Genomic DNA, 72,089 nt, shown 5'->3' with positions numbered 1-72,089 from the left:
TATCAGAGTGTGGGTGGAGCTGGGCTGTCTGTCTTCCTGCAGCTATTTGATAAACACCCATTCTTAAAGGTACTCTCACATGACAATTCTGAATTCTCCCTCTGTGTACCTGAACAGGCTCCGGAATGTGCTGACTGGGGGCCTTTCACTGTAACTTATTGCAGTGTTAATGTAAGACTACTTGTGACAATAAAGATTAGGATTATCAAAAAAATGTTCCGGCAAATTTCCATCCCGCCCGCAACAAATGGGTGAAGCCAAATCTTTAAAAGTCAAAGTCTTTCTTTCAATTTGTTGCCATGCTGTCAGGGGAAAGGGTTAACTTCTCTGCTTGTTTACAAAAGGGGCTGTTTAGCTCACTGGGCTAAATCGCTGGCTTTGAAAGCAGACCAAGGCAAGCCAGCAGCACGGATCGATTCCCATAACAGCCTCCCCAACAGGCGCTGGAATGTGGCGACTAGGGGCTTTTCACAGTAACTTCATTTGAAGCCTACTCGTGACAATAAACGATTTTCATTTCATTTTTTCAAAGGGAAGAGGAAACATTTACAAAGCTTCCCACAGCTTGTGAGCTCCGAAACATAACTTCAAGGCTGAAATTTATCTTCAGAGATTGAAACATTTTGGTGCCTTTTCCAATTGTCCCAGTAAATTGTGATTCACACAAAGGTTTACTTTCACTCAGAATTAGAACATTTCACTTTCTCAGCACTGACACTTTAGATCAAATCCCAATTGTTCTCTTCCCTTGTAGCTGGTGTGTGGAGAAGATCATGTTCACTGTAGATCTGTCAGCACAGAAACCGCACTGTGCTTCTGGATAAACTCAGTCTGCAAGTAGATGAATCTTTTAAACATCACCCAAGTGAAGGTCTTCCCCTGACTCTAAGGAGTGAGATGTCCCTGTAGTTGATGCTGTCTCCTCTGTCACTGCTGTTTTTATGCATCACACATGTTCCATGGACCAGTCTCACAGCCCAAAAGGGGAGGGCAGGAAGGTGTGACAGTCGATGGGACTTTCTGTGTGTGAGCAGTTCAGCTGGAATTCCATCCTTGCCCGGCACCTCTCTGCTTGCTCAGCAATCACTGGTCTTTTCCAGCTCAAATGATGAGGGTTCCTTGTCCAACTCAACCATGACAGGAAGCTGCAGGAGAGTCAAACAGAGACTGGGAGATGCCCGTCTCACAGGGGTACAGCTCACTGTTGTGTTCAACCCAACTCCTCCTCACTCTCTCACCATGACTGACACTGAGCACGCTCAGAGCACACACCACCTGCATGCGCACTGGCCTCGTACACTCACTGATAGAATTCTGCAGCACGGGGGATTCTGGGTAACACAGCCCCATAGGGCAATTAGTAAACAGGAAGATTCTATTTCCCAGTTAGCAAAACAGAAGATCCACAGTTAGGCAAGATGCTGGGCACGAAGCACAATGAGAGGTTTGGATACTTTATTTAATACAGAAGCACATTATTCTGATAAGATATCACTTAGACATGGACAGCAAGCAGGCTGATCTACAGTATGTATAGTATTTACAACACCTGGACAGGTAAATCATCTCATCAAACCAGTGATAGGTTTGTTTACTGTTCATAATTGTGACTGGGTCACACTCACGATTCATGCAAAATGCAACTCCCCAGGTTTTTTGACCCACTCCCTCCAGACCTGTTTTCACTCCAAGGGTCTTGACATCTGCCTTCATCTTTATCCAGCCATGTATGTTCAGCTCACACTGCCCAACAACCAGCCTCTCCTGCACTGGGACACAGGGTTTCCATCACCAAAAATCTGTCCTGGTCCATGCACATCGACGCTACCACCAAGAAAGCACAACAGCGCCGATACTTCTTCAGGAACTGAGGAAATTTGGCATGTCCACACTGACTCTTACCAATTTTTACAGATGCACCATAGAAAGCATCCTATCTGACTGCATCACAGCCTGGTATGGCAACTGCTCGGCCCAAGACTGCAAGAAACTTCTGAGAGTAGTGAACGCAGCCTAGTCCATCACACAGACCTGCCTCCCATCCATTGACTCTATCTACACCTCCCTGCCTGGGGAAAGCGGGCTGCATAATTAAAGACCCCTCCCACCCAGCTTACTCACTCTTCCAAATTCTTCCATCGGCCTGGAGATAAAAAAGTCTGAGAACACGCACGAACAGATTGAAAACAGCCTCCCCCGCTGTTACCCGACTCCTAAACGACCCTCTTATGGACTGATCTGATTAATACTACACTCCTGTATGCTTCACTCAATGCCTTTGTCTATTGTGTACCTTGTGTTGCCCTATTATGTATTTTCTTTTAGTTTACTTTCTTTTCATGGACAAAATGATCTGAGCTGCTCACAGAATAATACTTTTCACTGTACCTTGGTACATGTGACAATAAACAAATCCAATCCAAATCGAGGGAGCAATCTGCCTCTCTTGCATTGATGCACTGCATTTCCCTCATAACACAGTGGCATAGAAAGGTGACAGCACAAAACAAAGGCACTCAACAAATTGTATCTGTGCCAACTTTCTGCAACAGTCACAATCCCCTGTCATTGGCCCTGAACTCTGCAGATATTTTTCTCCTCAAGAGATTCAAACATTTGAGCAAGGAGCTGGAGTTGGCTATTCAGCCCAGTCTGCTCCCATTTAATAAGGTCATAGCTGATCTGACAGTAACAGATAGTTGTCCAATTCTCTTTTCAAGGCAATTGAATCTGCCTCCACCACATTTTCGAGCAGTGCATTCATGATCCCACATGCAGCACAGAATGTTTTTCTTCACATCATAAGACATAGGAGCAGAATTAGGCCACTCGGCCCATCGAATCTGCTCCGCCATTCAATCATGGCTGATATTTTCTCATCTCCATTCTCCTGCCTTCTCCCCATACCCCGATTAATCAAGAACCTATCTATCTCTATCTTAAAGACACTCAGTGATTTGGCCTCCACGGCATTCTGTGGCAAAAACTTCCAGAATCACCACCCTCCGGCTGAAGAAATTCCTCCTCATGTGTTTTAATAAGATTCCCCCATATACTTCTAAACTCCAACGGGTACAGACCCAGAGTCCACAACCGTTCCTCATATGACAAGCTCTTCATTCCAGGGATCATTCTGGCAAACCTCCTCTGGACCCTTTCCAAAGCCAACACATCCTTCCTTAGATACGGGGCCCAAAACTGCTCATAATACTCCAAATGGGGTCTGATTAGAGCATTATATAGCCTCAGAAGTACATCCCTGGTCTTGTATTCTAGCCCTCTTGACATGAATACATTGCATTTGCCTTCCTAACTGCCGACTGAACCTGCACGTTAACCTTTTTTTAAAACATTAAAAAATTTTTTAGAGTACCCAATTCATTTTTTCCAATTAAGGGGCAATTTAGCGTGGCCAATCCACCTACCCTGCACATCTTTCGGTTATGGGGGCGAAACCCATGCAAACACGGGGAAATGTGCAAACTCCACACGGACAGTGACCCAGAGCTGGGATTGAACCTGGGACCTCGGCGCTGTGAGGCGACAGTGCACCTGCACGTTAACCTCAAGAGAATCTTGAACTAGGACTCCCAAGTCCCTTTGTGCTTGTGATTTCCTCAGCATTTTCCCATTTAGAAAAAGTCTATGCCTCCATTTCTCCTTCCAAACTGCATAATCGCACACTTTTCCATATTGTATTCCATCTGCTACTTATTTGCCCACTCTCCTAGCCTTGCTCAGCATTGCTTCTTTTTCTAATCACTTTAAATAATGCCCTCTGTTTATAATCTTGCCCTAAATATGACTTGCTAGATCAAACGTCGCTTGCAGATCCTTATCTTTAATGTGGTCAAGTGCCTTTCCATTTGAGAACTGTTCAATAAAGTTATTAGAATTATTTGTAGCTAGGGCAGCACGTGGAGCAGGGGAAGTGGGACTACAGCGCTGAGGACCTGGGTCACTGTCCGTGTGGAGGTTGCACATTCTCCACGTGTCTGCATGGGTTTCACCCCCACAACCCAAAGATGTGCAGGTGACGTGGATTGGCCAGGCTTAACTGCCCCTTAATTGGAAAAAAATAAATAATAAGTGGATACTCTGAATTTCTTTTTTTTTTTTAAAAAGGATTAATTGTAGCTTCCCCACCAATCAGTTTTTTCCATTATCCTGAAATGACCTTATTTTTATCGGGAGTTAACTTAAGTGTGTTCCTAACCTCTCATTTTTTCACCACTTTTCTGTCCATCCGACCCAGTCCATGGCTTTCTCCCTCATTGTCTAAAACACATCAGCAACTTTCGTATAATCCTGGTGCATACATTTCAGTCTAAATCATTGATATATACCGGAAACTATGGAGCCCCACAGGAAACTGACGTCCAGGCATCATTCAGTCCTGGGTGTGACTAACAGCAGCAACAACAGCTGAATCCAAACCCTGCTGTTGCCTGTGAACTTGCTGATGTCTGTGCAGGTTATTTGACTGAGTGAATCTCCTCCCATGCACGGAGCAGTTGAACAGCCTCTCCCCAGTACCACTCCCACGTGTAAGCCGCACGGTAGCACAGTGGGTAGCACTGTTGCTTCAAAACTCCAGGGCCCCAAAATTCACAGCTTGGCTTACTGTCTGTGCGGAGTTTGCACGTTCGTCCCATGTCTGCGTGGCTTTCCTCCGGGTCCTCCAGTTTCCTCCCACAGGACCAAGAATGTGTAGATTAGGTGGATTGGCCATGCTAAATTGCCCTTAGTGTCCAAAAACGTGAGGTGGGGTTATGGGTTAGGTTGGAGGTATGGGCTGAAGTAAGTTGCTCTTTCCAAGGGTCGGTGCACTCGATGGGCTGAATGCCCTCCTTCTGCACTGTAAATTCTATGATTCTGTTTCAGTGTGAACTCGCTGGTGTTTCAGCAGATTTGGTTTACTTTTAAATCTCTTTTCACAGTTGGAACATTTAAAAGGTTTCTGATCAGTGTGAACAAGTTGGTGTGTATCAGGTAGGATGACCGAGTGAATTTCTTGTCACACACGGGCAAGAGTACGGCCTCTGCCCAGTGTGACTTGCTGGTGTCTCAGAAGCTGGGATGAACAAGTGAATCCCTTCCCACACACAGAGCAGGTGAATGGCCTCTCCCCAGTGTGATTGCGCTGATGTATCAGTAAAACCTCTCTGCTTTTAAAGCTCTTCTCACAGTCAGCACATTTAAACGGTCTCTGGTCAGAGTGAACCTGACGGTGAGCCCGGAGGTTTGACGAAGCATTAAATCCCTTCCCACATTTCAGACAGGTGAATGGCCTCTCCCCGGTGTGAGTGCGTTGATGTAACAGTAAACTATTTCTACTTTTAAAGCTCTTCTCACAGTCAGCACATTTAAAAGGTCTCTGATCAGTATGAACAAGTTGGTGTGACAGGCGGTGGGATGACAGAGTGAATCCCTTCCCACACACAGAGCAGATGAATGGCCTCTCCCCAGTGTGAATACGTTGATGTGTCAGTAAATCATTTCTGCGTTTAAAGCTCTTTCCACAGTCAGCACATTTAAACGGCCTCTGATCAGTATGAACAAGTTGGTGTGTCAGGAGGTATGATGACCTCGTGAATCCCTTCCCACACAGGGAGCAGGTGAATGGCATTTCCCCAGTATGAATACGTTGATGAGTTTCCAATTTGGACGGGTAATTGAATCCCATCCCACAGTCCCCACATTTCCACGGTTTCTCCATGGTTATCGACAAGTTATCAGGTGTAGGCGGGATGCAGATTTGAGGTCACTATCAGATCACCCGTGATGTTATTAAATGGTGGAACAGGCACGGGGCTGAATGTCCTATTGCTGCTCTTGATTCCTTTGGTGCGAATTTCCTTATGTCTCTCCAGCTTGGATCATCAGTTGAAGCCTGAGTACGGTGTCCCCCTGATGTAAATGTTGCAATTTAGTTTCATGCTGTGTGATTGGTTGAAGCTCAGTTCCAGCTAACTGTGGAAAATTACTTAGATGTCTGTGTCTCGGTGCTTTTCCAATCACAGTGATTTTAAAAATATTTTCCCAAAGACAAAACAGACAAATATTTCTCCTTCCACGTTGAAAGGCCGGTCCTGATGAATCAAGTGACTCTGTCAGATCGTGACATGATGTTTGCATCTGCAAATATTCTGTAAAAGGAGATTACATTGAAATATTGAATATATAAGACACAAACAGGCCATTCTGTCACAGATTCTGCTGCTGTCAATACTCGGCCCACATCGCCGACTGTCACACCTATCAAATCTCAGCTGATTTTTCGATTCCATTTTCTCTCATGTGCTTGTCCCGTTTCCTTTTGAAAACATCTCAGCACTTTCCTCAACTCATTTCCATGGTAATGAGTTGCACATTATGAACCTAACCATAATTATGTCTGTATTGTCCCTTGGATTTATTCATAACTGTCTTGTATTTGAAATGAAAATTGCTTATTGTCACGAGTAGGCTTCAATGTTGTTGTCATTAGAAAAAGGACCCCACTCCATTTAATCTTTCCTGAGAGCTGTAAGCTCTCATGTTACAAAAGTCATCACTGTCAATGCAGGATAGAATTCGCAAAGAGACAAACCTTTCTGTTGGGTTCAGTTTGTTGTGTGCAAATTATCCAATTCTAATCCCCTGTAAAAGGAGTTTACAAAAGCCATCACTGTCAGTCCAGGATAGAAATTCTGAACAGGCAATTCTAGTTTCTCCGGAACATTTTTTCTCTCTTGTTCCCCCAAAGCTGTAAATCCCCATCCCACACACCCCTCCTCCCTGGGCTGAAATCCAACCCCATCTCACCATCTCTTTCCTCCACTCCCAGTTTCCTGCAAACCAGGGAGCTGACAATGATGGTGACGGGTTTGCTCCAGCTCACAATGCCCGGGGACTGATTGACGGCGGGTTCGGACCAATAGGAAGAGGGGCGGGGCTGGAACACCGAACGATTGCAGCTGGTCCTCCAGCCAATCAGAGTGAATGGGAGGCGGAGCAAAGCCGGAGCTCTTGCTCCTTCCGCAGCGTCCGGCCACCCGGGCCTGTCTCAGGGAAAAACCCGAGAGGCTTTCGCCGGTTCAACTGCCGTATCCGAGCTTCAGATTCGGGGATCGGGGTCTGCACGGGGTTTTTATGAAGCCGCCCGACCCATCTGCCGGCTCCATCCCTCCCTCATGACTTACCCGGCGGTATCAGATCGACGGACAATTTCCGAACCTCCGCGTCAACTGGAGCTGCTCCTGGCACTGCGCATGCTCCAATCGACCATTTCCAGGGAGTGATTGACGGCAGATCCAGGCCAATTGGAATAGTGGGCGGGACTGAAGGACCGAGCGGGAGTGGCTGGTCCTCCAGCCAATCAGAGTGAATGAGGGGCGGGGCTGAGCTCGGATCTCTCAATGGCTGAAATTCTGTATCATTTTGAAGCTGATTTGTCTCAAATTCCAGAAGAAAACTGGACCTTTCTGTTTGTGGCTTTAAACAGATGAGAGGAAATGAAGGGATCTGGAAAGCAGCAGATTTCTTCATGTTGTTCCAGGAAAATGGGGCCTGTGGAATGTCAGGTTTTACACAGCACACGGTCAGCCTGTGGTTTCACGCTGGATAAAGAATCTGCAGGCAAGGGAATAAATCATCAATGGTAGGACCCGATGGTGGCCTAGTGGTTAGCACAACCGCCTCACGGCGCTGCGGTCCCAGGTTTGATCCCGGCTCTGGTCACTGTCCGTGTGGAGTTTGCACGTTTAGATTTAGATTTAGAACAGTACAGCACAGAACAGGCCCTTCGGCCCTCGATGTTGTGCCGAGCAATGATCACCCTACTCAAACTCACGTATCCACCCTATACCCTAACCCAACAACTCCCCCTTAACCTTACTTTTTAGGACACTACGGGCAATTTAGCATGGCCAATCACCTAACCCGCACATCTTTGGACTGTGGGAGGAAACCGGAGCACCCGGAGGAAACCCACGCACACAGGGGGACGTGCAGACTCCGCACAGACAGTGACCCAGCCGGGAACCGAACCTGGGACCCTGGAGCTGTGAAGCATTGATGCTAACCACTATGCTACCGTTCTCCCCGTGTCTGCGTGGGTTTCGCCCCCACAACCCAAAAATGTGCAGAGTAGGTGGATTGGCCACGCTAAATTGCCCCTTAATTGGAAAACATAATTGGCTAATCTAAATTTATTTTAAAAAATGATAGGACCCGATGAAATGTAGAGGGGCCTTGGTGGGCATATCCATAGGTCCTTGAGACAGGATGCCAGGTAGATAGGGGGTTAAAAAGGAATATGGAATGCTTGCCTTTAATAAAATGAAAATCGCTTATTGTCAGAGTAGGCTTCAATGAAGTTACTGTGAAAAGCCCCTAGTCGCCACATTCCGGCGCCAGGGAGGTTATGATGGAGTTACATAAAATGCTGGTGAGACCACAGCTGGAGTAGTGTGTACAGTTCTGGAAGGAAGTGATTGCACTCGAGAAAATGCAGAGTAGATTCACCAGGATGGCCTGGGCTGGATATTTCAGCTAACGAGAGAGACTGGATAGGCTGGGGTTGTTTTCCTTGGAGCAGAGAAGGCTGAGGGGGACCTGATTGAGGTATGTAAAATGATTGAGTGAATTAGTGGTCAATAGATGGGGTGAATAGGAAGGAACTCACGGGGCCTCACGGTAGCATGGTGGTTAGCATCAATGCTTCACAGCTCCAGGTCCCAGGTTCGATTCCCGCTGGGTCACTGTCTGTGTGGAGTCTGCACGTCCTCCCCGTGTGTGCGTGGGTTTCCTCCGGGTGCTCCGGTTTCCTCCCACAGTCCAAAGATGTGGGTTAGGTGGATTGGCCATGCTAAATTGCCCGTAGTGTAAGGTTAATGGGGGGATTGTTGGGTATACGGGTTAAAGTAGGGTGATCATTGCTCGGCACAACATCGAGGGCCGAAGGGCCTGTTCTGTGCTGTACTGTTCTATGTTCTATGAACCTTTCCCCTTAGCGGAGGGGTCAATAACCAGTGGGCATAGAAGGAAACGATCCCCTTACCGGAGGGGTCAATAAGCAGAGGCATAGATTTCAGGTAATGGCGGGAGGTTTACAGGAGATGCGAAGAAAAACTTTTTCACCCAGAGGGTGTTGGGAATCTGGAACTCACTGCCTGAAAGTGTGGCAAAGAATGTAAATTCACAACATTTAAGAAGTATTTAGATGAGCATTTGAAATGCTATTGCATGGAAGGCTACGGACTAAGTGCTGGAAAATGGGATTGGAGTAAATAGGTGCTTGATGGCTGGTGGAGACACAATGGTCAAAGGGCCTCTTTCTCTCCTGGAAAAACTCTCTGACTCTAATCGTACCATTCAGATCACTCAATGGAATTCTCAGGAACCACATTGGAGAGGAAGGTTGCTGACACCTAATGATAAGCAGCACACGCACAAGCAGCAAGACACATAACTTTGGTCAGAAAAGATTTCCGCATTTGAAATACATATTGACTATTCATTGTTACGTTTATCTTTCCAGATTTTAGAAGTTCCCTCCTTTACTCAGGATTCGATTATTTACCGATGTGAAACTAATTGTTTCATAATTTCCTGGGCATGTTCTGTCCACCATTTCAAATATAGGAATTACATTACGGAGCTGCCAGTCTTTTAGAACTCAACATTTTTCATGAATTATTAAATATGAGCAGTATGTCTCTCCCCGAGAATCTTTTAAAATACGTGGATGTAATCCAGTCAGATCAGGGACTTTATCCCCTTTGAGTTTGATTAGTGTCATCAATAAGCACCCTCATCATTCAACGTCCAGATGACCTGTTCTATCCTCTCTGGGAAACAATGATGCAAAGTAATTATTTAATATTTCTGTTATTTCTCCATCATTCCAGGTGATATCCTGTCTGAACCTTAATGCTCCCTCAATGCTCCTTAATGCTTCACAGGGCCAGGATCCCAGGTTTGATTCCTGGCTTGGGTCACTGTCTGTGCGGAGTCTGCACGTTCTCCCTGTGTCTGTGTGGGTTTCCTCCGGGTGCTCCGGTTTCCTCCCACAAGTCCCGAAAGACGTGCTTTTGGGCACTTTGAACATTCTGATTAAGAACAAAGAAAAGTATAGCACAGGAACAGGCCATTCGACCCTCCAAGCCCGTGCCAACCATGCTGCCCATCTAAACTAAAATCTTCTACACTTCCTGGGTCCGTATCCCTCTATTCCCATCCTATTCATGTATTTGTCAAGATGTCCCTGAAATGTCACAATGTCACTGCTTCCACCACCTCCTCCGGCAGCGAGTTCCAGGCACCCACTACATTCTGTGTAAAAAAAAACTTGCCTCGAACATCTCCTCTAAACCTTGCCCCTCACACCTTAAACCTATGTCCCCTAGTAATTGACCCCTCTACTCTGGGGAAAAGCCTCTGACTATCCACTCTGTCTATGCCCCTCATAATTTTGTAGACCTCTATCAGGTCACCCCTCAACCTCCGTCATTCCAGTGAGAATAAACCAAGTTATTCAACAGCTCCTCATATCTAATGCCCTCCATACCAGGCAACATCCTGGTAAATCTCTTCTGCACCCTCTCCACAGCCTCCACATCCTTCTGGTAGTGTGACGACCAGAATTGAACACTATACTCCAAGTGTGACCTAACTAAGGTTCTATACAGCTGCAACATGACTTGTCAATTCTTATGCTCAACGCCCCGGCCAATGAAGGCAAGCATGCCGTATGCCTTATTGACTACCTTCTCCACCTGTGTTGCCCATTTCAGTGACCTGTGGACCTGTACACCTAGATCTCTCTGACTTTCAATACTCTTGAGGGTTCTACCATTCACAGTATATTCCCTACCTGCATTAGACCTTCCAAAATGCATCACCTCACGTTTGTCCAGATTGTCCAAAGAATCAAGATAGATGGGTGATGGTGAGAGGGCTGGAGGAAGCAGTCAGTGCAGGGATTCTCTGTGGTCGTTCCCCTCAGTAACAAGTATAACCGTTTTGGATACTGTTGACGGGGACGACCTACCAGGGGTAAGCCACGGTAAACAGATCTCCAGCACTGTGTCCGTCCCAGTGGCTCAGAAGGGAAGGAGGGAGAGCAGGAGAGCAAGATTTGTTGGGGACTCGATAGTTAGAGGGACAGATGGATGGTTCTGTGTCAGCGAAAGTGACTCACGGATGGTATGTTGCCTCGCGAGTGCCAGGGTCCGTGACGTCTCGGACCGTGTTTTCAGAATCCTTAAGGGGAGGGGGAACAGTCACAAGTTGTGGTACACATCGGTACCAACGACATAGGTAAGAGAAGGGATGGGATTTAAAACAGGAATTTAGGGAGCTCGGGTGGAAACTGAGAGCCAGGACAAACCATGTTGTCATCTCTGGTTTGTTGCCGGTGCCACGTGCTAGTGAGGGTGAGGAACAGGGAGAGAGTGCAGATAGACACATGGCTGCATGGACGTGTAGGAGGGAGGGTTTTAGGTACGTGGATAATTGGAGCACATTCTGGGGAAGGTGGGACCTGTACAGACAGGATGGTTTGCACCTGAACCAGAGGGGCACCAATATCCTGGAGGAAAATTAGCTACTGCTCTTCGGGGGGGTTTAAACTAATTTGTCAGGGGGCTGGGAAAATGAGCTGTAGTCCAGAAGCCAGTGTTGAGAGTATTGAGGTACTGAGGAGGGTATCAAGGTCACAGGAGTGTACTGGCAGACAGAAAGGTGTGGGTTGAAGTGTGTCTACTTCAATGCCCGGAGCATCCGGAATAAGGTAGGTGAACTTGGAGCGTGGATTGGTACTTGGGACTACGATGTTGTGACTCTTACGAAGACATGGTTAGAACAGGGACAGGAATGGGTGTTGGAAGTTCCAGGGTATAGATGTTTCAGTAAGAGTAGGGAAGGCAGTAAAAGAGGTGGAGGAGTAGCATTGTTAATCAAGGTTAGTTTAACGGCTGCAGAAAGGCAGTTCAAAGGGGATCTGCCTACTGAGGTAATCTGGGCCGAAGTTAGAAATAGGAAAGGAGCGGTCACATTGTTAGGAGTTTTCTATAGGCCCCCAAATAGTAATAGAGATGTGGAGGAAGAAATTGCAAAACAGATTATGGATAGGCGTGGAGATCTCAGGGTAGTTGTCACGGGTGACTTTAACTTTCCAAATATTGATTGGAACCTCTATAGGTCGAACAGTTCGAATCGGGCAGTTTTTGTAGTGTGTTCAGAAGGGTTTCCTGACACAATATGTGGATAGGCTGGCAAGAGGGGGGCCATGTTGGATTTAGTACTAGGTAATGAACTGGGCCAAGTGTTAGATTTGTTTGTGGGAAAGCACTTTGTAGATAGTGACCACAATTCGGTGTCTTTCACTTTTGTACTGGAGAGGGATAGGGCCATACAGCAGAGCAAGGTTTATAATTGGGGGAGGGGTAATTATGATGCGCAAGAATTAGGGAGCATAAGATGGGAACAGAAACTGTCAGGGAAAGGCACAAATGAAAGTGGAGCTTGTTCAAGGAACAAATACTGCATGTCCTTGCTAGGTATGTCCCTGTCAGGCAGGGACCAAATGGCCGTGTGAGGGAACCATGGTTCACAAAAGAGGTTGAATGTCTTGTCAAGTGGAAAAAGGAAGAGTATGTAAGGATGAGAAAACAAGGTTCAGTTGGGTCGCTTGAGGGTTGCAAGGTAGCAAGGAATGAGCTAAAAAAAAGGGCTTAGGAGAGCTTGGAGGGGGCATGAGAAGTCCTTGGCGGGTCGGATCAAGGAAAACCCCAAGGCTTTTTACTCTTACGTGAGAAATAAAAGAATGACCAGGGTGAGGGTAGGGCCGGACAAGGACAGTAGTGGGATATTGTACATGGAGTCAGAAGAAATAGGAGAGGCATTGAATGAATACTTTTCTTCAGTGTTCACCAAGGACACGGGCCATGTTTTTGAAGATGAGAGTGTGATACAGGTGGGTAGGCTGGAGGAGGTAGATGTTCTGAGGAAGGATGTATCAGCAGTTTTGAAAAACCTGAGGGTCCACATGTCCCCTGGCCAGATGGGATATATCCAAGGATTCTTTGGGAGGCAAGAGATGAGATTGCAGAGCCTTTCGCTTTGATCTTTGGGTCCTCTGTCCACGGGGATAGTGCCAGAGGACTGGAGAGTGGTGAATGCTGTTCCTCTGTTCAAGAAAGGGAATAGGAATGACTGTGGTAATTATTAGGCCAGTTAGTCCTTACTCCAGTGGTCGGTAAGTTAATGGAAAAGGTCCTGAAGGATAGGATTTACGACCATTTGGAAAGATGCAGCTTATTCCGGGATAGTCAACACGGATTCGTGAAAGGTAAGTCTTGCCTCACAAATTTGATTGAATATTTGAGGAGGTAACTAAGTGTGCTGGATGAAGGTAGAGCAGTTGATGTTGTATACATGGATTTATGTAAGGCGTTTGATAAGGTTCCCCATGGTCGGCTCATGAAGAAAGTAAGGAGGTGTGGGATAGAGGGAAATTTGGCCAATTGGATAAGTAACTGGCTATCACATAGAAGACAGAGTGTGGTGGTGGATGGAAAATTTTCAGACTGGAGACCGGTTAACAGCGGTGCACCACAGGGATCAGTGCTGGGTCCTCTGCTATTTGTGATTTTTATCAATGACTTGGAGGAGGGGGGCTGAAGGATGGGTCAGTAAGTTTGCTGATGACACCAAGATTGGTGGAGTAGTGGATGAGGTGGAGGGTTGTTGTAGGCTGCAAAGAGACATTGATAGGATTCAGAGCTGGACCGAAAAATGGCAGATGGAGTTTAACCCTGATAAGTGCGAGGTGATTCATTTTTGTAGAAAAAATTTGAATGCGGATTACAGGGTCAACGGCAGTGTTCTGAAGAATGTGGAGGAAGAGAGAGATCATGGGGTCCATGTCCACAGATCTCTGAAGGTTGTCACTCAAGTGGATAGAGCCGTGAAGAAGGTGTGTTAGCATTTATTAACGGGGGGGCATGAATGTAAGAGCTGCGCCCCCCCCTGACTACAGAATCCCCTATGACTATTGCTCTTCTGCGCCTTTGACCATCCCTGCTGAACATCCGAGCCAGCCGTGGTGCCACTGCTCTGGCTGCTGTTGTTTTCGCCTGATCGGCTATCCACCCGACAGTATCCAAAGGGGTATACCTATTCGAGATGGGGACAACCACAGGGGATTCCTGCACTGACTGCCTGCCCTTTCTGGTGGTCACCCATTTCTCTGCCTGCACATTGGGTGTGACCACATTTATATAACTGCTATCTATGACGCTTTCCACCACCTGCATGCTCCTAAGTGCATCCAACTGCTGCTCCAACCGAACCATTCGGTCTGTGAGGAGCTCTAGTTGGGTGCACTTTCTTCAGATGAAGCCATCCGGGACGCTGGATGCTTCCTGGACCTGCCACATCTCACAGAGTACTGCACCCCTCTAATTCACATTGCATCAATTAATTAGTAAATTCAATTTAAATTTTTTTTAAGTGACTGTTCACTATATGTTTCAGTAGATTGCAGTAGATTTCTACTAAATACAGTACTCTCCGATCTCTGGTTTATATACCCCTCTAAACTGTAATTAAGTCATTAAGTAATTATGTTTAATTAGTTTAACAATGCCTAATTTTTAAATTTAGTGTAAATTCCCAATCAGCCAATCGGGTCACAGCTTTACTGTGATGTCACTTCAGTAACCCCCCCCCCCCCCCCCCCCGCCACACACACACACACAATTTGAAAAGGTAATAGAAATAAAAATGAATAAAAGTGACTTACCTTCCCAGGATCTCAGATGCTCTCTGATTCTCTCCCTGCAGATTAAAAATTGCAGGCCAGAAGAAAGTGAGAGAACAAAACAGGAGATAAAAAGACCTTCTACTCTGGAGCGAATTACCTCACTGCACCAAATTACCAAGTTCCAATTCCCACTCTGGATGTGTCTCACTCACTCAGGGTCTGTCTCCTTCACCTGCACAAAGCTCACTCAGTGTACCTGAACAGGTGCCAAAATGTGGCAACGAGGGGCATTTCACAGTAACTTCATTGCAATGTTAATGTAAGCAACCGTGTGACAATAAAGATTATTATTATTTACTTTCCTCCTAACGTTAACTGGCTGGAGTTTAATCTTTAAGATATACGTTGGTTTTTGTGATGGCAGGGTCCCTTTTTAAAAGTATCATCTGTGATCTTATCCTTCGATTTAAGAACTCCCAAAGAAACTGGTGGACAATAAAATTATGAATTTTTACATCAGACCTAAGTTGTTTTTGTAAAGAAAACTGTACAATATAGAGTCTGATCGCTTCCTTGATTAACATCTTCAATTATAAAATGCTGATTAATCCTCATTGACAATCCTAACTGACTGACGCATTCTTTACGAACGTAAATTATCAAAGAAAATATAACGGGTCAATATTTTACAAGAACATCACTAAAAAAAAATATTTGTCATAAGTAGGCATACATTAACACTGCAATGAAGTTACTGTGAAAATCCCCTAGTCACCACACTCCGGCACCTGTTCAGATGAATGTTCAATTCACCTAACAAGCACGTCTTTCGGGGAAAACGTGCAGACTCTGCAGACGGCAGTGACCCAAGCGGGAATCAAACCCGGGACCCTGGTGTTGTGAAGCAACAGTGCTAACCACTGTGCTACCGTGCCACTCTAATGATGCTGTTTGATGCACTGGTTGTCATGATAGTGACCGATTGGCAGCAACCTCTTCCCAGTCATTATGATCAATGCTTATTAAATAAGTGGAGAACGAACAGGACTGGAGTAAATTCAGAGATAGGCAAGGCCAGTTGTTAGCCTTGATCAGAACATCAGCTTTTTCATCATTGTTTCCCCAGAGTTATTATAGCTCTCAATTGTCTGACAGGAAGGAATCACAGGTTCAGGTGCTGATGGAGATCCTGGTGCATCTTCAGCCACCAACAGTAATTATATATAAAATCGAGGATTTGAAACACGTGAAGGTAGGAGGTATGATCAATAAGTTTGCAGATGGAAAATTGTTGGTGTGGTAGCTAGCATGGGGAAAAGCCTTAAATTACGGGATGATACAGATGGGCTTGTCATATGGGCAGAACAGTGGCAAGTGGAATTTAACCAGGAAAAGTGGTAGCTCTTGTACAAAGTCAGTACAGATATGATGTGCGGGTGACTTCCATCTGTGCTGGATCATTTTAGAAAACACTGAACATTCAGTATGACAAGCAAGAGGGAAGAAGATGGAAGAATTACTGATTATGAAATTGAACCCAATAAGAGTTTGCCTCTTCTGGGGAGGAGAGAGGAAGGACCGATTGGGGGAAAAAAACTTTACGTTCTGCATTGTTCCACAGGAGAGCAGCATTTAATCATTTTGAGAAATGGAGATTAGCAGAATACCCGTTGACAATAATTTGTTTGATTACTTTTATCAATTGGTAACCAAGTTATTTTATTTTACTGTTGCAGTTTCAATGGTGCGGCTCTTACTCAACATTCCCTGCGGCTGTGAATCTGCCCGATTCACTCGAGGAGCCCAGTGCGCAGACGCAATGCTGGGCTGTCTCTGGAGCATGCGCAGTGTCACTTTGCTCGGAGGTCTGTGAATGCGGGAGCGGCTGTTTGGGGCGGTGAGAGTCGGTGAGGCGGAGGGAGGAATGGAGCCGGGAGCCGGGGTGGGGAGGGAGTGAAGGCTTCATAAACACCCCCTGCTGCTCACAAGGCCGGAATAAGACCCTGCAAATCCCGCATTTGCAGCTGCGGAGCTTTTATCCGGTATCAGGCCCAGTTTCACGGCTGCCATCTTTGTTTCGCGCAGCGGCCACCCTGATGACGTAACAGAGGCGGTGCTTCAGGATCCCGGTGACCAGGAGAGAGAAAATCATTGACTCGATGATTGACAGACCCCTCGGCGGCGGGGGGGGGGGGGGGGGGGGGGTGCTACTGCCCTGTGTGTATGGCAATCCGAAGAACAGAAGAATAATCACATCAGCATTAGCAGCAGGAATAGGCCATGCAGCATATAGCCCCTTTCTGCCATTCAATAAAGGCATGGCTGATCCGAATGTGCCCTTAATCACATTTTCCTGCCTTCCCCAAAAAACCTTTGACTCCCCAGTAGATAAAAAATACTAACTTAACTTTGAGTATATTCAGTGACCCAGCGCCATTGCTCTCTGGGAGAGAATTCCACAAACTCAGTTTTGACAAAGAGTTATCCAGACTCAAAACATTAGCTCCCTTTTCTCCCCACAGATACTGTCAGACCCGCTGAGATTGTCCAGTATTTTCTGTTTTTGTTCCAGATTCCAGCATCCACAGCAATTTGCTTTTATCCACAGACTGATGACCCTCTGAGGGAAGACATTTCTCCTTATCTCAGTGTCAAATTGGAGAACTCTTATCTTTAAACTGTCCCCTTAATTCTTGAATCCCCATGTGGGAAAGTATTCTTTCATCAAAACCCCTTAGAATCTTAGATGTTTCAATAAGATCACCTCTCATTCTTCTAAACTCCATGGGGTACAGACCAAACAGGCTCAATCTTCCTCCATAAAACAAACTCCCCCATCCCAGGAATCAGACTAGTAAAATTTCATTGAACTGCCACCAAAGCAAGTATAACCCGCATTAAGTAATCCTGGGACTGGCAACAAGGGGAAAGAATGTTTGGAACTTCTATCCTGAGCTCGAAGAGTGATGGATTTTGGAAACTCCTTTTACCGGGGGTTAGGGGAACACTTACACCCAGTAAACTAAAACCAAGATAAATGTTTGTCTGATGTTAATTTCTAACCTCAACTAACATTTCTGACCATTGTAATTTCCTTTTACAGATGCTTCCAAAGCTTCTGATATCTTTCCAGCCAAAGGTTGCAGCAAGAGATTGTAAACTTGAAAACACCAAAATTGTGACAGTTGTGAGTATTATTATTATTTTTATAAATTTATCGTACCCAATTATTTGTTTCCAATTAAGGGGCAATTTAGCATGGCCAATCCGAAGCTCGCACCCCCAGTGCAGACTTTGGTGTTGTGAGGTTGTTGCTGTGGTGGAGAGTGGCTGCTGCTCTCTCTCTCCCTCTCTCGCGCTGCTGTTTCTGCTCTCTCTCTGTCTGCTGCTGTTCCTGCTCCCTCTCTCTCTGTTGCTGCTGCTGTTCCTCAGTTTGTCGCCTGTTTCCAGTGCTGGATGCTGCTGAGCTGCCTGGAGAAAGGAGGTGAGAGAACGAAGGAGAGGAAAGAGAAGGACAACAACAAGGAGGCAACTTCAAAAACAAGGTGGGAGTAAAGCCCTTTGGACTGCTTGTTTGCTGGGCCGAGGGCCCGGCCCAGTCCTCCCAACTGATAACATCTGCCTTCAGCAAGGACACAACCTTCCTTATTTGATCCGGTGTGCTTGTTTCTGGGCAGGGGGATCGAGTGGATAGTGTGTTTGCTGAGCCCCCTCCCGGACTGAAGACGCCACACACCAGCAGGGAGGAGGTGGATTCCATTGGGTGGTCGTTCCAGGGTGGGAGCACGGACTGTGTTTTTGTTGAGTCCTACTTGGGCCGAAGACCTTGCGAACCAGCGCCACTTACCTCCTTGTGAACCTGCTTCTGGGCCTGGCGAAGCGCGTCATTTATAGGTCCAGGCAGCAGGCGACCGAGGGGGTCATCCGACCAGACTGTTTGCCCCTTTCTGCGGCTACATTCGCAGCTGGTGTCCCTAGAAAGGGAGCATGCGGTGTCCATGGGCACCGTCAAAGCCTTCTGTGCCTGGTGGGGTTGGGGTGCTTTATTGACCCCTTTAAATGCACTCCCATTAGATGTTTTTGAGTTTCTGCTGATCTTTGTTACATTCGGGCAGTGCCCCTAACTGGAGCGGCCCTTTTTGCTTTGTCCCTAAGTTTGTTTCCTTTGTTCTATTTTGTTGGTGGACCTCAAAAGAGTGGCCAATCCACCTAGCCTGCACATCCTTGGGTTGTGTGGGTGAGACCCACGGAGACATGGCAGTGACCCGGGGCCGGGATCGAACCTGGGTCCTCAGCACTGTGAGGCAGCAGTGCTAACAACTGCCACCGTGCCATTCTTTGTCATGATGTTTCCATTCCTATTTTATCACACCTCCCAGTGACACTCATTGTAACACAGAAACTTTCAAAATAACATTGCTACCTTGCATCTTGCCCTCCTATTATTGTCTAATGATAACAGTAACAGAGTAACACACACCAGAATTGGAATAAGAGGCAGGTTATTGTCCAATAATAATAGTGACAGAGGAACGTACACCAGAATTAGAATTCTCTAATCATGACAGAGTTACGGGGGTGGCTCGGTAGTTAGCACTGTTGCCTCAAGCACCAGGTACCAGGGTTTGATTCCGACCTTGGGTCACTGTCTGTGTGGCGTTTGCACATTCTTCCCGTAGCTGCGAAGATTTCCTCCCACAGTCCAAAGATGAGCAGGTTAGGTGGATTGGCTGTGCTAAATTGTCCCTAGTTGGGTTTACGGGGCTAGAGTGGGCGATTGGCCACGGTAGGGTGATCTTTCAGAGGGTCGATGGGCCAAATGGCCTCCTTCAGCACTGTCGGGATTCTATGATTCTACATTGGATCCAATGATGCGTTCACTCACACACTGCAGCCTGACTTATTGGAACAGACACTGTGTTTGTTACTCTCAAAGTGAGTGAATCCTTTGCTGTTTCTCCTCTGGGCCCCATCTCCACTATTATTGTCTGATTGTCCCACTGAGACTCTCACTGTTATTATTGGACAATCAGCGAGTCAGCCTGAGCCTGTGGCCGCTCTCACCATCTGGTAGCGTCACAATGCCCGGGTGATTGACGGCAGCTCACGACCAATAGGAATAGGAGGGGTGGGACTGGAGGACTGACCGGGAGTGGCTGGTCCTCCAACCAATCGGAGTGAATGAGGGGCGTGGCCTGCTGTGATTGAAGCATACGCAGTGTGGGTAATGGCTAAGTAGAAGGGCGTGTTCTTCAGATCCGAAATTCGTAAGGGACGTTTAACAATGTGGAGGGAGCGAGAGGTCGCGGGTGTGGCCGGAAACGTTGTGTAAAGCTGTTGTAAGCTGCAATCCTTGGAAAAGTTTACGGGACCCAGTTTGTACCGAGCGGAGCTACAGCTCCTCATGTTCGGCTCGGGTTAACGGTCACCATCTTTATTGGATGTGAATCAGGGCGCATGCGCGTTTGTTCAATGAGTGGGAGGAGTTTGTTCCCCATTGTTCAGAATGGAGACAACTTGTCCATCAAACTGGATTAGTCTTTGAGTCCCAATGTCTTATTGATGATGCAAAGCGGTGGCAGAGATAGAAAGAAAGATTAGACATCCTGTCCCATGTGTCCAAAGCTCTGCGGCTCTGTTCAGCCACATGAAGACACAGGGTAGAAACTCTGAGTCAACACCACCCTGAAATCAGGGGACTGCTGATGACGAGGGTCAGTGTGCAGCGGGGGGGGCATGAGCGGTCATCCTGGACCCATAAGCAGGAGGGGAGAATGTAGTGAATTTCTATCCTGGACTGACGGTGATTAATTTTGGAAACTCCTTTTACAGGGGATTAGTAGGGGAGGATTTACACACAGCAAATTCAAACCAGGAGAAATATTTATCTTTCCTGAATTACATTTCTGGACTGACAGTGATGCCTTTGTAAACTTCTTTCACAGGGGCTTAGAAAGGGATTCGCAGACAGGAAACTCACAACCAATCCTCACATCAAATTCTAACACCACTGTTTCAGTTACAAGGATCTGGAGATTATCGACCTTTGTGTGTAAGCATTGAGTTCCATATCATTATCACTCACTGTGTAAAATGTTTACCTCCTATCTCCCCTGTAGATCTTGTTCACAATCTTAAATCTGTGTCCCGTAATCCTTATACAATCTACTGATGGGAACAGTTTTTAAAAATCTTTTGCTGGGTTTGCCGTTGTTGTTTCTGGTGCCTGGGTCGATGCCGGGTGGTCCGTCTGGTTTCATTCCTTTTTCATGTTTTTGTTGTGGTTGAATCAGCTTGGACCAGTCCATTTAGGGTCCAGAACACAATTGAAGTCTCCTCCAAGAATCAATTGATCTGGATCCAGGTCTGGGATGGAGTCGAACAATCTTTTTACAAAGTTTCTATGAGATTCCCTCATTAAAAAAAAGATAGAGAAGCAGAATTAGGCCATTCAGCCCATCGAGTGTTTGAGTTTGCTCTGCCATTCGATCATGTCTGATATGTTTCTCATCCCCATTCATCTTGTATTGTAGCTCTCTTGAAATGAATGCGAACATTGCATTTGTCTTTCTAACTGCCAACCTTCCTTTATTTGTTCTTGGGCTCTGGGTGTTCCCTTGGCCCAATGTTACTAATTGTAATTAGTTCGCAAAGCATAATTTATATCAGAAATATCCATTTCAGTGGCGGGTTTATTACCCAACATGCATAGCAGCTGGGAATGTGCTCTGTCCACATGACAGAAGCTCCTCGCACATGTGCCGTTCGGGCTGTGCCTGGAACTTGCGCCGTTGGGGCTGTGACTGGAGCATGCACCGTTCAGGTTGTCGCTGACGGTGCGAGGAGCGGGAAAGAAACAATCGATCGGCTTTCAGGATTGAGCCGGTGGGTGGCCGGGGAGCAATAGAAGCTGCGGAGTGAGCCGGGAGGCTTCATAAATACCCCATGGAGGCTTCAACTCCCGAGGAAAATATTAACGGCCCCGTCTAAAACAGCACCAAATAGAGTGAGAGCTGAGCGGTGACAGGCCCGGGTTACCGGCTGCCATCTTTACAGAGGACAATGCGCCGTGGGGAAGGGGCTGGTTTAGCACAGTGGGCTAAGACAGCTGGCTTGCAATGCAGAACAAGACCAGCAGCGCGCATTCAATTCCCGTTCCAGCCTCCCCGAACAGGCGCCAGAGTGTGCCGACTAGGGGCTTTTCACAGTAACTTCATTGAAGCCTACTTGTGACAATAAGTGATTATTATTATTATTATGCACTGCGAGCCTGGCCCGGATGCCAACTCACCCGGATTGACTGACTGGAGTCTCCAGGATTTTATTTTATTAATTTGTGGGAGTCACTGACTGGGCCAACATTTATTGCCCATCCCTAATTTCCGTTAAACCGAGTGGCTGGCTCGGCCATCTCTGAGGGCATTTAAAGAGTCAACCACATTGCTGTGGTTTGGAATCCTGTCAGCCAGACCAGGTAAGGATGGCAGATTTTTTTTGTTCATTCACGGGATGTGGGTGTCGCTGGCTGGGCCAGCATTCACTGCCCAGCCCTAATTGCCCTTGAACTGAGTGCATTTCAGGGCATTTTAAGGATCAACCAGCTGGCTGGAATCGCATGTGTAGGCCAGACCAGGTAAGGATAGAGAAGGACATGAGTCAATCAGATGGGTCTTTATAACAATCGACAATTGGCTGAGCAAGCCAGTCAGTTTAAGGGAAATTAGGGATGGGCAATAAATGTTGGTCCAGCCAGTGACCCCCACAGATCAATAAAATAAAACCCTGGAGTGTCCAGTCAGTCAATCCGGGAGAGTTGGCATCCGGTCCAGGCTCGCAGCGCATGCCATCACGGTCATCAGTAGACTTCCAATGAATTAAAATGTTACCTTCTGCCTTGGTGAGATTCATGCCGGGGTCTCTGGAAAATCATTACAACAGTAAAAAAGATTTTGGGGTCTCTGAAAAAAATAGTTGGCCCCTCGAGTCTCCTCCTTACATACAAACTATGAGTCGGCCTCTCGAGTCTGCTCCTTACACAATTCTACATTCCTGCTGGCCCCGATAACCTTTCACCCCCTTGCTTATCAATAATCTATCCACCTCTGCCTTAAAAATATTCAAAGACAGGGTAGCACGGTGGTGCAGTGGTTAGCACGGCTGCCTCACGGCGCCGAAGTCCAAGGTTCGATCAAGGCTCTGGGTCTCTGTCTGTGTGGAGTTTGCACATTCTACCCTTGTTTGCGTGGGTTTCGCCCTCACAATCCAAAGATGTGCAGGTTAGGTGGGTTGGTCACGCTAAATTTCCCCTTAATTGGAAAAAATGAATTGGGCACTCTAAATTTATTTTTAAAAGAATATTCAAAGACTCTGCTTCCACTGCATTTTAAGGGCGGAAGTTCCAAAATCAGAGAATCTCTGCAAAAGGAGCCCATTCAGCCCATCAAGTCTGCACCAACCCTCCAAAGAGCACCCCGGCCCACCCCATCCCACCCACTCCGTTCTCATAACCCCACCCAACCTGCACATCCTTGGAGACAAAGAGGCAATTTAGCATAGCCAATCCACCGAGTTTGCACATCTTTGAACTGTGGGAGGAAACCGGAGCACCCAGAGGAAACCCACACAGACACAGGGAGAACGTGCAAACTCCACACAGTCACCCAGGGTCAGAATTGAACCTGGGACCCTGGTGCTGCGAGAGAGCAGTGCTAACCACTGTGCCACCTCCTGTCTTGCAACCCTCAAGAGAAAAATAATCCTTATCTCCATCTGAAATGGGTGACCCCTTATTTTGCAACAGTGACCCCCTTGTTCCAGATTCTCTCACAAGAGGAAACATCCTCTCCACAGCCACCCTGTCAAGACCACTCAGCATCTTATATAGTTCAATCTAGGTTTTACCCAAAATGTCAAGTCTGTGACCCGACTGCTTGTACGATCTGTGAATGGAAACAGAGTTTCTTTGTCCAACTGATGGAAACCTGGCATAATTTGTGTTCCTGAATCAAATCTCCCCTCAACCTCCTTTGCTGGAACCATTCTGGTAAATCTCCTCTGCACCTTCTCAGGAACCTTCACATCCTTCCTGAACATGAACACGCTCGAACATAGTCAAATCAGTTTCTTCCCCGCCGTTACCAGACTCCTAAACGACCCTCTTATGAACTGTCCTGATTAACACTACACCCTTGCATGCTTCATCCGATGACGGTGTTGATGCAGTTACATTGTGGACCTTGTGTTGCCCTATTATGTATTTTATTTTCATGTGCTTAATGATCTGTAGAGCTGCTTGCAGAAAAATACTTTTCACTGGTTTCACAGGACGGTGCAACATCGTGGGCCGAAGGGCCTGTACTGCGCTGTTATGTTCTATGTTCTTGGTACACGTTACAATAAACAAATCCAATCCAATGAAGAGTGGTGACCAGAGCTTTATAAAGATTCATAGAATAGAATTAGAACCATAGAATTCCTACAGTGCAGAAGGAGGCCATTCGGCCCATCGAGTCTGCACTGATCCTCTGAAAGGGCACCCTGTCGAGGCCCAGAGCTCTACCCTGTCCCTGTAACCCCTTAAACCCACATAACCTGCACATCCCTGGACACTAAGGGGCAATTTATCAAGGCCAATCCACCTAACTTTCCCTTCTTTAGACTGTGGGAGGAAACCTGAGCACCAGGTGGAAACCCACGCAGACATGGGAGAAAGTGCAAACTCCACAGAGACAGTCACCAAGGCCGGAATTGAACCCGTGTCCCTGGCACTGTGAGGTAGCAGTGCTAATTACTGTGCCACCAGAAGCCTCGCTTCCCTGTTTCGGTGTCAATATTACTATTTATGAAGCTCAAGATCGAATTTGTTTTGCCAGCTACTATTAATATGACCTGTAGATGTACAAAGTTCCTTTTCACCTCTTTCTCTCTCCTCCCAAAGACGTCAATTGGGTTTTGTAACAATCCAGCCGTTTTCATGGTCACTTTTTCCCAGTGCCGGCCCCACAAATGACCAGATTCATTCAGCTCAATTTCACAACCTGCCTTTGAGTTTTTGTGGGTTCTCTCTCACTCCCTATTTTTTGTTTTTAAATCAGTTTCACAGGGTGTTCGAAGGGGAGGATTCAAAGTCCAGAAACTCAAACCAAGCATCACATCAGGATCTGACAGATTCCTCAATTTATCATATCCTGAATATCATAGGATTTTGAACATGGAAGGAAAAAGCATTGTTCACAGTGGGGAGAAACCGTACATGTGTTGTGTGTGTGGACGAGGATTCAGTCGATCATCAGGCCTCACAAGCCACAAATGCAGTCACACCGAGGAGAAACCGTGGAAATGTGCCGACTGTGGGAAAGGATTCACTTCCCCATCCAAACTGGAAATTCATCGACGCAGTCACACTGGGGAGAGGCCATTCACCTGCTTCAAGTGTGGGAAGGGATTCACTGAGTCATCCGCCCTGCGGAAACACCAACGTGTTCACACTGGAGAGAGACCGTTCACCTGCTCCAAGTGTGGGAAGGGATTTCGATTTTCAGCCAACCTGCAGAGACACCAACGAGTTCACATTGGGAAGAGGCCATTGAGCTGCTCCAAGTGTGGGAAGGGATTCAGTGATTCATCCACCCTGCAGAAACATCAGCGAGTTCACACTGGAGAGAGACCATTCACCTGCTCCAAATGTGGGAAGGGATTCAGTCAGTCATCCAACCTGCTGATTCACCAGCGAGTTCACACTGATGAGAGACCATTTCAATGTCCAGATTGCAGGAAGTGCTATAAAGGCTCTGGGGAATTGATGCGCCATCAACGTGTTCACACTGACGAGAGACCATTTAGGTGCTCTCACTGCGGGACTGGGTTCAGACAATCATCTCAGCTCACTGAACATCAGCGAATTCACACTGGGGAGAGGCTATTCGTGTGCGCCAAGTGTGGGAAGGGATTCACTCAGTCATCCAACCTGCAGAAGCACCAGCGAATTCACACTGGGGTGAGGCCATTTGCCTGCACCCAGTGTGGGAAGAGATTCACTCAGTCATCTGCCCTGCTGAGTCACCAGCGAATACACACTGGGGAGAGACCATTCACCTGCTCCAAGTGTGGGAAGGGATTCGCTCAGTCATCCAACATGCTGACACACCAACGAGGCCATAAGTAACTACAGTGTTTGGATTTTGCTCTTCCTCACATTCAGGCCTGAACCATGTTCATTTGGGTCTCTTTCTGCTGATAACAAACTCCACCCCATGTACAGGGGCTAATATTCTGGCTAAAAGTCAAATAAATTAGATTTGGGTGAAATACGCAGTGTGTTGAAACTTTTTAATATCTCTGACACAAGTTAGTTCCTTTTGAAGTTCTCTCACTCTCCCCTGTCTCTTCCATTCTCACCTCCAACAAGAAGTGTGAGGAGTTTGTGGAGTTTCTTTGTGACTGAGATTGAGTCAATCCGATCAGCTGCCTCTGCTGCTTCCCTCCCTTCCACATGTCCACTGGACCAAACTGTCTCTAAATTTCATCCTTTCCCGAGCCCTGAACCCACATCTTTCTCTAGTTTCTCTCCCATCTCCCCTCATGCCCTCTGAGCTCACTTTATCCATGAGACCCAGCTCCTGCTCCATCAACCCTATTCCCACTGAGCTACTGATCAGCCAACTATCCTGTGTCCATGGATATTGTCAACATTTCTCTCTCTTCAGGTACTTTGTTATGGGCCAGAGTTTACCTGAGATCACCTGACCTATAACTGTTTATTGATTTTGGTTACAAGAGCTTGCCTCTCAGGTGTTATTCAACAGAGTCCTGAGGCGTTTTTAATCAAGAAAACATGCTTAATTCTAGGAATTTAGTTAACATTTGTATAAACACTCACAGTAAGAATTATTATCAACTACAAACAAAGACCCCACACAGCTACAGTAATCTATGTATAACTCTTAATGAATTCCCCTTAACTGTTCCAATTCAATAACGTACAATCCCATAAACCAAAAACCCCATTGTACAAAATCAGCAGGTAACTATAATCATTGGGTTTCTTCCTTGGAATAACTCTTTAAAATTGAAAATAGAGAGACAGGCCAAAATACTTCTCAGTCTGAGTCTACAGCAGCCAAATGTGAAAAGGAAAGTAAAAACTCAGAGACACAAACCAGCTCCAAAATCCAAAGCAAAAGTCAAACCCAGACCCACAGCCTAGCTCCACCCATACAATGACATCACTGAAGCCATGTAATAAGACAAAAACATTTCTTAAAGGGACACTCACATGAGAACTGTCCCTCTGTCCTTCAAATCTGCCATCATCACCCCCTCCTCAATAAAACAAACTCTTGACCCTGCCATCCTTACAAATTATGGCCCCACCCTCAACCCCCCTCTCCTCTCCAAACACTTTGAACATGTTGTCACCTCCCAAATCCTTGCCTATCTTTCTCCAAACTCCCATGTTTGAATCTTTTCAATCGGGTCTCTGCCCTGTCACAGTGAAATACAAGAGACAAACAGAATCTCACCCAGATCTCACAATCCGGGAGCTTTGATCCAACAGGGATATGTTCATAAGACCGGAAGACAAGGGTAGCAGCACAGTCATTCTCGAGAGACAATACCTGCTGGAGACAGAGAACTAAACAACATGAATCACAACAAGGTACCTCGACCCATATACCCGAGACAGGAAGGAGAATTGGAGGCAGACTGGAAGAACTCAGACTCCAGACACATTAACCAAAAACAGATGGAATATCTGAGGGGACAACAGGCCGAATCCAGGAGGTTCTACCTGCTCCCTAAAATACCCAAACACCCTAACACATAAAGATTATTGTTATTGTCACAAATCGGCTTACATTAACTCTGCAATGAAGTTACTGTGAAACGCCCCTGGTCGCCACACTCTGATGCCTGTTTGGGTACACAGGGAGAATTCTGACTGTCCAATTCACCGAAAAAGTACGTCTTTCAGGACTTGTGGGAGGAAACCGGAGCACCTGGAGGAAACCCACGCAGCCAAGGGGAGAACTTGCAGAATCCGCACAGACAGTGACCCAGCGGGATTTGAACTCGGGACCCTGGCACTGTGAAGTAACAGTGCTAACCACTGTGCTACCATCACGGAGGTACTACCAGACAGACCCATTGGATCAGACTGTGAGAGAGAAAATCAGACAGAATCATAGAATTTACAGTGCAGAAGGAGGCCATTCGGCCCATCGAGCCTGCACGGCCCTTTCAAAGAGCACCATACTCAAGCCCACTTATCTACCCTATCCACCCAATCCCCGTGACTCAGTAAATCCACCTAACTTTTTTTGGACACTAAGGGGCAATTTAGCACAGCCAATCCATCAAGATCCCACAAACAGAAATGTGACTGTGACCAGAGAATCTGTTCAGTGATATTTGTTGAGGGATGAATATTAAGCAGTAAACCAGGGAGATCTCCCCTGCTCTTTGGAATAACATCATGGGAACTTTTACACCCAACTGAGGGCAGATGGGGCCAGAGTTAAAGGTCTGATCTGGAAGACGGGACCTCTGACAGTGCAGTGCTCTCTCAGGACTGCATCAGAATATCAACCTGGATTTGATGCTCATGTTTCTGAAGGTGGATTTGAACCCACAACCTCCTGACTCAGAGATAAGAACGTAACCACTGAGCCACAAAGCACGGTAGCATTGTGGATAGCACAATCGCTTCACAGCTCCAGGGTCCCAGGTTCGATTCCGGCTTGGGTCACTGTCTGTGTGGAGTCTGCACATCCCGTGTGTGCGTGGGTTTCCTCCGGGTGTTCCGGTGTCCTCCCACAGTCCAAGGATGTGCAGGTTAGGTGGTTTGGCCATGATAAATTGCCCTTAGTGTCTAAAATTGCCCTTAGTGTTGGGTGGTGTTGCTGGGTTATGGGGATAGGGTGGAGGTGTTAACCTTGGATAGGGTGCTCTTTCCAGGAGCCGGTGCAGACTTGATGGGCCGAATGGCCTCCTTCTGCACTGTAAATTCTATGAAAACAACTAACATCTGCAAAATAAAATGGGAAGAATGTCATTTGAAACATGAAGGTCTGATGATCAACCTGAAGGAATATGAGAAAATGCAATGCTTAAAAATGATACAGGGAAGTTAAAGCAGAAGTCTCTCAGAGGATTAACAGCAGCAAAACGTTTCAGACTGCAGACAGTTATTATCACACAGGCTTTGAGATAACACCTCCAAACAACTCCTGCAGTAACCCAATACCTTTCTTTCAAGTTAGAGAAATTCTCGCAACGTTAAGCTTTAAGTTACATAAAGGGAACAAGTTCTCCACCGTTTGATAGAAGTTAATTATTTTAGCCAGCAATTGATTGGAGTTGCCAGAATTTTAAGTTTGAATTACTTGAAATAATGTTTATTTGTGAATGATAGAAACTTAATGACACCAGTTAAATGACAACAGTTGCCTTTGCTACGGTACAATTCATCGCAGCTAACTGCTTCTTCCCAAAAAGCAGTGAAAACTTCACTTTTGTAAAACTGTAAAATGGGAAGAATGTCATTTGAAAGGTATATGAGAAAATGAATTGCTTAAAAATGATAAGGGATTAAATGGCTGAAATACAACAAAATAATTAGCAGGAAGCTTCCCTGTCAGTGTTCTGACAAGCTAAGGTCATGTTAACATTAAAGCATTATCATGTTAGACACCACGGCAACCAGATGTGTCAGTCTTTAAGTAAAAGTCTGACAAGCTAAGATCATGTTAACACATTAAAAAGAGTTGTACTTACGCTTCAGCAGAATTTTTATTTTTCCCTTTTTTATTTTTTATAAATTTTTTTTTATTGGGTTTTTGAACAAAGTATATTTACCGTTATGTACACAGGATAAGAAACACACACACACATATATATATATGTATAGAAGAGAAGGGCACACCCAAACATACCAAAGAAAAGAAAATAGTAAATAATTTTTTAAAAAACAATAAAAAATAAAATAGAATAACTGGTCGGGTATTGTGCACCAGCTCAACAGCAGCAACTCTGTACAACTGGCAAAATTATTTACAACACATAAGTGGGCGACTGTTGGTGGGTGGGAGGGAGGGGGGGGGGTGTGGAGACTAGGGAGGTAAATATACATTCGGGTGCCAGAGAAACAATTACAGTGGACAATACTCGAATGGGTTTGGTGTTGGTGTTGTCGCTTGCTTCACCCAGACGGATCTCGCTGCCGTCTCGCGCTCACCTCCGCTTCTGCCGTTCCTCCCGTCTTTCATCTTTATTCTCCTTGTTCCCTGCTCCTGTAGATGCCATGTTCGTTATTGTATCCCATGCCTTCCTTCTGGCTCTCATTTCCCTTCCCCCCCCCCCCCCCCCCCCCAACCTCCCTGGTTCTCCTCTCTTGTTCCCTGTCTCTTCACTCTCTCCCCCCCCCCCCCCCCCCCCCCCCCCCCAACTCCTGTGATTCGCCTTTCCTTCCACTTAGGTTTAGCTGTGTCCGTAGCCCCTCCCCCCCCCCCCCCCCCCCCCCCCCGGTATATCTCCCTCTCATGCTTTGGCGACTTTCCCCTGATTCTTGGCTACCTGGCTATTCTTACGCTTGTTCGTTGGCCACAAACAGGTCCCGGAACAATTGCGTGAATGGCTCCCATGCTCTGTGGAAGCCGTCGTCTGACCCTCGGATGGCGAATTTGATTTTCTCCATTTGGAGAGATTCCGAGAGGTCGGACAGCCAGTCTGTAGCTTTGGGTGGTGCTGCTGACTGCCAGCCGAACATATTCTACGGCCCCACCACCACTTTGGACATTGCCTCAAAGAAGGCTGTCCAGTACTCCACAAGTCTGGGGCAAGACCAGAACATGTGGGCATGGTTGGCCGGGCCTCCTTGGGGCTTTAGCAGAATTAAACATATGTTAACAAATGGACAAAATATATACGTCAATAAGCAGAAGATATTACTTCAGTAGAAGGCCATGTAAACAGTAAGGCTGCTAGAAGGGTAATAAATACCCTGAATCACTAGTTGCCAGCATGAGCTTTTACAGCTACTTCGGTGCATGGGGACTGCAGTACTGAGGAGCCGATCAGAGAATCGAAACTACTGAGAACACCCACAGATAAAAAGGGAGATTATCAAGGGGGTCACGAAGGTCTGATCAACTCAAACGGAACATCAGAAGCAAGATCTTTTACTTGTTGTAAAAACAGTGATTTTATCTTTTGAAACAAAATAAAGTAAGTTAAAAATGTACTCTAACCTGAAATAGTGGTTATTACAAAATAGTCAAAGTCTACTTTACTCTACCTCAGCAAAGCAGGACCCAGGATCGAAGCTTCTGGGTAGTAAGTATACAACATCTTTGTAGATATAGGTTACACCAGGAATAACTTGAAATATTAGTTTGACCCTGAATCACACCGACTTCAGTCTGCATTAAGGAGCCAAGGAGTGAAAATCCTTGTACACCATTTAAAGAATCTTTTTATCCCTTTTTGGTTTAGGGGGAGGTTTCTAAGAAAAGTGGTGATAAAAATGCCCACTTCATCATTACTCTGGATTATTTCAGTTCTCAGACCTTTCGTTACTCTCATGGACAAGTATCCAGGGTAACAGATTATCCAAAAAGGGGTCAAAATCATAGATGATTTTAAAGCAGTTGATTAAGAAGCAACAGTTTAGATATAACGCATCAGCTAAATAGACAGAAAAGACGTATGACTCTGGATCAGGTGGGAACAGTTTACTGGACCCACATCAGGGAGATGCTGATCTCTGTGGCTGGAAGTGAATTTCCTCGGAATGGTTTACTGATCCCGGATCAGGGGGATGCTGCTGTTTGGGGCTAGAGGTGAATTTCCTCGGAATGGTTTACTGATCCCGAATCAGGGAGATGCTGATCTCCGGGACTGGAGGTGAGATTCCTCGGAATGGTTTACTGGTCCTGGATTGGGCGGTACCTTTATGAATAATCTCAGCTGGGACATGAATTGAACCCACGCTGTTGGCCTCCCCACACACGGAGTAGGTGAACAGTCTCAGCCCAGTGTGAACTCACTGGTGTGTCCACAGATTGGATGAATTAATGAATCAATCTTAAGTCAGGTCACTGCCCAGCCTTTCCCCAGTTTGAACAAGTTGGTGATTCATCAGGTCAGTTGAAACATTTCCACACACAGGGCAAGTGAAAGACAGTCCAACAGGAGACTGTGTAACTGACTGAATCCCTACACACACACGGCCTTCCCTATTATGAACTCACCGGAGACTCAGCACCTGAATGGTCTCTCGTCAGTGTGAACACGCTGATGGGACATCAGTTCCTCAGAATATTTATAGAACTTCCCACAGTCTGGACATTTAAAAGGTCTGTCCTCACTGTGAACCCACTGATATCTCAGCAGGTTGGACGAATGAGCAAATCCCTTCTCTCACTTGGAGCAGATAAACGCCCTCTCCACAGTGTGAATGTGCTGGGTGTGTGAATGAGAGAATCCCTTCCCACATTTGGAGCAGGTGAATGGTCTCTCCCCAGTGTGAACCCGCTGGTGTTTCAGTAAGTAGGCTGTACAAATGAATCCCTTCCCACACTCAGAGCAGGTGAATAGTTTATCCCCAGAGTGAATGCGTTGGTGTGTCAGCAAGTTGGACGACTGAGTGAATCCCTTCCCATGTTTGGAGCAGATGAACGGTCTCTTCCCAGTGTGAACTCGTTGGTGTGTCTGCAGGTGGGATGACTGAGTGACTCCCTTCCTACACACAGAGCAGGTGAATGGCCTCTCCCCAGTGTGAATGCACCGGTGTGTTAGCAGGTAGGATGATGTAATGAATCAGTGTGAACAAGTTGTTGGGACATCAGTTCCCCAGAACCTCTACAGTGTTTCCCGCAGTCTGGGTATTTAAAAGGTCTCTCGTGAGTGTGAACCCGCTGGTGTCTCAGCGGGTTGGCTGAGTGAGCTAATCCCTTCCCACACTCGGAGCAGCTGAACGGTCTCTTCCCAGTGTGGACTCATTGGTGTCAATAGGTGGGATGAGGTAGTGAATGTCTTCCAATCTCCGATTGTCTGTAATCAGCTCCAGCCTCACAACCTCCAAGGTCTCTGCACTCCTCTCATTCCAGCTTCCTGACCATTCCTAGTGTTATTCACTCCATGTTTGGTATCCATGCCTCGAGCTGAGGTCACAAACTCTGGAATTTCCTCCCCAAACCTCGACTTCTCTATCTTCCTATTCTCTTTAAAGATACTCGTTAAATCCTACCTCTGACCATCTGCCCTGCTCTCTTATCTTCTGACATCACTGTGACAAATATTGCTTTTTAACCCACCTATGGAGCACTCAGAATGGTTCATTACATGAAAGGCGCTATATAAATACAGTGTTAGTGATTTGTTAGTGTGGGTGGAGCTGGGCTGTCTGTCTTCACTGCAGCTATTTGATAAACACCCATTTTTTAAAGGTACTCTCACATGACAATTCTGAATTCTCCCTCTGTGTACCTGAACAGGCTCCGGAATGTGCTGACTGGGGGCTTTTCACTGTAACTTCATTGCAGTGTTAATGTAAGACTACTTGTGACAATAAAGATTAGTATTATTAATAAAAATGTTCCGGCAAATTTCCATCCCACCCGCGATGATTCGCACAGCCGGAAATATGACCCCAACAAATGGGATGAAGCCAAATCTTTAAAAGTCAAAGTCTTTATTTCAAATCATTGCCGTGCTGTCAGGGGAAAGGGTTAACTTCTCTGCTTGTTTACAAAAGGGAAGAGGAAACATTCACAAAGCTTCCCACAGCTTGTGAGCTCCGAAACATAACTTCAAGGCTGAAGTTTATCTTCAGAGATTGAAACATTTTGGTGCCTTTTCCAATTGTCCCAGTAAATTGTGATTCACACTGAAAGGTTTACTTTCACTCAGTAATTAGAACATTTCACTTTCTCAGCACAAACACTTTAGATCAAATCCCAATTGTTCTCTTCCCTTGTAGCTGGTGTGTGGAGAAGATCATGTTCACTGTAGATCTGTCAGCACAGAAACCGCACTGTGCTTCTGGATAAACTCAGTCTGCAAGTAGATGAATCTTTTAAACATCACCCAAGTGAAGGTCTTCCCCTGACTCTAAGGAGTGAGATGTCCCTGTAGTTGATGCTGTCTCCTCTGTCACTGCTGTTTTTATTGCATCACACATGTTCCATGGACCAGTCTCACAGCCCAAAAGGGGAGGGCAGGAAGGTGTGACAGTCGATGGGACTTTCTGTGTGTGAGCAGTTCAGCTGGAATTCCATCCTTGCCGGGCACCTTTCTGCTTGCTCAGCAATCAATGGCCTTTTCCAGCTCAAATGATGAGGGTTCCTTGTCCAACTCAACCATGACAGGAAGCTGCAGGAGAGTCAAACAGAGACTGGGAGATGCCCGTCTCACAGGGGTACAGCTCACTGTTGTGTTCAACCCAGCTCCTCCTCACTCTCTCACCATGACTGACACTGAGCATGCTCAGAGCACACACCCACACTGCACCTGTGCACTGGCCTCGTACACTCACTGATGGGGGACTTTCTGCAGCGCGGGGGATTCTGGGTAACACAGCCGCCATAGAGCAATTAGTAAACAGGAAGATTCTTTTTCCCAGTTAGCAAAACAGAAGATTCACAGTTAGTCAAGATGCTGGGCATGAAGCACAATGAGAGGTTGGATACTTTATTTAATACAGAAGCACATTATTCTGATAAGATATGACTTAGACATGGGCAGCAAGCAGGCTGATCTACAGTATGTACAGTATTTACAACACCTGGGACACGGTAAATCATCTCATCAAACCAGTGATAGGTTTGTTTACTGTTCATAATTGTGACTGGGTCACACTCATGGTTCATGCAAAATGCAACTCCCCAGGTTCACTGACCCACTTCCTCCAGACCTGTTTTCGCTCCAAGGCTCTTGACATCTGCCTTAGTCTTTATCCAGCCATGTATGTTCAGCTCACACCAGCCTCTCCTGCACTGGGGCACAGGGTTTCCATCACCAAATATCTGTCTTGGCCACGCACATCGACGCTACAACCAAGAAAGCACAACAGCACCTATACTTCTTCAGGAAACAAGGAAATTTGGCATGTCCACACTGACTCTTACCAGCTTTTACAGATACAGCATCAAAAGCATCCTATCTGGCTGCATCACAGCCTGGTATGGCAACTGCTTGGCCCAAGACCACAAGAAACTTCAGAGAGTAGTGAACGCAGCCTAGTCCATCACACAAACCTGCCTCACATCCATTGACTCTATCTACACCTCCCGCTGCCTGGGGAAAGCGGGCAGCATAATTAAAGACCCCTCCCACCCAGCTTACTCACTCTTCCAACTTCTTCCATCGGGCAGGAGATACAAAAGTCTGAGAACACGGACGATCAGATTCAAAACAGCTTCTTCCCCACTATTACCAGACTCCTGAACAACCCTCTTATGGACTGACCTGATTAATACTACACTCCTGTATGCTTCACTCAATGCCTTTGTCTATATATCAACATTGTGTACCTTGTGTTGCCCTATTATGTATTTTCTTTTTAGTTTAATTTCTTTTCATGTACAAAATGATCTGTTTGAGCTGCTCGCAGAATAATAATTTTCACTGTACCTCGGTGCACGTGACAATAAACAAATCCAATCCATATCAAGGGAGCAATCTGCTTCTCTTACATTGGTGCACTGCATTTCCCTCATAACACTGATACGTGCGAGGTGATTCATTTTGGTCGGAGAAATTTGAATGCAGATTACAGGGTCAATGGCAGGGTTCTGAGGAATGTGGAGGAACAGAGAGATTTTGGGGTTCATGTCCACAGATCTCTGAAGGTTGCCACTCAAGTGGATAGAGCCGTGAAGAAAGCTTATAGTGTGTTAGCATTTATTTACGGGGGGCTTGAGTTTAAGAGCCGCAACTATGCTGCAACTATACATGATCCTGTTGAAACCCATTTGGAGTATTGAGGGGTAGTAGATATAGGACAGATGTCAGAGGCAGTTTCTTTACTCGGAGAGTAGTAGGGGTGTGGAACGCCCTGCCTGCAACAGTAGTAGACTCGCCAACTTTAAGGGCATTTAAGTGGTCACTGGATAGACATATGGACGAAAATGGAATAGTGCAAGTCAGATAGGCTTCAGATGGTTTCACAGGTCGGAGCAACATCGAGGGCCGAAGGGCCCGTATTGCGCTGTAATGTTCTATGTTCTATGTTCTGGTCACCTCATTATAGGAAGGATGTTGAAGCATTGGAAAGGGTGCAAAGGAGATTTACCAGGATGCTGCCTGGTTTGCAGGATAGGTCTTCTGAGGAAAGGTTGAGCGAGCTAGGGCTTTTCTCTTTGGAGCGGAGGCGGATGAGAGGCGACTTAATAGAGGTTTATAAGTTGGTGAGGGGGATAGATAGAGTGGACGTTCAGAGACTATTTCTTCGGGTGGATGTAGCTGTTACAAGGGGGCATAACTATAAGATACAGGGTGGGAGATATAGATATAGAATTTACAGCGCAGAAGGCGGCCATTCAGCCCATCGAGTCTGCACCGGCTCTTGGAAACAGCACCCTACCCAAGCCCACACCCCCACCCTATCCCCATAACCCAGTAACCCCACCCAACACTAAAGGCAATTTTAGACTAAGGGCAATTTAGCATAGCCAATCCACCTAACCTGCACATCTTTGGACTGTGGGAGGAAACCGGAGCACCCGGAGGAAACCCACGCACACACGGGGAGAACGTGCAGACTCCACACAGACAGTGACCCAGCGGGGAATCGAACCTGGGACCCTGGAGCTGTGAAGCAATTGTGCTAACAACTATGCTACCGTGCTGCCCTCGAAATATAGGAGGGATATCCGAGGTAGGTTCTTTACTCAGAGAGTGGTTAGAGTGCGGAATGGACTGCCTGCTGAGATAGTGGAGTCAGACACTTTAGGAACTTTCAAGCGGTTATTGGAGAGGCACATGGATCACACCAGAATGACAGGGAGTGGGATATCTTTATCTTGGTTTCGACAATGCTCGGCACAACATCGAGGGCCGAAGAGCCTGTTCTGTGCTGTTCTATGTTCTATGTAACACAGTGGCATAGAAAGGTGACAGCACAAAACAAAGGCACTGAACAAATTGTATCTGTGCCAACTTTCTGCAACAGTCACAATCCCCTGTCATTGGCCCTGAACTCTGCAGATATTTTTCTTCTCAAAAGATACGAACAGATGGCCAAGGAGCTGGAGTTGGCTATTCAGCCCAGTCTGCTCCACCATTTAATAAGGTCATGGCTGATCTGATAGCAACAGATAGTTGTCCAATTCTGTTTTCAAGGCATCAATTGAATCTGCCTCTACCACATTTTCGAGCAGTGCAATCATGATCCCACATGCAGCACAGAATGTTTTTCTTCAAATCATAAGACATAGGGGCAGAATTAGGCCACTCGGCCCATCGAATTTGCTCCGCCATTCAATCATGGCTGATATTTTCTCATCTCCATTCACCTGCCTTCTCCCCATAACCCCTGATCCCCTTCTTAATCAAGAACCTATCTATCTCTATCTTAAAGACACTCAGTGATTTTGCCTCCATGACATTCTGTGGCAAAGAGTTCCGCAGATTCACCACCCTCTGGCTGAAGAAACTCCTCCTCATCACCTGAGGAAGGAACTGTGCCGCTAAAGATAGTGAGTCGAAACAAACCTGTTGGACTTTAACCTGGTGTTGTAAGACTTCTTACTCTGTTTTAAAGGATCGCCCATTTAGTCTGAGATTGTGACCTCTGCTTCTAGTTTTTCCTACAAGTGGAAACATCTTCTCCATGTCTACTCTACCCAGGCCTCACAGTATCCGATAAGATTTAATAAAATCCCCCCATATCCTTCTAAACTCCAACGAGTACAGACCCAGAGTCCTCAACCGTTCCTCACACGACAAGCTCTTCATTCCAGGGATCATTCTTGTAAACTTCCTCTGGACCCTTTCCAAGGCCAACACATCCTTCCTTAGATACGGGGCCCAAAACGCCTCCTAATACTCCAAATGGGGTCTGATAAGGGCCTTATGTAGCCTCAGAAGCACATGTATTCTAGCCATGGATACATTGCATTTGCCTTCCTAACTGCCGACCGAACCTGCACATTAACCTTTTGTTTTTACATTAAAACATTTTCTTTTAGAGAACCCAATTCATTTTTCGAATTAAGGGGCAATTTAGCGTGGCCAATCCACGTACCCTGCACATCTTTGGGTTGTGGGGGCGAAACCCACCCAAACACGGGGAGAATGTGCAAACTCCACACGGACAGTTACCCGGAGCTGGGATCGAACCTGGGACCTCGGCGCCGTGAGGCTGCAGTGCACCTGCACGTTAACCTGAAGAGAATCTTGAACAAGGACTCCCAAGTCCCTTTCTGCTTCTGATTTCCTCAGCATTTTCCCATTTAGAAAATAGTCTATGCCTCGATTTCTCCTTCCAAAGTGCATAACCTCACACTTTTCCACATTGTATTCCATCTGCCACTTCTTTGCCCACTCTCCTAGCCTTGCTCAGCATTGCTTCTTTTTCTAATCCCTTTTCAAAGAATGCGATCTGTTTGTAATGTCCTCAATATGACTTGCTCGATCAAACGTCTATTGCAGATCCTTAGTTTTAATGTGGTCAAGTGCCTTTCCATTTGAGAACTATTCAATAAAGTTATTAGAATTATTTGTAGTTAGGGCAGCATGTAGAGCAGTGGTTAGCACTGGGACTACAGCACGGAGGACCCGGGTTTGAATCCCGGCCCTGGGTCACTGTCCGTGTGGAGCTTGCACATTCTCCACGTGTCTGTATGGGTTTCACCCCCACAGCCCAAAGATGTGCAGGTTAGGTGGATTGGCCAGGCTAAATTGCCCCTTAATTGGAAAAATAAATAATAATAATTGGGTACTCAACTTTTTTTTAAAATTATTATTTGTAGATTCCCCACCAATCAGTTTTGTCCATTATCCTGAAGTGACCTTATTTGGGAGTTAACTGAAGTGTGTTCCTAATCTCTCATTATCTAAATTTCCATTTACCACTTTTCTGTCCACCTGACCCAGTCCATGGCTTTCTCCCTCATTGTCTAAAACACATCAGCAACTTTTGTATAATCCTGGTGTGTACATTTCAGTCTAAATCATTGATATATACCGGAAACTGTGGAGCCCCACTGGAAACAGACGTCCAGGCATCATTCAGTCCTGGATGTGACTAACAGCAGCAACAACAGCTGAATCCAAACACTGCTGTTGCCTGTGAACTTGGAGCACATACGGAGCAGTTGAACAGCCTCTCCCCAGTACCACATGTGGGCCACACGGTAGCACATTGGTTGGCACTGGTGCTTCAAAACTCCAGGCTCCCAGAATTCCCGGCTTAGCTCACTGTCTGTGCGGAGTTTGCACGTTCGCCCCATGTCTGCGTGGGTTTCCTCCGGGTCCTCCAGTTTCTTCCCACAAGTCCAAAAATGTGTAGATTACGTGGATTGGCCATGCCAAATTGCCCTTTGTGTCCAAAAAGGTTAGGTGGGGTTATGGGTTAGGTTGGAAGTATGGGCTTAAGTAAGGTGCTCTTTCCAAGGGCCGCACGTGATGGGTCGAATGCCCTCCTTCTGCACTGTAAATGCTATGATTCTGTTTCAGTGTGAACTCGCTGGTGTTTCAGCAGATTTGGTTGACTTTTAAATCTTTTTTCACAGTCAGAACATTTAAAAGGTTTCTGATCAATGTGACCAAGTCGGTGTTTGGTCAGGTGGGATGACTGAGTAAATTTCTTGTCACACACGGGGCAAGAGTACGGCCTCTGCCCAGTGTGAACTCGCTGGTGTTGCAGAAGTTTGGATGAACATGTGAATCTCTTTTCACACACGGAGCAGGTGAATGGCCTCTCCCCAGTGTGAGTACGTTGGTGTACCAGTAAATTCTTTTCACGTTTAAAGCTCTTCTCACAGTCAGCACATTTAAAAGGTCTCTGATCAGAATGAACAAGTTGGTGTCTCAGGAGGATTGATGACTGAGTGAATCCCTTCCCACACACGGAGCAGGTGAATGGCCTCTCCCCAGTGTGAGTGTGTTGATGTCTCAGTAAATTCTTTTTACTTTTATAACTCTTCTCACAGTCAGCACATTTAAAAGGTCTCTGATCAGTATGAACAAGTTGGTGTTCCAGGAGGGATGATGACCGAGTGAATCCCTTCCCACACACGGAGCAGGTGAATGGCTTCTCTCCAGTGTGAATGCATTGATGTGTCAGTAAATCCTTGCTGCTTTTAAAACTCTTCTCACTGTCAGCACATTTCAAACGTCTCTGATCAGTATGAACAAGTTGGTGTCTCAAGAGGTCTGATGACTGAGTGAATCCCTTCCCACACACGGAGCAGGTGAATGGCCTTTCCCCAGTGTGAATGCGTTGATGTGTCAGTAAATCCTTTCTGCGTTTAAAGCTCTTTCCACAGTCAGCACATTTAAATGGTCTCTGGTCAGAGTGGACCCGACGGTGAGCCCGGAGGTTTGACATATCATTAAATCCCTTCCCACATTCCAAACAGGTGAATGGCTTCTCCCCAGTGTGAGTACGTTGATGTAACAGTAAATCCTTTCTGCTTTTAAAGCTCTTTCCACAGTCAGCACATTTAAACGGTCTCTGGTCAGTATGAACAAGTTGGTGTGTCAGGAGGTCTGATGACTGAGTGAATCCCTTCCCACACACGGAGCAGGTGAATGGCCTCTCCCCAGTGTGAGTGCGTTGATGTATCAGTAAATCCTTTCTGCGTTTAAAGCTCTTCTCACAGTCAGCACATTTAAAAGGTCTCTGATCAGTATGAACAAGTTGGTGTCTCAGGAGGTCTGATGACCGAGTGAATCCCTTCCCACACACGGAGCAAGTGAACGGCCTGTCCCCAATGTGAATACGTCGATGAGTTTCCAATTCAGATGGGTAATTGAATCCCATCCCACAGTCCCCACATTTCCACGGTTTCTTGGTAGTTATCGACATGTTATCAGGTGCAGGTGGGATGCAGATTTGAGGTCACTATCAGATCAGCCGTGATGTTATTAAATGGTGGAACAGGCTCACGGGGCTGAATGTCCTATTGCTGCTTCTTCACTCCTTTGGTGCGAATGTCCTTGTGTCTCTCCAACTTGGATCATCAGTTGAAGCCTGAGTACGGTGTCTCCCTGATGTAAATGCTGCAATTTAATTTCATGCTTTGTGATTGGTTAAAGCTCAGTTCCCGTTAATTTATTGCTTGTTTTTTGTATTGGATGGGGGGGGGGGGGGGGGGGGGGGGGGGGTTTGTTCTTTCTGTTCTTAGTATTTTCTGTTATTGATATTTTGTGAAAATTTGAATAAAAATTATTTTTTTAAAAAAAGCTCAGTTCCAGCTGACTGGAAAATTACTTCGATGTCTGTGTCTCGGTGCTTTTCCAATCACAGTGATTTTTGAAATTTTTTCCGAAAGACAAAACAGACAAACATTTCTCCTTCCACGTTGAAAGGCCGGTCCTGATGAATCAAGTGACTCTGTCAGATCTCGACATGATGTTTGCATCTGCAAATATTCTGTAAAAATGAAATGAAAAATGCAATGAAAATCTCTTATTGTCACATGTAGGCTTCAATGAAGTTACTGTGAAAAGCCCCTAATCGCCACATTCTAGCGCATGTTTGGAGAGGCTGGTACGGGAATTGAACCGTGCTGCTGGCCAGCCTTGGCCTGCTTTAAAAGCCAGTGATTTAGCCCAGTATGCTAAACCAGCCCCGGAGATTACATTGAAAATGAAAAAGGATTACATTGAAATACTGTGTATGTATAAGACACAAACAGGCCATTCTATCACAGATTCTGCTGCTGTCAATACTCGGCACACATGTCCGACTGTCACACCTATCTCATTTCAACCTTTCAGCTGATTTTCGATTCCATTTTCTCTCATGTGCTTGTCGCGTTCCTTTTGAAAACATCTCAGCACTTTCCTCAACTGCTTTGCACGGTAATGAGTTGCACATTCTGAATCATAAATAAATACTTTTGTCTTCATAACTATCTTGTATTTATGACTTGTTGGTTGTTGATGTTCACTCTCTCACATCGCCCCTCTCCATTTAATCTTTCCTGAGAGCTGTAATCTCTCATGTTACAAAAGTCATCACTGTCAATGCAGGATAGAAATCGCAGAGACAGTTTGTTATGTGCAAATTCTCCAATTCTAATCCCCTGTAAAAGGAGTTTACAAAAGCCATCACTGTCAATCCAGGATAGAAATTCTGATCAGGCAATTCTAGTTTCTCTGGAACATTTTTTCCTCTCTTGTTCCCCCAAAGCTGTAAATCCCTGTCCCACACACTCTCCCTCTCCCTGGGCTGAAATCCAAACCCATCTCACCATCTGCACCATTTCTTTCCTCCACTCCCAGTTTTCTCCCTCCCTCTCCTCTGCCTGGGTTCAGTTTTCCAGCTCCTGTCTGCAGTCTGACAATAAAATCAATGGGTCTTATTAGGGATTTGGGGCCTCCAGCGGGTGTTTGTGAATCCTCCCCGCCCACCTGCCAGGGTTTCCTTCCTTGCCAGATTTCTCACTGATTTGAGTGCAAAGTGTAAGCTCTTATTTATTATCCCCCCACCCCGTCCTGTTATGTGAACCACCCTCCAGTGTGTGAAGCAGGATGGTGCCCGTTAACCTGGGCCTGTTCCCGGGAGGGAGGGAGAAGCTCTGCAGCTGCAAACCAGGGAGCTGACAATGATGGTGAAGGGTTTGCTCCAGCTCACAATGCCCGGGGACTGATTGACGGTGGGTGCGGACCAATAGGAAAAGGGGGCAGGGCTGGAAGACCCAACAAGAGCGGCTGATCCTGAAGATTAGATAACTGAGTGAATCCTTTCCCACACTTAGAGCAGGTGAACGGCCTCTCCCCAGTGTGAATGCGTTGATGAATCTTCAGCTTAGATGGGACTCTGAATCCCTTCCCACATTTCCACGGTTTCTCCATGTTTTGGGTTTCCTCATGTCTCTCCAGATTGAACAATCAGTGGAAGCCTTGTCTACACAAAGAACATGTTCACTGTCTCTCACTGTGAATGTTGTGATGTTTTTTCAGGGTGTATATCTGGTTGAAGCTCTTTCCATAATCAATTCACTGGAACACTCTCACTCGGGTGTGTGTTGTGTGGGTCTCGGTGCATTTCCAGTTACACTCACGTTTAAAATCTCCTTCTCGCCGATGATATTCAGAGCCCGATGATATTCAGATCAGAAGGAATCAAGTGAGTTTGTCACATCGAGACGTGATGTTTGAGATTCTGTCTATAATCCCACCGAATCTGCTCAACCATTCAATGAGATCCTTGGCCGATCTACCTCAGCACCATTTTCCCACACGATCCCCATATCCCTCGATATCTTCAATATCTAGAAACCTATCAATATTTGTCTTGAACATACTTGATGACTCAGGTTCCACATTCTTCTGGGATAGAGAATTCCAAAGCTTCACCACATCCTTGAGTGAAGAAATCCCTCCTCATCTCAGCTTTCTCTCTATTTTCCTGCCTGAACCCCATAACCCTGAACTCCATTTTCCATCAAATATCTGTCGAACCTGTGTTTGAATATAATCAATGACCCCCAGACTTCGCTGCTCCCCGTGGCAGAGAAATCCAAAGACTAACCTTCAGTGTTTCCATGAGTGACTCTGTGGTGAGGTTCCCGTACCAGTCTCCCCGGACAGGCGCCGGAATGTGGCGACTAGAGACTTTTCACAGTAACTTCATTGAAGCCTACTCGTGACAATAAGCCATTTTCATTTAATTTTTTCATTTCATATTCTTTTTTATTGTCACAAGTAGGCTCACATTAACACTGCAATGAAGTTACTGTGAAAAGCCGCTAGTCGCCACATTCCGGCGCCTGTTTGGGTACACAGGGAGAATTCTGAATGTCCAGATTACCTAACAGCACATGTTTCGGGACTTGTGGGCGGAAACCGGAGCACCGGGAGGAAACCACGCAGACACGGGGAGAACGTGCAGACTCCACACAGAGTTACCCATGTGGGAATCAAACCCAGGTCCCTGGCGATGTGAAGTAACAGTGCTAACCACTGTGCGACCATGCCGCTACATTAGATATACCTCTGCCCAATATTAATTTACTGTCCCTGAAACGTCAGCCATCTCCTGCGGAAACCAGCCCTTTAGTTGGGAACATTAGGAAAGAGACCATCCTTTTAACTTAACAAATAAATGAATCAAGCTGAGGGACACTGCAGCCTAGGTTTTAGTGGCCTTGGGCACTAGGACCTGGCCTGGAATAGACTATGAAGCCCCCCCCATTAATGACGTCACCGCGCATGCGCATTGCTCCATCTGAATCAAGATGGCGGCCGTTAAACTGGGCCTGTTATCGGGAAAAAGACCCGAAGCTGGAAATGCAGGACCTACAGGTACGTATTCCTGGTTTAGGACCTTCACGCGGTGTTTAAAAATTCTCTCCCTCCAGAGCTGGCTCTATCGCTTCGTTCGGATTTCCACATCCTTACCCGCTGCCCAGGAGACAAAGAAGCGTCTCTTTCCCAGGCGCCATCACACACTGCGAATGCTCTAACTATTCCCAGGCAATGCGCCTGCGCACTGCTGTCCTGCGGTGTCGATCGGGGAGATTCACCACCGCGGGGAATGCCGGGTAATAAACACGCCATTCATCATCCCAATTAGTGAATAGTGATTTTTGTTTGCTATGATGTGAAGATTGGATGGATGGGATGTAAATTATACAGAAACCCAAATGTGCAGGCCCTCAATTATAAACCAGAACGAAGGGGAACATAAATTAATTTTCATTGAGGTACAATGATAAGTATTGGGCTGGACCAAGTTCCCACACCAGCGTGCAAGTGTTGGCGTTTTACGCCAGGAAAATTGGCACAAAACAGCCACCGATTCCCTGCTCCGGGGGAGGGGGGCTGGGGGCTGGCAGCGTATAGGTCCCATCTCTAGTTTTTGATACGGCCTGGAGGATTGCAAGATCTGTGGCCACGCATGCGCAGGGTGAGGCCAGCAGCGGCCTCGCCGTGCTTCAAGGCAGACTATGCCCGCGGACCCGGACCGCAAAAGTAGTATCCACTTTGGCTGCTCGCATGCTGCAGACCCCCCCGCCCCCCCCCCCCCCCCAGTGCTCCCAATCCCAATTGAAGCCCCCCCTGCCCGCGGATCGGCCCTCCCCTGACTGAATAGGATGCAAGGTTCCCGAGCGGCTGGAACCATGAGAATCCGACATTGTTGGGAACTCGGCCAGTCGGACACGGAGCATCGCGGGGCGGTCCTCAGGCAATGGCCTCAGGCCATGCGGCATACTCCGAGAATACACCGATTTTCAGGGGCAGAGCATCAGAAAACCGGTGCCGACCCCGAGTTCGGCGTCAAAAGAGATTCTCCTCCCTGTCGCCGAACGCGATTTCGGTGTCAGGGATCGGAGAATCCAACCCCTTGTTCTGCGTACAATCCAGACAGATCATTCCTTAGTTGAAAAACAGAGGATATACAACAGATACACAATATAAATACATAGACACAAACATCGGGTGAAGCATACGGAGTGCAGCACTACTCAGTCGAGAAGTTCGTGGAGAGATCAGATCAGTCCATAAGAGGGTCATTTAGGAGTGTGATAACAGCGTTCAAGAAGCTGTTTTTGGATCTGTTAATACGTGATCTCAGACCTTTGTATCTCTTGCCCAAAGGGAGTAATCTTTGATGATGCTGCCCACTTTCCCCGGGCAGCGGGGGATGTAGACAGAGTCAATGGATTGGAGGCTTGTTTGCATGATGGACTGGGTTGTGGTCATGGCTCTCTGTAGTTTCTGGTGGTGTTGTGCTGAGCAGTTGTCACAGCAGGCTGTGATGCAGCCAGAAGGATGTTTTCTATGCTGCATCTGTAAAAACCAGTGAGAGTCAACGTGGACATGCTGAATTTCCATAGTTGAGAGAGCTGAGATTCTCCAGTATTATCTATTTTGTATTAAACACAGTGTGAGTATGTGTTGTCTTTTTAAATATGTGAAGACAAGTTAGTTCCTTTCAAAAAGCTCTCTGTTGTTTCACAGCAACTAGTGTGTGCACAACAAGATCCAAACAGCAAGGAGACAAGCGACCGATTGATCCAATTTTATTGGTGCTGTCAGACATGAATGTTGGTCCCACTGGACCAGGAGATCTCCCCTGTGGACAGTGTGTAGAGCTGCTGAGCTCTCCTGAGATGAGAGTGGAGCTGATTGAGCTGTCAGGCTGCAGTGAACCTGGGAGACCCGCTGTCTGGGATCTTTCCTCTTCATTCAGACTCCCAGCTGAAGATGGTTCCGCAGTAAAAACGTTAACTTTGAAGATCAATCCCAATTTAATCTTTGGAGCAAATTTATAACTTTTTAAATAATGTACAGTGTTACAGAGAGAAGGCAGGAGAATGGCACTGGGTGAAAGGCTCATTCAGAGAGACAGTGCAGACACGAGGGGCCGAATGGCTTCCTTCTGTGCTGTAACAGTCTGTGATTCTGTTGTGCTCATGCAGAATCTTTCACACCCTCAGAATATCCGATTTGGTTCACAGCCAATGATGGATTCTGGAAAGAATAATGAGGAGAGACAGTATAAACTGAACAGTAGAATTTTAAACAGAGCAGGAACAGAGTGGCCTGGAGTTTATGGACACATATGTTAGAAGGTGGCAAGACAAGTGGATGAGGTGTCAAAAATGTGCAACGGATCCTTGTTGTCATTGAAATGGGCAGGAGTACAGAGACGTTATTGTAAACGTTTATTGAACCACTGATGGGACTTCAGCTGGGTCTCAGGACCACTTGTGGGCAGCACGATTTAGAAAGGAGGCCAATGTCTCAGAGAGGGAGCAGGGGAGAATCACCAGAACGGTACCAAGGTTGAGGGGTTTCAGTTTTGTAGACAGACTGGAGACGTTGGGATTTCCTTCCTCACAGCAGAGAAGGTTAGAGGGAAAGTTATTGCTGGTGATCAAAATGATGAGAGGTTTCTGCGGGTAGATCGGAAGAAAACGTTTCCACTGTGAGGAGAGTCAGTAAACTCTGGAATTCCTTCCCTAAATACCTCCACCTCATTTTCCTCCTTTGGATACTCCTTAATTCCTACTTCTTTGACCAGGTTTTTGGTCACATTTGCTCTATAAAATCCTTCCAGTGTTAAATGATAGCATCTCCCATGAAATGTTTTGGGATGTCAGACAAAATATACAGGCTTGGGCTAACTAGTGCCGAGTAAATGTGTGCCACACAAGTGCCATCTCCAATCAGAGACAATCTAACCATCATGCCTTGACATGCAATGGCATTACCATCACTGAATCCCCCACTATCAACATCCTGGGGGTGGGTGACCATTGACCTGAAACTGAACTGGACTAGCCATATAAATAGTGTGGCTGCAAGAGCAGGTCAGAAGATAGGAATTCAGTGGCGAGTAACTCACCTCCTGACTCCCCAAAGCCTGCCCACCATCGACAAGGTATAAGTCAGGAGTGTGATGGAATGCTCACCAATTACCTTGATGAGTGCAGCTCCAACAACACTCAAGAAGCTCAACACCATCCAGGACAAGGCAGCATACTTGGTTGGCACCCCTTCCACAAACATTCACTCCCTCCACCACTGACGCTCAGTAGTAGCAGTGGATGTACAATCTACAAGATGCACTGCGGGAACTCACTAAGACTCCTGAGACAGCACCTTCCAAACCAACGACCACGACCATCTAGAAGAACAGAATCAGCAGATACCCTGACATCAAGAACACACCAGACACCCCCACACACACTGACTGACACACCCACACAGACACACACTCAGGCATGTAGCCACTACCATCTAGAGGGACAGGCGCAGACTGACTGACACACCCACACAGACACACACACTCAGGCATGCAGCCACTACCATCTAGAAGGACAGGAGCAGACTGATTGACACACCCACACAGACACACACACTCAGGCATGCAGCCACTACCATCTAGAAGGACAGGAGCAGCGGATATATATTTTTTGTTACATTTTTATGGGATGTGGGCGTCGCTGGCTAGGCCAGCATTTATTACTCATTCCTAGTTGCCCATCAGATGGTGATGGTGAGTTGCCTTCTTGAACCGCTGCTGTCAATGAGGTGTAGGTACACCCACTGTGCTGCCAGGGAGGTAGTTCCAAGATGTTGCTCCAGCGACAGTGAAGGAGCGGTGATATATTTCAATATCAAGGCACTGAATGACTTGGTGAACCTCCAGGTGATGGGTTTCCCGGTGTCTGTTGCTCATGTCCTTCTAGATCAGTGGTTCTCAACCGGGGTCCACATGGACCCTGGGGTCCATGTAACATTACTGGGGGTCCACACAAAAAAAATACCGAATTGGGGGTCCACGGTGATATTTTAGTGGTCCATAGAGCAATTCTACTTCAGAACAATTGTTATTACTGAGAATCAAGTAGAAGAAAAAAATGTTTGTTTTCATGATGAATATTCACCTTTCTCTCTCTCTCTCTCGCACTGACAAAGGTCAAAGAGAGATTATAATCTATCTAATTTACCTTGAGGGCTGAAGGGGCTCAGAACCAAAAAGGTGCATTTGCTGTGTTTATTTTTGTGGTACTGTATTCTGAGAAAAAAAAATCCATACCGGTTGATGACAAATGGGTTTATTATGCTTTAATGACAGTTGTTGTTGAAGATTGCCTGGGCTATTGTCCCCTAGGAACAGCCCGGAAGACCTTTAATGACAGAAGCAGCTTATTAAATACCGACGGTTGACCTGACGCTTATGCCACGTTTCTCCTTGACAAGTTTAATGAATGATTTAACACAGTAATCACTAGAAGCTGTGTATATTTGATATGAATTGGTTATTTTTAGAGTAATTTAATTCAATTTAGTCAGTAAAAAGTTTTTTTCATTACTTTTCATATTAGAATAAGTTTGGCAACGTACGAAAATACCGCTAATCCGTTTCCAACCCTCACGATAAGGTAGATGGACTTGAGGATTAGTTTACCACGCATATAAGAAGCTTTTTTTTCTGTGGAATGGCTACGGGGGTCCACAAAAAAAATTAAGAGGAAAAAGGGTCCATGGGTTAAAAAAGGTTGAGAACCCCTGTTCTAGATGGTAGTGGTTGTGGGTTTGGAAGGTGATGTCTAAGGAACCTTGGTGAGTTACTGCAATGCATCTTGTAGATGGTACACACGGCTGATGGATTGATCAATTGATTGTCACATGTCACTAAGTACAGTCAAAAGTATATTTCTGTGGCCAAGAGAACGTACATAAGAACATAAGAACTAAGAGCAGGAGTAGGCCATCTGGCCCCTCGAGCCTGCTCCGCCATTCAATTAGATCATGGCTGATCTTTTGTGGACTCAGCTCCACTTTCCGGCCCGAACACCATAACCCTTAATCCCTTTATTCTTCAAAAAACTATCTATCTTTACCTTAAAAACATGTAATGAAGGAGCCTCAACTGCTTCACTGGGCAAGGAATTCCATAGATTCACAACCCTTTGGGTGAAGAAGTTCCTCCTAAACTCAGTCCTAAATCTACTTCCCCTTATTTTGAGGCTATGTCCCCTAGTTCTGCTGTCACCCGCCAGTGGAAACAACCTGCCCGCATCTATCCTATCTATTCCCTTCATAATTTTAAATGTTTCTATAAGATCCCCCCTCATCCTTCTAAATTCCAACGAGTACAGTCCCAGTCTACTCAACCTCTCCTCATAATCCAACCCCTTCAGCTCTGGGATTAACCTAGTGAATCTCCTCTGCACACCCTCCAGCGCCAGTACGTCCTTTCTCAAGTAAGGAGACCAAAACTGAACACAATACTCCAGGTGTGGCCGCACTAACACCTTATAAAATTGCAACATAACCTCCCTAGTCTTAAACTCCATCCCTCTAGCAATGAAGGACAAAATTCCATTTGCCTTCTTAATCACCTGTTGCACTTGTAAACCAACCTTCTGTGACTCATGCACTAGCACACCCAAGTCTCTCTGAACAGCGGCATGCTTTAATATTTTATCGTTTAAATAATAATCCCGTTTGCTGTTATTCCTACCAAAATGGATAACCTCACATTTGTCAACATTGTATTCCATCTGCCAGACCCGAGCCCATTCACTTAACCTATCCAAATCCCTCTGCAGACTTCCAGTATCCTCTGCACTTTTCGCTTTACCACTCATCTTAGTGTCATCTGCAAACTTGGACACATTGCCCTTGGTCCCCAACTCCAAATCGTCTATGTAAATTGTGAACAATTGTGGGCCCAACACGGATCCCTGAGGGACACCACTAGCTACTGATTGCCAACCAGAGAAACACCCATTTATCCCAACTCTTTGCTTTCTATTAATTAACCAATCCTCTATCCATGCTACTACTTTACCCTTAATGCCATGCATCTTTATCTTATGCAGCAACCTTTTGTGTGGCACCTTGTCAAAGGCTTTCTGGAAATCCAGATATACCACATCCATCGGCTCCCCGTTATCTACTGCACTGGTAATGTCCTCAAAAAATTCCACTAAATTAGTTAGGCATGACCTGTCTTTTACAAACCCATGCTGCGTCTGCCCAATGGGACAATGTCTATCCAGATGCCTCGCAATTTCTTCCTTGATCATAGATTCCAGCATCTTCCCTACTACCGAAGTTAAGCTCACTGGCCTGTAATTTCCTGCTTTCTGCCTACCTCCTTTTTTAAACAGTGGCGTCACGTTTGCTAATTTCCAATCCACCGGGACCACCCCAGAGTCTAGTGAATTTCGGTAAATTATCACTAGTGCATCTGCAATTTCCCTAGCCATCTCTTTTAGCACTCTGGGATGCATTCCATCAGGGCCAGGAGACTTGTCTACCTTTAGCCCCATTAGCTTGCCCATCACTCCCTCCTTAGTGATAACAATCCTCTCAAGGTCCTCACCTGTCATAGCCTCATTTCTATCAGTCGCTGGCATGTTATTTGTGTCTTCCACTGTGAAGACCGACCCAAAAAACCTGTTCAGTTCCTCAGCCATTTCCTCATTTCCCATTATTAAAACTCCCTTCTCATCCTCTAACGGACCAATATTTACCTTAGCCACTCTTTTTTGTCTTATATATTTGTAAAAACTTTTACTGTCTGTTTTTATATTCTGAGCAAGTTTACTCTCATACTCTATCTTACTCTTCTTTATAGCTTTTTTAGTAGCTTTCTGTTGCCCCCTAAAGATTTCCCAGTCCTCTAATCTCCCAGCAATCTTTGCCACTTTATATGCTTTTTCCTTCAATTTGATACTCTCCCTTATTTCCTTAGATATCCACGGTCGATTTTCCCTCTTTCTTCCGTCCTTCCTTTTTGTTGGTATAAACCTTTGCTGAGCACTGTGAAAAATCGCTTGGAAGGTTCTCCACTGTTCCTCAACTGTTCCACCATAAAGTCTTAGCTCCCAGTCTACCTTAGCTAGTTCTTCTCTCATCCCCTTGTAATCTCCTTTGTTTAAACACAAAACACTAGTATTTGATTTTACTTTCTCACCCTCCATCTGTATTTTAAATTGCACCATATTGTGATCGCTCCTTCCGAGAGGATCCCTAACTATGAGATCATGAATCAATCCTGTCTCATTACACAGGACAAGATCTAGGACCGCTTGTTCCATAGTGCATACACAGTAGACAAGAAGAATAGTTGACAAAGAAAATAATTGCTTTTATTGTCAGTCTGCAGACAGGAGCTGGAGAACTGAACCTAGGCAGAGGAGAAGGAGGGAGAAAACTGGGAGTGGAGGAAAGAAATGGTGCAGATAGTGAGATGTGTTTGGATTTCAGCCCAGGGAGGAGGGAGAGTGTGTGGGACGAGGATTTACAGCTTTGGGGGATCAAGAGAGGAAAAAATGTTCCAGAGAAACTAGAATTACCTGTTCAGAATTTATATCCTGGACTGACAGTGATGATGTTTGTAAACTCCTTTTACAGGATATTAGAAAGGAGGATTTACAGATGTGAGACTGAAACCAAACATCATCTGACAGTCACTCAATTCATCAGCTCCTGAAAATCCTCAGACTTTGAATGCTGAAGGAGAAACGTTTGTCTCTTCTGTCTGTGAGAAACACTTTTAAACGTCAGAGAGACTGGAAAGATATCGAGACAAACACACCCGAGCGAGAGTGTTCCAGTGAACTGACCAGTTACACAGCCGGCAGAAATATCACACCATTCACAGCGAGGAGAAACTGTACACATGTCCTGTATGTGGAGAAGACTTCAACTGATCATCCTACTTGGAGAGACACAAGGACACTGGCACCATGGAGAAACCGTGGAAATGTGAGGACTGTGGGAAAGGATTCAGTTATCCTTCCCTGCTGGAAAACCATCGACGCATTCACACTGGGGAGAGGCCGTTCACCTGCTCTGTGTGTGGGGAGGGATTCATTCAGTCATCTGGCCTTTGGTCTCACCAGCGGATTCACACTGAGGAAAAGCTATTCATCTGCACCTCCTGTGGAAAGATGTTCAGGCATTCTTCAGCACTCACTGTACATCAACGCACTCACACTGGGGAGAGGCCGTTCATCTGCTCCGAGTGTGGGAAGGGATTCACTCAGTCATTTCACCTGCTGTCTCACCAGCGTGTTCATAGAGGTGAGAGGCCGTTCACCTGCTCTGTGTGTGGGAAGGGATTCACTGGATCATCCCACTTGCTGTCACATCAGCGAGTTCACATTAAGGAGAAACCATTCAGCTGCAATTCCTGTGGAAAGAGTTTCAGACAGGCATCTTCCCTCATTGTACACCAGCGGCTCCATACTGGGGAAAGACCGTTTACTTGCTTTGTGTGTGGGAAAGGATTCACAGTTTTACCCACCCTTCTGAGACACCAGCGAATTCACACTGAAGAGAAACCATTCAGCTGCACGTCCTGTGGAATGAGTTTCAGGCAGTCATCCAACCTCACTGCTCACCGACGCACTCACACTGCAGAGAGACCATTCACATGCTCAGTGTGTGGGAAGGGATTCAATCGGTCGTCCAACCTCACTGCTCACCAACGCGTTCACACTGGGGAGAAACCGTTTACCTGCTCAGTGTGTGGGAAGGGATTCGCAAAGTCTTTCAATTTGCTGACACACCAACGCACTCACACGAAGAAACCATTCAACTGCTGTGTGTGTGGGAAGGGATTCACTCAGTCACGATGCCTCCAGAGACATCAGCAAGTTCATAAATGACTGCAGGGGTTGGATTCTGCTGTTGTTGCTGTTGTTTAATATTGACAATATTTTGTACCTGCTGATGTTAACCCCTATAACTGCTGGAACTTAATCTGCCATTTATTGTGGGGGCTACAGTGTCTATTTCTAAAAGCACCATCTGTGATCTTTCCTCTTAATTCAAGAACTCTCAGCAGAAACCTGTTTAGAATAAATTTATGAACTTTTGCTTCAATTCTAATCAGTCTTTGGTGCATCGATGAGGTTGGGATTGTTCTCGCTGGAGTTCAGAAGAATGAGGGGGGAATCTCATAGAGACTTTAAAATTCTAACAGGACTAGACAGGGGAGATGCAGGGAAGATGTTACCAATGATGGGTGTGTCCAGAACCAGGGGGTCTGAGATTCATTTTTTCTAATTCAGGGGCCTGAGGATTCAGGGTAAACCATTTCGGACAGAGATGAGGAGACATTTCTTCACCCAAAGAGTGGTGAGCCTGTGGAATTCATTACCACAGGAAGTAGTTGATGCTAAAACATTGAATATATTTAAGAGGCGGCTGGATATAGCACTTGGGGAGAATGGGATCGAAGGCTTTGGGGAGAAAGCAAACTACCCCTCTTTTTTGCCTCTGCTGACAGTTAATTTTCTCTAAAGAAGTCGACAAACGGCTGCCACCTCCTGATGAACCCGAGCATTGACCCTCTGAGAGCAAACTTGATTTTTCAAGTCTGAGAAATCCAGCCACTTCGCTAACCCAGATCTCTGATTCCGGGGGCTTCGAGTCCCTCCACGCTAGCAATATCCATCTCCGGGCTACCAGGGAGGCAAAGGCCAAGACATCAGCCTCTCTCGCCCCCTGGACTGCCGACACTCCAAAATCCGCCACCTCTGGACTCGGCACCACTCTTGTTTTTAGGTCCGTGGACATGACATCTGCAAAACCCTGCCAGAATCCCCCAAGCTTCAGGCAGGCCCAGAACATACGGACATGACTTGCTGTCCCCCACCACACACCTCTCCTCTACCCCAAAAAACCTGCTCATCCAGGCCACCGGCATGTGTGCCCGGTGAACGGGGCAGCACGGTGGCACAGTGGTTAGAATCGCTGCCTCACGGCGCCAAAGTCCCAGGTTCGATCCCGGCTCTGGGTCACTGTCCATGTGGAGTTTGCACATTCTGCCTGTGCTTGCGTGGGTTTCACCCCCACAACCCCAAGGTGGATTGGCCACGCTAAATTGCCCTTTAATTGGAAAAATAAATTGGATACTCTAAATCTTTTTTAAAATGTCTGCCCTGTGAACGACTAAAAATTGTATCAGGCTGAGCCTGGCACATGATGAGGACGTATTGACTCTGCTCAAGGCATCCGCCCACAGACCGGCCTCTATCCCTCCCCAGAGCTCCTCTTCCCATTTGCCCTTTAGCTCCTCTATCTGAGTTTCCCCCGACTCCATGAGTTCTTTGTAGATATCGATACCTTTCCCTCTCCCACCTCTCATAACGTTTAAGAGCCTTCTGACATTGGTAAGTTGCCTGCCCTTCACAAACCCCGTCTGGTCTTCCCTTATCACCTCAGGGACACAGCCCTCTAGCCTTGAGGCCAATATTCTGGCCAACAGTTTAGCATCCACGTTCAATAGGGAGATTGGCCTATATGACCCGCATAGCTCAGGGTCCTTCTCCCGCTTCAGGATCGAGGCCTGTGACATTGTTGGGGGAAGGGCACCCTGCTCCTTTGCCTCATTAAATACCCTCACCAGCAGCGGGCCCAGCATCTCCGAGAACTTCTTATAAAATTCCACTGGGTAGCTGTCCGGTCCCAGGGCCTTACCCAATGCCTGGCCTCCAGCCCCTCTACTATTTCTTCAATTCCAGTCGGGGCACCCGACCCCTCCACCAGTCCTTCCTTCGGACTTCAACTCACCCAGAAACTGCCTCAGCCCCTCTACCCTAGCTGGGGTTCTGACTCATATAACTTGCTGTAAAACTCCTTAAACACCCCATTCACCCCTGCAGGGTCCAAGACCGGGTTTCCACCTCTGTCCTTCACTCTTCCAAGCTCCCTGGCCACCTCCCTTTTCCTCAGCCCGTGCGCTAGCATCATACTGGCCTTCTCACCATACTCGTATACCGCTCCCCCCTCGCCTTCCTCAGTTACTCCTCCGCCTTCCCTCCAGATAACAGCTCAAACTCCATTTGTAGCCCCTGCCACTCCTTCAATAACCCCGCCTCCGGGGCCTCCGAATATGTCCTGTCCACCTGGAGTATTTCCCCAACTACCCTGTCCCTCTCTGCTTGCTCCACCTTTTCCCTATGGGTCTGTATCGACATTAACTCCCCCCTAACCACTGCCTTCAGCGCTTCCCAAACCGTTGCTGCCGAGACATCCCCCGTGTCATTTATTTCCAAATAGTTCTGGATAGATTCCCTCACCCACCCGCACACCCACTCATCCGCCAACAGTCCCATACCCAACCTCCATTGCGGGCGCTGCCCTCTCTCCTTATTCACCCGTAAATCCACCCAATGTGGGGCATGGTCCGACACAGCAATTGCCGAATATTCGGTATCAACCACCCCCACCAGTAGAACCATGCTCAGAATAAAGAAGTCGATCCGGCAGTACGCTTTGTGCACATGGGAGAAAAAAAGAAAATTAATTAGGTTGCCTTCATTTGCTTGGCGAAGCTCTCCTGCAGGTTCTACAGTCAGCTTCGCTGCTCAACTAATTCTTCTTGGACGACCATTTCTGGTCCACGGCACCACATACTGGTGGGGGATTTCTCCTCACTGTCTCACTCTCCGCCGATGTTTCTAATAGAATTCCGAAACAAATCGGGAGAATAGGTTCAAACGGTCCGTCACGAGTGGGAGCTCCCAAATGCGCGACCTCCTACTCCATGGCCGCCACCAGAAGTCAAAAGGATGAAATTTAGAGACAGTTTGGTCCGGTGGGCTCGTGGAAGGGAGGGAAGCAGCAGAGGCAGCTGATCGGATTGACTCAATCTCAGTCACAAAGAAGCTTCACAAGCTCCTCACACTCTTGTTGGAGGTGAGGATGGAAGACAGGGGAGAGCGAGAGTACTTCAAAAGGAACTAACTAGGGCAGCACGGTGGCCTAGTGGTTAGCACAACCGCCTCACGGCGCTGAGGTCCCAGGTTCGATCCCGGCTCTGGGTCACTGTCCGTGTGGAGTTTGCACATTCTCCCCGTGTCTGCGTGGGTTTCGCCCCCACAACCCAAAAATGTGCAGAGTAGGTGGATTGGCCAAGCTAAATTGCCCCCTTAATTGGAAAAAATAATTGGATAATCTAAATTTATTTAAAAAAAGGAACTAACTTGTGTCAGAGATATTAAAACATTTCAACACTGCATATTTAACATAATTCTAATTTATTTAACTTTCAGCCAGAATATTAGCCCCTGTAAATGGGCTGGAGTTTGTTTTCAGCAGAAAGAGACCCAAATGAACATGGTTCAGTCCTGAATGTGAGTAACAGCAAAATCCAATCACTGTGGTTACTTGTGGCCTCGTTGGTGTCTCAGCAGGTGGGATGACTGAGTGAATCCCTTCCCACACTCGGAGCAGGTGAATGGCCTCTCCCCAGTGTGAATTCGCTGATGTACAGTGAGGTAAGAGGATTGTCTGAACCCAGTCCCACAGTGAGAGCACCTGAACGGTCTCTCATCAGTGTGAACACGTTGATGACACATCAATTCCCCAGAACTTTTATAGCTCTTCCCACAGTCTGGACATTGAAACGGTCTCTAATCAGTGTGAACTCGCTGGTGTCTCAGCAGGTGGGATGACAGAGTGAATCCCTTCCCACACGTGGAGCAGGTGAACGGTCTCTCCCCAGTGTGAACTCGCTGGTGACTCAGCAGGTTGGATGACAGAGTGAATCCCTTCCCACACTCGGTGCAGGTGAATGGTCTCTCCCCAGTGTGAACTCGCTGGTGACTCAGCAGGTTGGATGACTGAGTGAATCCCTTCCCACACGTGGAGCAGGTGAACGGTCTCTCCCCAGTGTGAACTCGTTGGTGACTCAGCAGGTGGACTGACTGAGTGAATCCCTTCCCACACGTGGAGCAGGTGAACGGTCTCTCCCCAGTGTGAACTCGCTGGTGACTCAGCAGGTTGACTGACTGAGTGAATCCCTTCCCACACGTGGAGCAGGTGAACGGTCTCTCCCCAGTGTGAACTCGCTGGTGACTCAGCAGGTTGGCTGACTGAGTGAATCCCTTCCCACACGTGGAGCAGGTGAACGGTCTCTCCCCAGTGTGAACTCGCTGGTGACTCAGCAGGTTGGCTGACTGAGTGAATCCCTTCCCACACGTGGAGCAGGTGAATGGTCTCTCCCCAGTGTGAACACGTCGATGAGTTTCCAGCTTGGATGGGGAAGTGAATCCTTTCCCACAGTCCGCACATTTCCACAGTTTCTCCTCAGTGTGACTACATTTCTGTCTCATGGGTCCCGATGACGTGTACGGTTTCTCCCCACTGTTAACGATGCTTTTTCCTTCCATGTTCAATATCCGCTGATATTCAGGATATGAAAAATTGAGGGCTCTTGTCAGATCCTAATGTGATGCTTGGTTTGAGTTTCCGGACTTTGAAGCCTCCCCTTCGAACACCCTGTGAAAGTGATTTAAAACAGAAAATGGGGAGTGAGAGAGAACCCACAAAAACACAAAGGCAGGTTGTGAAATTGAGCTGAATGATTCTGGTCATTTGTGGGGCTGGCACTGGGAAAAAGTGACCATGAAAACTGCTGGATTGTCACAAAAACCCAACTGGCCTCTTTGGGAGGAGTGAGATAGAGGTGAAGAGGGACTTTGTATATCTACAAGTCATATTAAAGAGAATAGTTGGCAAAGCAAATTCAATCTTGAGCTTCATAAACAGTAACCGAAGAGAAAATGCTGGAACATCTCAGCAGGTCTGGCAGCATCTGTAGGGAGAGAGAAGATCTCATGTTGACTCCAGAGGGGCTGGTTTAGCTCACTCATCTAAATCGCTGGCTTTTAAAGCAGACCAAGCAGGCCAGCAGCACGGTTCGATTCCCGTACCATCCTCCCCGAACAGGCGCCGGAATGTGGCGACTAGGGGCTTTTCACAGTAACTTCATTGAAGCCTACTCGTGACAATAAGCCATTTTCATTTCATTTTCATTTCATGGTCCTTTGTTAACTCTTTTCCTTCCCTACAGATGCTGCCAGACCTGCTGAGATGTTCCAGCATTTTCTCTTTGGCTTCAGATTCCAGCATCCGCAGTAATTTGCTTTTATTCATAAACAGTAATATTGATCCCAAAACTATGCTTCTGGTGGCACGGTGATTAGCACTGCTGCCTCACGGCGCCAGGGACTCGTGTTCAATTCCGGCCTTGGTGACTGTGTGGAGTTTGCACTTTCTCCCCGTGTCTGTGTGGATTTCCAGCCAGTGCTCAGGTTTCCTCCAACAGTCTAAAGAAGGGAACGTTAGGTGGATTGGCCTTGATAAATTACCCATTAGTGTCCAGGGATGTGCAGGTTAGGTGGGGCTATGGGGGTCACAGGGACAGGGTAGGAATGTGGGCCCAAACAAGTGCCCTTTCAGAGGATCAGTGCAGAATTGATGGGCCGAATGGCCACATTCTGCACCTTCGGAATTCTATGGTTCTATTTCTATTCTATGCATCTTTATAAAGCTCTGGTCACCACTCTTCAGGAAGGATGTGAAGGTTCTTGAGAAGGTGCTGAGGAGATTTACCAGTATGGTTCCAGCAAAGGAGGTTGAGGGGAGATTTGATTCTGTTCCAAAAGATTTTGCCAGATTTCCATCGGGTGGACAAAGAAACTCTTTCCATTCACTGATCGTACAAGCAGATACGTAGATAGGGTGGAATTAAGTTAATCTGTCAGGACACAGATTGAAAGTTTTGGGTAAAACCTGGATTGAACTATATCAGATCCTGAGGGGTCTTGACAGGGTGGATGCAGAGAGGATGTTTCCTCTTGTGGGAGAATCTGGAACAAGGGGTCACTGTTGCAAAATAAGGGGTCACCCATTTCAGATGGAGATGAGGATTTTTTATTCTCTTGAGGGTTGTAAGACTTTGGAACTCATGTCCTTAAAAGGCAGTGGAAGCAGAGTCATTGAATATTTTTAACACAGAGCTGGATACATTCTTGATGGGCAAGGGGGTGAAAGGTCATCGGGGTAGGCAAGAATGTGGAGTTGAGGTTAGAATGAGATCAGCCGCAGTCTAATTGAATGCTGAGCAGGCTCGAGGGGCCGAGTGGCCTGATCCAAGTTTGTATGTAAAAGGTACAGGAGATATGAGGTGATATGAGATATATGTTTTTACACAGCGAGCGGCAATGACCTGAAACTTGCTGCCTAGGAGGGAGTTTGGAAATGGACACAATGAATCATTTGATTTCAAAAGGAAATTGGATTTGAGGGAAATAAACCTGCGAAGATACAGGGATAGAGCAGGAGAATGGCACTGACTGGATTGCTCCAGAGAGCTAGCATGGACTCAATGGGCCGAATGCCATTCTCTGTGCCATCATGTCTCTGACTCTTTTGTGTCATCTAGTTTTGTAATTTAACCCCGGGGGGGGGGGGGGGGGGGGGGGGGGTTCAGATATCACTCAGGTAAATCTGTGCTACACTCCCTCCGAGGCCATTCTATCCTTCCTCAGGTTTGATGCCCAGAACTGAACACAGTTCTCCAGGTTTGGTCTAACCAGGGTTTGTGAATCTCGGGGCTTTTCCAGTCACACTGAGATCTGAAATAGAACAGTACAGCACAGAACAGGCCCTTCGGCCCTCGATGTTGTGCCGAGCAATGATCACCCCACTTAAACCCACGTAACCCGTAACCCAACAATCCCCCCATTAACCTTACACTACGGGCAATTTAGCATGGCAAATCTTCCCTCACAGACAGAACAGACAAACCTTTTACCTTCCACACCCAGATGCTGCTGAAATTCAGGTTCTGATGAACCGAGTGATCTGTCAGATCGCGATGTGACGTTTGGTTTGTGTTTCCCGTCTGTTAAACCTCCACTTCCAGTATCCTGTAAATTTACAGAAACCTCACTGTCAGTTTAGGATAGAAATTCACAACATTCTCTCTTCGCCAACTTTGATTAAATATTTTGTCGTGGTTCCCCAGGACGACAATTTGTTTGTACCTATTCAAATATTAAAACACAGAGAGTCTGAGGAGCGATCTTCCAAGCAGTGAACTTTATTTCCCTTAGCATGAGAGAAACAAAGCTGAGATTGTCCGGAGCAATCTAAAAAAGCTTCAGGGCTTACCGCCTTTTATGTGCATTTTAACTCCATGATTCAAGCTCTTATCTTAATTTACAGCCGTCTTATCTGCTTTCCTTACTTTGGCCACTATTGTTTACATTAAGCCTCTCAGCCTAGCAGCCATAAGTCAGTTCTTATCTCATCTTTGTCTAAACTTTCTTCTTGTGAAACAGACAGTTCTGCTGACCAAGGCCGAATGTATACAAAAACAGACTCCTTTATAGCCCTTATTTATGGGCAACCATTTTAGTTAAGCCCTGAGCTGTTCATTGTTCTTCCAAGTGACTGTTTGTATTTTAAATGCTATTTCTCTGGGTCTGCTGCTTTAATCATATTAACTATACTTGATTACATTAGGTCACACAAAGTTATCCTGAGTTCACACTCATCTCAATACTCACCTAAATCTTACTTTATTATTTCACTAAAACCTATGATTCTAAACTTCGTATCTAACTCATACAATATCCAGTACAAATTCCCTTACATGTCCCCCCTTTGAGGCTATTCCCTAGCCTCACACAAATTACCAAGCTCAAATAATCCCCTTACTGGATCCCATTTACAATTTATTTTAAACACTTTTTGCAGGCAATGTGGAGGAGCCGAATACTTTGGTCAGGGAACAACGCCCCTAATTCTTCTTTATCATAATTCATCTATCCAGATTCGAATTCTCGGGTCGCTCCCCCAGATTGCTTGCTCCTAACAGCCATCAGCCAAAAACCTTCCCACCCTTGTCAAGGGAAGGAAAAAAGACTGATTCCTGTGTACAGACTAAGTTCTCCAAGTCTTTTGCGAATTTCAGTCAGGTGCTGTTGTTGGTACAAAGCAATCGTCCATTATTATAGTCCTTTCACAGAGTGACGAGTTTCCATCTCGACCAGGGTCATGGTGAATCCGCTCATCGGAGGCAGCTCAAGGTTTTCCCTTTCCTCCGTTTTTCCTCGCGAACGTGAGCTGCTTGTAACCATCATCTGCCGTGTTGCAACTCTGGTAAGGAAGGATCTCAGGGCGGGTAGAAAACAACAAAATATGAGTCCTAGACCGGTTATGATTGTGATTGCTACAGCTCCAGCTTTGGCGAACCATGCCCCCCATCTTCCAAACATCCTATCCAACCAATTCCATGCTTCATGCCCAAACCCAGCATTTTCTTTCACTTCTGCCCTAAGATTCTTCAACTTATTCATGGCCCGTGTAAATGACCCCTCTGGATCAGTGTTGTTAGGGATAAATGTGCAACACTGATCTCCAAACATAACACAGACCCCTCCTTTCTCCCAAATAGTATCCGTACTCACTGATCGCCTACGTCTTGTTTGTCTTAATACTCTACCTTCCTGATTCCGCACCCCTATATCATCTGCATCCCGCTTTCCCTTGTTACGGGTCAAGGAAGTCCCCCAGGGAAACAGTTTCCAAGTCCCATGTGGGGAACGAGGCCCTTTCCCCGTCCTCACCTCCCTCGGCACCGTGACTAACAGGCTGAAGCTGGGCATTTGTATCATCAGCCAGCTCATGCACAGAACCACTCTCATCATCATTTATTATTTCTGCTGTACTTTGGCTCTGCTCCTCCTCCTCACGATTTTCCTCGTGTAGTTCTATCTCTTCCTCGCTGCTACTTCTATCCGCCCTACCTCTAACTTCAGTCTCCCTTCTCTCCCCTACCCCGGGTACCGTTCTGGTACAATGGTTCAAGTGATACCACAGTGTACTGCCTTCTACTTGCAACGCCGTGGGAGATACTCTGGTGACTTCAAACGGCCCTTCTCGTCTGGGTTCATGCCAACGTCTCCGGAACTTTCTGATGTATACTTGATCTCCCGGTGTGATCTGGTGTCCCGTGGCAGGGCTCTCCTCCTCCTTGGCCTTTTCCTGTTCAAAAATAGTTCTATGTATAAAAGTTAATTGTCGTACATACTCTCTTGCATCCTGATCTAAACACTCCAATGTGGGGCCCCCTGCTCCCCCGATCTTTGGCACCGGCATTACTCTTCCTGTCATCATCTCATGCGGGCTTAAATGTGTGATTCTGTTTTCCTGACTCCTGTACTGCATTAAAGCCAATGGCAGAGCATCTATCCAGTTTTTTCCTGTCTCACTACAAATTTTGCTTATTTTCGCCTTGAGGGTTCCGTTTGCTCTCTCCACCATTCCTTGGGATTGAGGATGATACACACATCCAAACCTCTGCTTTATACGGAGTGCTGAGAGTGTCTCTCTCAGTGCCCTCCCTATAAAAGCAGATCCATTGTCTGAACTTAATTGCATGGGTATGCCAAATCTTGGGATAATTTCTTTTGACAGGAAGTTAATTACCGTTCCAGATCCTTGATCTTTGGATGGCGTTGCTTCTATCCATCTGCTGAATCTATCAATAATCACTAACATGTATCTTTTCCCTCTTACCACCTTTCCCATATCCACATAGTCCATGCATAGATGTTTAAACGGCCCTTCTGGAATGGGTATGTGCCCTATTGGGGCAGTAATGCCCTTCCTGATATTATTCTGAGCACACACCTCACACAGACCTAGTATGTAGTCAATTGAGTTTTGCAGGTATGGTGACCAGAATCCTTCTTTCTTAATCTTCCTAGCCACTTCTCCTCTCGCACAGTGATCCACCCCGTGTGCTTCACTAATTAGTACGGTTAGTAATGATGTGGGTGCTATGATCAATCCTTCCCCATTTCTCCATATTTTGTCATGTTGTCCCTGTAATGCTCCTCTCTCTCTCCACATTGTTTTTTCTGCTACAGGGGCTGCTTCCTGTAATTGTGCCACATCTTCTAATGTGATTTGAGGTTCGATATTCCCCACACCTGGCCCTGGGTGCGGCCTTGCTATTTCTACTGGGGCTATCGTAGCCTCAATGTACCCTGATGCTTCTTTAGCTGCCTTGTCAGCTTTGGTATTTCCCTGTGTGATGTTATCTGTTCCCTTTTTATGCGCCTGACACTTAATTATGGCTAATTCCCTTGGGCCCATCATAGCCCTTATTAAAGCCCTGATTTGAACTTCGTGTTGAATTGGTCCTCCTCCGCTTTTCATAAATCCCCTTTGCTTCCATATTGCCCCAAACAGGTGACAAACCCCGTGGGCATAGGCCGAATCAGTATAAATTTCCACTGCTTCCCCGTTTGCTAATTCACATGCTCTTGTCAGTGCTTCAAGCTCCGCTAACTGGGCTGAGCATGGCTGCTCACATTCTTTTGCCTCCACTACCTCAAATGTTTTCCCTTTCTGTTCAACTACTGCATAGCCAGCATGATTTCCCCTATGATCCCTATGGCACGAGCCGTCAACATACAACGTTCTCTTTTCTTCTGTGTTTAACTTATCAGCCTGCAGATCTTCCTCAGTTTCATAAACACTCTTGTCTCTCTCACACACTCATGCTCCTCTCCCTCATGTGGCAATGGCATATAGTCAGCTGGGTTGGCCCTATTGCACTTTACTATCGTAATGTCCGGGAATGTGGTCAGCATTTGAAAATGGTGAATTCTAGCCGGCGTCAGAACAAACTTCCCTTTTTCAATCAATTCAGCTATTTTATGGTATACATGTATGTTTATCGGATATCCCATTGTGACCGTAGCTGCCTTTTCGTACGCCCACCAAGCTGCTGCCAGGCCTTGATAACACGGCGGGTATCCCAGTGCTACGTCATCTAGCTTGGTACTATAATATGCTACAGCCTGCCTTCGCCTTCCCTTGCAATTTTCCTGTGTTAACACTGCTGTAGCAAATCCGGCTTCTCTGTTACTCACAAATAAATCAAAGGGCTTGTCATAGGTCGGTAAAGCCAATGCTGGTGCCTGTGCCATTTCACTCTTTATATTCTCAAATGCTTCTAGCGCATCTTTGTCCCATTTTAGTTTGGCTTTTAATTCGTCACACCCTGCTTCCTTCATTATCTTTCGTAGTGCCTGCGTTTTTTCTGCATAGTTTTCCACCCATTCTGAACTGAAGCCTGTCATTCCCAAAAATGTCATCATTTGTCCCACCGTCTGTGGCTTCGGAATTTTCAGTACTGCTTCTATTTGCTGTGGAGCTATCCCCTTCTGTCCTGCTGATATTTCTCTCCCCAAGTATTCTACCTGTCTCTGGCACAGCTGCAGCTTCTTCCAGGATACTTTATGACCCCCCTCTGCTAGTCTTTTCAAAAGTTTTAAACTATCCTTCCTGCATTGTTCTTGTGTCTCTGTGCATAATAATAAATCATCCACATATTGTAGCAGTGTTCCTTCCAACTGTATTCCTTCTAAATCTGCTTTCAACACCTGATTGAATACATGTGGGGAATGTTTAAATCCTTGGGGCATTCTATTGTATGTGTATTGTTTCCCCTCGTACGTAAATGCAAAGAGATACTGACTTTCTGGAGCTAGTGGCACACTAAAAAATGCTGAACATAGGTCGATTACCGTAAACCATCTACTTTCAGGTGGTATATTTGTCAGCAAGGTGTAAGGGTTTGGAACTTCTACGGGCATATCTTCCACTACCTCATTAATTGCCCTTAGGTCATGCACCAATCTCCATTTTTCTCCGTCCGCCTTCTTTACTGGTAGGAGCGGGGTATTACACCTACTCCGGGTTTCCTTTAATACCCCTGCTTCTATCAATCCCTTAATCGTTTCTCTAATTCCTTCAATTGCTTCTGTGTTGATTGGGTATTGTGGTCTATAGGGCCCCTGGCGTCCTGTCTTTAATCTGACTTCAACTGGATTAGCGTTTTTAACCCTCCCTACATCCGTGTCCTGTCTGGACCACAACTCCTGTGGGAGGGAGTTCAAATCCTGCTCTAAGCTCTCTCTCCATTCCCGCTCCTGTTTCTCACTTTGCACTCCTATTGTTATCTGCTTTGGTGTCCCAAGCATCCTAACATCCAAAATTATTTTCGTCATTTGTCCATCGCTGGACGTCCAAATATCCGCACTGTCTGTCTGTACAAATTCTAAGTCTTGCGCTCTTAACACCATGGGTCCTAGGTCCTTTGATCTATATCCCGGATTAACTTTCAATGTGACATGTGGCTCCGCCCCAGGTACCGAGAACCATTTGTCAATCCATTCATTCCTAACGATTGCGAGGGCCACTCCCTCTAGTCCAATTAAAATACTTCCTGACTTTATTTCCTGTTCTCGTCCTGCCTCCTTTTCCCATTTCTCTTGTATTTCAGGTGCCTGTCCTTCATCAAATATCATTGTACTGTGTAATTCTGTTCTCGGCCACTTGGCTTGTGGAACCCAAGTGTCTATAAGTTTTCCCCAGACTGTCCAGATCTGTCTTTTAATTTGTTCCTCTATATCTCCCAGCCAATATACATTAACCCCTTCCTTTCCTGGTACCTCAAGTGAATACATTCCCATCAAATCAATTCCTTGTTCGGTACATTCTAATTTCAGTCCCAGACCTAGGATTGCGTCCCTTCCCAATAGATTTAAAGGAGTTTTATCATATACTAAAATAGGTACATGGGTAGTTTTATTTCCAATGGTAATAGGCACCGGCATCGTCATTTGAGCTAGTGTTATTTTCCCCGAGAACCCCACAGTTTTTACAAACCGGTTTGACAATGGTAGGTGATCCGCATATTTCGTTTGTATGCACGTACAGGTGGCACCGGTGTCTATCATCATGGGGACCTCGATCCCGCCTACTCTAGCATTAACTATAGGTTCCTGCTCTGCGGTTTCTGTTATTTGTACGTACTGTCCTACCATTTCGGGGTTCTCTGGGCCTCTCTATGCGAAACTCTGATGGTTCCCCGGCCCTTGAAACATCGGGACGCTGTTCGGCGACCCTTGGATCAGCTGTTGGCCTGCCTGTTGCTGGTTTTCTCCCTGTCTGGTGGAATTCCGCAGGCAATTCCTTTTTATGTGACCTGTCTCCCCGCACCCCCAGCACACACCTGGAGGGCCAGGCAGTGGTCCCTGTCTCGGAGTCTGATAATTAACCTGTCCCTGTCCTCTCTGATTCTGAAAGGGTGGCCTACCACTTCCCTGTCTTTTCCCATTTTTATTCCAGTCAGTCTGATTTTGTAGGGCGTATCGGTTTTGATAATTTAGGCTGTGGGCTTCTGGGTTTATGGGCAGTGGGAAGGCAGAAATGTTATAGGTTACGATGGGCTGGCCTCCATCTCCGCTTCCCCCTATTATTAGTGCAGGTATTTCCCCTGGCTTCTGTTCCACCATCATCGGTGCTATTTTTCTGGGCGTGAGATCTTCTTTTGCCTTTAGCTTATCTTTGTTTTTGATCTCCTCCAATTGTGCCTGAAGGAGTTTACGTTGTATCTCCTTCAGCTGTTTGTCTGCATTCTTTTCATCTTTGCGATGTCTTTCTACTGCATGGGCAACATAATCCACAAACTCCCGGTAACTTTTTGAGTCCAAGCCCACTACATCCTCCAGTTTTGTTTTAGCTGAGACTGGCAGGCCCTCTAGAATTGCAGCCCGGAACATGGAGTTGGTCAGCGGGTCTGTTAGAATGTCCCTCTCCGTGTCCCTTCTCCACCTTTTTAATTGATTTTCCACATACACAGCTGCATTCTCCTCTCTCCCAGTGGCTCTCCCCTTAGGGTTTTTACATCCATTCGATTGGGGTACATATTCCTTAGTGCCTGCCATATGTCTTGTCGGTACGGGTCCATTAGTGTCCCGTCTACGTTTTTGGGTCATGAGCTGCGGTCTGGATGCCGGCACGTCTCATTACTTCTGCCATTTGGTCCATTCCTAGCACTTTTGTCAGGAGAGCTTTGATGTCACCCAGTGCCATCCTTTTTCCCACCATTCCTGCTTCCAACTGTCCAATCCACCTTCCAGCCCCATCCAAAATATTGGGTAATTCATTAATTAGATTAGGCAAATCCTGACCTGACCAAGGGATATACTGTGCTCTGCCCCCTTTCAGAATCACCGGGAACACCTTTTTCTTTCTTTTTTCCACCTCTGGAAATTTTACAGTTTGGTGTCTTACCCGCGTCGATTTTCTTTGTTCTCCTAACACTGATTGTCCCCCTTCGCTGTCACTACTTTCTCCTGTCTCTCCTTCCGTCTCTTCCTCGACTCTTACTGGGTGCTTCCACGTCCATGCATCCCCCTTTTCTCGTCTTTCTGCCTCTTTGCGCCTTTTCCCACATTTTTCCTCTATGCTTCTTCTTCTTTCTCTTTCCTTTCTGCTGGCTTTGACCCTCTTTCCTTCTATTTTTCCCTGTGACGCCTCCCTTTCACCCTCGCAAGAATCAGGACTTGTTTGTCCCTCATCTTTTCTTCTATCATTCTCTCCCTCCTCTTCTCGTTCCTTTTCTTTTTCCATTCCCTTTTTTGCCCATTCCAAAAGGTCTATTACATCTACTTCGTCCTGCAACTGCTTTCTCTTTTGGCTTAACTCATCCAACTCCTCTTCTGTTTTCCTCGTCTCTTCCTCTACACCTTTTTTCTTTTCTAGCTCCCTTCGTTCCCAATCCTCCATCGTCATCGGTTTTGTGTCAAATGCTCCCTCAAAATTCATCGTGCCTGATATAACTGGATATAGTCCCGTGGAACCCTGTTCCTCTGAGTATGGGGGCGGGACTACATTTGGATCTTCTAATTTTGCTTTTTCCTGAAGTTGCACTGGCATTTGCATCCATATTTCCCTCCATGCCCTTCTCCTTTCTTTCCCTTCCTTTTCAAACAATGCCAGTATCTCTAGTTCTTTTTCTCGCTTCTCCTTTCTTTTCTTAGATTTATCTTTTATTTTGTAGTTCTTTATCATTCCCTTCTGGTCCTCACATCTCTCTACGCACCATGTGCCTTCCTCCGGCCACGGTGTATTAGTTTTACTTGTTCTTTTGGCCCATTTTTTAGAAACGTGTTTTATGTCTCCCCTGAGGGCTGGGAATTTATCCCCTAATGTTTCCACTGGTGTTTTAACTTGGTGTGCCATTACTTGTCTTTTCGGATTACTGTCACAATTTTTATCACTTAATCCGTCAGAGTTGGGTGTTACAGTGATTATTACTTGCTGTGTCGTTTTTCCGTGTTCAGTCCCCTGTTTACCTTTCTCTTGGGTTTCTCTTGACAATATCTGTAATTCTAACCGGGGTCTCGATATCCACTTCCCCGTAGTCCCCTGTCCCGGCTCTATCTTCCTTTCCCGGGCTAGAGGGTAGTAGGTTTTTACGTGCTCGTCTATGTCTATAGAAACCCTATATCGATCAGATTCCTTTATTAATTTCCCTAGAGTTTCCAAGTTTATTTCGTCTATCCAATTCCTATCGGCTATTCTTTCCCACTTTACATACGGCCACTCGTTCTCTACCTCTTTTAAGTTAGTTATATGTGTAATTTCTCCCCAATCCAGTGTTGCTTCCGTTTTTATTATTATCCCGTCTTAATCCCCTAACTAATCTTCCTTCCCAATCGATTATACCCCTCTTTCCGCTAGGCGGTTTTGTCAGTGTGACCTTTCCACGTTGTTAGTTATTACCCTACCTGTGTTCCGACTCTCCTTCTTATTTCTGTCCTCCACGCTGCTGTCTCAGACCAGTTTGTTCAAATTGGTCTTTTACTTTCTCTATCCTAGCTGTTAATCCCCCCCTCCGGGGTTAGGTTCCCCTCCTATGCTTTTGACTACCGTATTAGGTCAGAGAGTGATCTCTCACTGATCTCTCTCCCTCTCGGTTGACGTCTCTTACCCGAGGTCCTGGGTAGGTTTGGACTGGCAGATTTTCCCCACACTTACTCTCTTCTGGGCAAGTCGTATCCTGGAAAAACCCGCTCCAAACCGGTTGACTTAACCTAATTGCATTACCTTAGCGTTCGGTCTTTTTCTCGTCTCCCTTTTTACCCACTCACAGACAATACAGTATTCACAGTGCGCTTTGCATGCAAAACTCTACTCTTCAGATCAGTTTCAGTCTCTCAAAACTATTTTACCCAATTTGGTTTTAATCACGCAGGATATAGAACATAGAACATAGAACAGTACAGCACAGAACAGGCCCTTCGGCCCTCAATGTTGTGCCGAGCCATGATCACCCTACTCAAACCCACGTATCCACCCTATACCCGTAACCCAACAACCCCCCCTTAACCTTACTTTTATTAGGACACTACGGGCAATTTAGCATGGCCAATCCACCTAACCCGCACATCTTTGGACTGTGGGAGGAAACCGGAGCACCCGGAGGAAACCCACGCACACAGGGGGAGGACGTGCAGACTCCACACAGACAGTGACCCAGCCGGGAATCGAACCTGGGACCCTGGAGCTGTGAAGCATTTATGCTAACCACCATGCTACCCTGCTGCCCCATATCTTTGTGGTTGGGGAGATTCAAGACCAGCAAAGAGCTGAGTGCGCCGGGCCTCGAGATCCCTTTTCTGACAACAAGGATTTACGTGCAATACAAATCTGCTTACCTTGCTGTCAGAATGCCGGCTTTGGGATGTCCAGCCCCGGTCGGACCTTCGCCTCCGCCACTCCTTCCAGATGCTTTTCTGGGCGATCTCTCACCAACCCTGCTTCGCAGCGCCAATTTTGTCGTGGTTCCCCAGGACGACAATTTGTTTGTACCTATTCAAATATTAAAACACAGAGAGTCTGAGGAGCGATCTTCCAAGCAGTGAACTTTATTTCCCTTAGCATGAGAGAAACAAAGCTGAGATTGTCCGGAGCAATCTAAAAAAGCTTCAGGGCTTACCGCCTTTTATGTGCATTTTAACTCCATGATTCAAGCTCTTATCTTAATTTACAGCCGTCTTATCTGCTTTCCTTACTTTGGCCACTATTGTTTACATTAAGCCTCTCAGCCTAGCAGCCATAAGTCAGTTCTTATCTCATCTTTGTCTAAACTTTCTTCTTGTGAAACAGACAGTTCTGCTGACCAAGGCCGAATGTATACAAAAACAGACTCCTTTATAGCCCTTATTTATGGGCAACCATTTTAGTTAAGCCCTGAGCTGTTCATTGTTCTTCCAAGTGACTGTTTGTATTTTAAATGCTATTTCTCTGGGTCTGCTGCTTTAATCATATTAACTATACTTGATTACATTAGGTCACACAAAGTTATCCTGAGTTCACACTCATCTCAATACTCACCTAAATCTTACTTTATTATTTCACTAAAACCTATGATTCTAAACTTCGTATCTAACTCATACAATATCCAGTACAAATTCCCTTACAGTATTCCTGGAGGTTTGATCACATGACCTGCCCCTATCCTCCAGCCATTAATCAGTAAATATAAATAATGTACCTCGGGGATTCACGGCCTAGACAGCAGGGAGCGGAGTTTGCGCAAATCCAGGCAGGAGGAGCTTCGGAACAGTAAATATAAATAACGCACCTCGGGGATTCACGGCCTAGACAGTAGGGAGAGGGGTTGGTGTGAACCCAGGCAGGAGGAGCTTCGGAACAGTGAATATAAATAACGTACCTCGGGGATTCATGGTCTAGACAGCAGGGAGAGGAGTTGGTGCAAATTCGGAACAATAAATATTGGCACCCAATTATTTTTCCAATTAAGGGGCAATTTAGCATGGACATCTTTGGGTTGTGGGGGCGAAACCCACGCAGACACAGGGAAAATGTGCAAACTCCTCATGGACAGTGACCCAGAGCCGGGATTTGAACCCGGGTCCTCAGCACCACAGGCAGCAATGCTATCCACTGTGCCACCATGCTGCCCCACAATAAATATAAATAACGTACCTCAGAGTAAAGCTGATTGGCTGGTTGGAAATCTGTTCTAAATTTGAGAAACTGGAGTAATTAACTAAGTAGGGAGTAACTCGGAGATCAGTAACTAGGAGATTAGTAACACGGAGATTGCTATTTGTATCTATATCAACGATTTGGATGAGAATGTACAAGGCATGATCAGTAAGTTTGCAGATGACAGTAAAATAGGTGGTATTGTAGACAGTGAGGAAGGTTGTCAAAAATTGCAGCAGGATCTTGTCAGCTGGGGAAGTAGGCTGAGAAATGGCAAATGTTGTTCAATACCATCATGGGCAGCGCGGTAGCATTGTGGATAGCACAATTGCTTCACAGCTCCAAGGCCCCAGGTTCGATTCCGGCTTGGGTCACTGTCTGTGCGGAGTCTGTACATCCTCCCCGTGTCTGCGTGGGTTTCCTCCGGGTGCTTCGGTTTCCTCCCACAGTCCAAAGATGTGCAGGTTAGGTGGATTACCATGATAAATTGCCCTTAGTGTCCAAAATTGCCCTTAGTGTTGGGTGGGGTTACTGTGTTATGGGGATAGGGTGGAGGTGTTGACCTTGGGTAGGGTGCTCTTTCCAAGAGCCGGTGCAGACTCGATGGGCTGAATGGCCTCCTTCTGCACTGTACATTCTATGATACTCTATGATAATACAGATAAGTGTGAGGAGTTGCATTTCAGAAAGTCAAATCCAGAGTCGGACTTTCAAAGTGAATGGTAGGGCCTTAGGGTGTATCATGGAACAGAGGGATCTTGGAGTTCATGTGCACGGTTCTTTCAAGGTGGAGTCACAGATGGATAGGGCAGCACGGTAGAATAGTGGTTACCACAGTTGCTTCACAGCTCCAGGGTCCCAGGTTCGATTCCCAGCTGGGTCACTGTCTGTGTGGAGTCTGCACATTCTCCCCGTGACTGCGTGTGTTCTCTGGTTTCCTCCCACAGTCTAAAGATATGCGGGTTAGGTGGACTGGGCATGCTAAATTGCCCTTAGTGTCCAAAAAAAA

General features: G+C 46.3%; 2 protein-coding genes and 1 long non-coding RNA gene across 4 annotated transcripts; 1 reads left to right on the top strand and 2 right to left on the bottom strand.

The window, feature by feature from the left end:
- Window positions 1-41,105: 41,105 nt before the first annotated feature.
- LOC119959803 lies at window positions 41,106-44,384 on the bottom strand. Its single transcript, XR_005459296.1, has 2 exons — window positions 44,229-44,384; window positions 41,106-41,351 (listed from the first exon to the last, which is right to left on the bottom strand). It is a non-coding gene; the product is annotated as an uncharacterized LOC119959803 (long non-coding RNA).
- On the top strand, window positions 44,153-53,375 carry LOC119959798 (zinc finger protein 2 homolog). 2 transcript variants are annotated; one of them, XM_038787893.1, is made up of 2 exons: window positions 44,153-44,230; window positions 51,809-53,375. In XM_038787893.1, exon 2 carries the CDS (start codon window positions 52,144-52,146, stop codon window positions 53,065-53,067), a length of 924 nt encoding a protein of 307 aa, XP_038643821.1. In that variant the 5' UTR covers window positions 44,153-44,230; window positions 51,809-52,143; the 3' UTR covers window positions 53,068-53,375. The 2 variants fall into 2 exon arrangements, with proteins under 2 accessions (XP_038643821.1, XP_038643822.1); XM_038787894.1 differs by lacking the exon at window positions 44,153-44,230 and adding an exon at window positions 44,369-44,469.
- Window positions 53,376-56,589: 3,214 nt separating this feature from the next.
- On the bottom strand, window positions 56,590-60,070 carry LOC119959797 (gastrula zinc finger protein XlCGF8.2DB-like; the record flags this gene model as incomplete). Its single annotated transcript, XM_038787892.1, is given in 2 exon segments — window positions 56,590-57,688; window positions 60,009-60,070. A coding segment is annotated over 1 exon segment (990 nt), but the record flags the coding sequence as incomplete, so codon positions are not given.
- Between the last annotated feature and the right edge of the window lie 12,019 nt (window positions 60,071-72,089).

The sequence above is a fragment of the Scyliorhinus canicula genome, unplaced genomic scaffold (genome assembly GCF_902713615.1).
Source record: "Scyliorhinus canicula unplaced genomic scaffold, sScyCan1.1, whole genome shotgun sequence".
Classification (NCBI taxonomy): domain Eukaryota; kingdom Metazoa; phylum Chordata; class Chondrichthyes; order Carcharhiniformes; family Scyliorhinidae; genus Scyliorhinus; species Scyliorhinus canicula.
Note: the sequence above shows the minus strand (reverse complement) of the source record. Positions and strands in the feature narration are given on the sequence as shown.

What these genes read in the sequence shown, in the direction of transcription:
- LOC119959798 (XM_038787893.1), top strand. Translation starts at nt 52,144, where the DNA reads ATGGAGAAACCGTGGAAATGTGAGGACTGTGGGAAAGGATTCAGTTAT.